This window comes from Lutra lutra, chromosome 3 (assembly GCF_902655055.1).
Source record: "Lutra lutra chromosome 3, mLutLut1.2, whole genome shotgun sequence".
NCBI lineage: Eukaryota > Metazoa > Chordata > Mammalia > Carnivora > Mustelidae > Lutra > Lutra lutra.
Window position 1 is genome coordinate 2415702 of NC_062280.1, and position 72089 is coordinate 2487790.

A 72089-nucleotide genomic window follows, 5' to 3' on the forward strand; every position below is an offset into this window, starting at 1 on the left:
ATGTCAGGAAATGAGGGTTTCTCTGTTTTTCATTTTCTAGGAAAAGAAAAATATTAAGGTGGCCTTTTCGGTCACAGCAACTTAAACTCCAGTTCTTCCTATGGGAAATGAAAGATCTGTCACTGAGGATGCGTACGGTACTTTTTTTTTTTTAAGATTTTATTTGTTTGGGGCGCCTGGGTGGCTCAGTGGGTTAAGCCGCTGCCTTCGGCTCAGGTCATGATCTCAGGGTCCTGGGATCGAGTCCCACATCGGGCTCTCTGCTCAGCAAGAAGCCTGCTTCCCTCTCTCTCTCTCTCTGCCTGCCTCTCCGTCTACTTGTGATCTCTCTCTGTCAAATAAATAAATAAAATCTTTAAAAAAAAAAAGATTTTATTTGTTTATTTGAGAGTGAGAGAAGGCACGAAAGGGGAGAAGGTCAGAGGGAGAAGCAGATTCCCCACTGAGCAGGGAGCCTAAGGAGGACTCAGTCCTGGGACTCCAGGATCATGACCTGATGACCCGAGCAAAAGGCAGTTACTTAACCAACTGAGCCACCCAGGCACCTCTGGCATAGTATTTTTGATGGTGAAACTAGAATGTATCACTTAAGGCTCTTCAAGCCAAGCCTCGGTTGGCTGGTTCTATTAACCTGGCCCATGAAACTTAATATTGACCCCGATTCATGTGCTTGATTTACAGTTCAAGATGAAATCCACTCAAAGTTCTGTGTTGTAAAAAACTGTGCTGTTATTTAGCCAATTATCTAGCCCAAGGGACCCACTTCAAGCCAGAAAGCCATTATTCTTTCGGAGTAAAGGACAATGGGACGTGAGTACAAATCTAAGAAAAAATAACACTAAGTTATCTGAAATAAGAGGCTATACCTGATGCTGAAGGTAAAGGTAATTCACCCTCCTTGACATTAATACCATTCTGCTGCCTAAAAAAATCTGCTTTTCTTTTCACTGCCTAGAGAAATTCTCCTCCATCAGTCAATGCCTTGCTCCAATATTATCTCCTCTATAAAGTCTTCCTCAGTTTCCCCAAATTATGGGTTGGCTCTTCTGCATTGCCAAAGATTTTTATTTTGTGCTTCTTTTCTTAAGAGTAGGATCTATCTTAGTCCTTTTTGAAGCTAATCCTTTTTGAGGCTAGAACAGTATGTGGGGGAGGCCCTTAACAAATATCTTTGAAAAAAAGAAAGGAGAGAGGGAAAGGAGAAGGAAAAAAGATTTTTTTTAAAAAAGTAAATAGATATTGCTTACAGTAACTCTTTTTTTTTCTGAAAATTATTGTAATCACAAACTGTGTGAACTCTGTGAACTATCATCAACATAATTCAGTTTTGGAAGTCTTTCAGATATGGTACTTTAATATCTCACAGCAGTGGTGAGAAAGTACATAGGTGTTATAGAAACTTTTTTTTATTACCACTAATCTTTAGGAAAATGAAATTTCAGAGTTATTATATAAGTTATAATATCAGTAAGATCTAGTTTGGTTTGCATTATTGGAGTGAATAGCTTCCTAATTAAAGAATAGTTAAAGCTTACAGGGAAGGAAATAAAATCATATGGTTATTAAGGAAGGACTTTAAAGCAGACTCTAACATTTATTTGGGGCAACTGTTTCCCAGGAATGACTTGCTACATGCTAATGGGGTCAAAGACACTACATGATTCCCCAGGGGCCCTTTTCTGTCCAAAAGAGCTTTCAAAATATAGTGGGGTGGAACAAGGCAAGGGAGCTGTTCCTTCATGCGCCGAGTGCGTTCCCAGAGCACGAACATCTGTTTCAGTTTACATACTTTGAGTATGACTTTATACATGGAATTAAACTTAGGCAACATGCCTGAGAAGCCTGTCTGCAAAAGAACCGCATGTACCACCTACAGCTGGAACGTGTATAGGTCCACATTCTGCACAGCCTAATACCCTGTGAGCCACCAAAGGACCCCGGTCTCAAAGCTTAAATGTCAAAGAACAGCTCCTAATGCTCATGAAGATTTTATAGTTGAGAGGGAAAAGAAAGGAAAGGAAAAGGAATCTGACTCTAAAACAACATACAGTGCTAGAATTCAAAGTTCCTGTAAATAAAGACAATTAAAGACCCAAAAATCATTTTGAATTTCTTTATATTAAGAGATGCTTGTTCAATAACATTTCCCCAGTTTTACTAAGCATTAAAAATATTTTTCATGTGCTAATAAGGCAAGGATAATTTCTTACAGACTGAAGTGTGATAGGAACCAGGCAGAACTAATGATGTTCCTTTGCTGCCACCATGTGGTCCATCTGTATTTTTGCAGTCATAGTTTAAGTTTGTAAATAATAATTTTTATACCTAGTTCTGAAGACTTCACCATCAGCTCTAATCGCTGGTATGCAAATCCTATAAAAAACTTGAGGAACACAGGGTCTGTTCCCAGATAATGTACATACTAATAAATTGTCAACCAGTAAGTAGTAACTACGATCCCACAATTCAGGAAGCATTGCATTATGCTATCTGGAAGAACAACCCACTGCCTTGTTCACAAAGAGTATACATTTGTTAACATCAACACAATGACAAATCTCTGAAAACGGTGAACCATTCATGAAAGAAACTGAAGACAACATAAACAAATGGGAAGACTTTCCATACTCATGGATTAGAAGAACAAATATTGTTCAACGTCCATACTACCCACAGTAATCTACAGATTTAGTGCAGTCCTTATCAAAACAGCAACAGCACTTTTCACAGTACTAGAACAAAGAATACTAAGATTTGTATGGAACCATAAAAGACTCCAAATAGCCAAAGCAATCTTGAGAAAGAAGATAAGAAGGAGTTATCACATCCCAGATTTCAAGGTACACTATAAAGTGGTAACAATCAAAACGGCATGGTACTGGCACAAAAATAAACACACAGCTCAATGGAACAGAACAGAGACCCCAGAAATAAACCCACCTTTATATGGTCAACAATCTTCGACACAGGAGGCAAGAATATACAATGGAGAAAAGACATTCTCTTCAATAAATGGTGCTGGGCAAACTAGACAGCTATATGTGTAAGAAACTGGGCCGTTCTCTAACACCACACACAAAAATAAACTCAACATGGATTAAAGGCCTAAATGTGAGATCTAAAACCATAAAAATCCTAGAAGAGAGCTCAGGAAGCAATTTCTGTGACACTAGCCATAGCCACATTTTTCCTAAAATGTCTTCAAAAATAAATAAAATGAAAGTAAAAATGAACTTTTCAGACTACAATAAAAAAACAAAAAACAAAAAAAAACAAAAAACCTTTTGCACAGCAAATGGAACCATCAACAAAACAACCTATTGAATGGCAGAAGATACATACAAATGATATATCCAATTAGGGGCTACTATCCAAAATTAAAGAACTTACAAACATAAACATATAATAACTTTATATGTTTTTAAACATATAAACTTTACAAACATAAGCAACTTAATGCCAAAAAAAAATAAATAAATAAATAACCAGGGGTGCCTGGGTGGCTCAGTGGGTTAAGCCTTTGCCTTTGGCTCAGGTAATGATCTCAAAGTCCTGGGATTGAGCCCCACATCAGGCTCTCTGCTCGGCAGAGAGCCTGCTTCCCCTTCTCTGCCTGCCTCTCTGCCTACTTGTGATCCCTGTCTGTCAAATAAATAAATAAAATCTTTAAAAAAATAATAATCAATCTGATTAAGAAGTCAGCAAAGGAACTGAATAGATATTGTTCCAAAAAAAAAAACACAAAAATGGCCAAAAGACACATGCATAGATGCTCAACATCGTCAGTCATCAAGAAAATGCAAATCAAAACCACAATGAGATGTCACCTTACACCTATCAGAATGATTATTAACAAAAAGACAAAAAATAACATGTGGTAGCAAAGATGTGGAGAAAAAGGAACCCTTAACTACTATTGGTGGGAGTACAAATTGGTACAATCACTGTGGAAAATAATATGGAGGTTCCCCAAAAATATTTTTTAAAAATATATACTGTATGATCCAATAATTCCACTACTGGTTATTTACCCAAAGAAAATGAAAACACTAATTCAAAATGATACGTGAAGCATTATTTTTAATATGTTTATTGCAGCATTATTTACAATAGCCAAAATATGGAAGCAGCCCAAGTGTCCATCAATAGATGAATGGATAAAGAAGATATGGTGTATTTGTGTGTGTGTGTGTGTGTGTGTGTGTGTGTGTGTGAATATTACACAGCTATTTTTAAAAAAGCTTGAGCTCTTGCCATTTGCAACAACATGGATGCACCCAGAGGGTATTATGCTAAGTGAAATAAGTCAGACTAAGAAAGACAAATATCATATGATCTCATTCATATGTGGAATCTAAAAAAACAAAACAAATGAACAAACAAAAAAAAGCAGAATCAGACCTTTAAATACAGAGAACTGGTGGGTGCCAGAAGAAAGGGGAGGGTGAGAGGACAGGCAGAGAAGGTGAAGGCGAGTGAGAGATGCAGGCTTCCAGTTACTCAGTAAATACGTCACAGGAGTAAAACGCATAGCATAGGGAATACAGTCAATGATTCTGCAATAGTATTGTACAATGACAAGCTGGTAGCTACACTTGTGAGCACAGCACATGGAAAAGTGATGCTGTATACCTGAAATCAGTGTCACATTGGTGTGTCAACTACACCCCCCAAACATGTAAACAAAATTAAATCAAGTATTAACCTGAGACAGCTCAAGAGCCATGATACAATTGGACAGGAATGAGTAGTAAAGAAAATTTCAAGGCTCTGAGTGGAAAGCAGGAAGACATGAGAAAGTTCACTGAGGAGAATTTAGTTTTGTGGCTCTTAGAAAGAACTTAGATACACAGAATGACAGCAGGTGGAAATAACATTTGAAAAGGCACAGATCTAGAATCCTTGGGAATGCTGGGAGACCGTACCCCCTGTGAAGTTCAGAGAGTTAAGTAAGAGAAGATAAATCAAAAAGATGTCAGGACAATTTGTGGCAGTCCTTTAAGCCAAGAAGCCTAAATTTGGGCCTATAGGTCATGGGGAGTCAGTCTCTGATTCAACATATCATGCATTTTTCCCCATTGTAAATACAATCCCTCAGCTACAGGAGCACCTGTGAGTTTATTTGAAAATAATTATTTCCCAAACTAAGAATGATCCAGCAGCTCATATCCTCCAATCCCCCACCTTGAGTAACTGATTGGAAGTTCCCAGAGTCCTGAAATCATCACTGCCAAATCTCCAGGGAGAAAATTTTTTTGATAAATAAGTATCATAAAGGATGGTGACTGGGCCCAGGAGATGTGAGACATGCTTCCTAGTGTTTTACTGAGGTCTTCTGTTCTATTCTGAGAGGGTATTCTGTTGAGAAGAAAAATTTTAACAAAGAAGGTGAAGAAATTTAGGCTCCCAGGCCCCTCTGCCAGTTGAGTACAATACAGTGTGCTGGGGAGGGACAGAGTCAGATAACTGGGTGAAGGGCGGGGACAATGGCAAAAGTAAAAACTAACATTTGGGTCTACTTGCTTCAAACAGTGGCTATAAAAATTCAAAAAATAAACTTAAAAGCTTATTGGGGGTCATATCCTACTGGATGCTCTCCTGTTCCTAAAAATGAAGCTACAGAACACCATGGAGAATAAAGGATTTCCAAAATGAGGTTCAAATAAGTTCCTTGATCTTCACCTGTACAAAATCATAAAGGAAATTTACACAGTCCTCTTGAGGAAAGAGCAGTAATTGCCGATGAAATACAGTAAAAATTCATCTTGTAAACAGAAACATTCTCATAATTTAATGTGGTACACACAGATGTTCCTGCCCTCTAACAACAGCTCTTAGCATTGATATGCAGAATAGACATGGCTTCTCTGTATTCTCAAGCTTCAAACTGATTCCTGGGACCTAAAGATTCCTAAGAATTGTTTCTGCCCCTTAAATGCTGCTCCTTAGCCATGAGACACAACTACATTAGATATTCAAGCCTGTTCTTTAATTCTTATATTTTGTTTGTAAGAAAACTTTGTAGGCAGAGCTTTCTCTATATGATAGAAAAGCAACATGAGGCTCTATCCGAATATTTGAATGAAATAGTAGGGACCAGCAAAAGCAAAGGAATGATATCCCCTTCAATCACAAGCACTAACAGAATATAATGGAAAAAACTCTGAAGTAAGTTTATCTTGTCATTATCATTCTGGCCTCTTAAGAAAAGAGCCTAGTAAACTAATTTTCAGACTTCTCTAGTGTTCTAATAAATGCCATTTAAAGATAAAAATTTTCGGGAGGAGGAGTCAAGATGGCGAAGAAGTAGCGGCTGAGATGACATCAGGTAGCAGGAGATCAGCTAGACAGCTTGTCAAACCATTGCAAACACCTACAAATCCAATGGAAGATTGAAGAAAGAAGAACAGCAATTCGAGAAACAGAAAATCGACCACTTTCTGAAAAGTAGGACCAGTGGAGAAGTGAATCCAAAGCCACGGGAAGATAGACCGTGGGGGGAGGGGCCAGCTCCTGGCAAGTGGCAGAGCAATAGAGCACAAAAACAGGACTTTTAAAAGTCTGCTCCATGGAGGGACATCGTTCCAGAGGCTTAACCAGGGTGAAGCCCATGCGGGGTCAGCGTGACCCCAGGTCCCACAGGGTCACAGAAGGATCGGGGGTGTCTGAGTGTCACAGAACCCGCAGGTATTGGACCAGGGAAGCCAGCTACAGAGACAGAGCCGAGGAGTAAGCTCTCAGCTCGGGGTTACCTTGAACCGGTTGCAGGTCGGGTGAGCTCGGAGCACAGCTAGAGGCCAGGGAGACGGGAGTGATTGAGCACTTTTCTCTGAGGGTGCACTGAGGAGCGTGACCCGAGCTCTCGGTTCCTCCAGGCCGGAGACTGGGAGGCCGCCATCTTCATCCCCATCCTCTGGAACTCTACATAAAATGTTCAGGGGACAAAAGCTCCCAAAAGCAAACCCGAGCAGGTTACTTAGCTGGGCCCCTGGTAAGGGCGGGGCAATTCCGCCTCGGGCAAAGACACTTGAGAATCACTACAACAGGCCCCTCCCCCAGAATATCAACAAGAAATCCAGCCAAGACAAAGTTCACCTACCAAGGAGCAGCGGAATTCCAGAGGAGGAGAAAGCAAAGCACGGAACTCATGGCTTTCTCCCCATGATTCGTTAGTCTTGCGATTAATTTAATTTTTTTAAATTTTTTTCTTCTGCTAAATTTTTTTAACTTTTACCCTTTTCTCTTTTAACGTTTTTAACTAGTTTATCTAATATATATATATTTTATCTTTTTTGTATTTTTCCTTTATTTGCTTTCTTTTTTTAATTTTTTTTTACTGAACTTCTTTTTATCCCTTCTCCCCACCCCCACAATTTGGGGTCTCTTCTGATTTGGTTAAAGCTCATTTTCCTGAGGTCTTTGCCACCCTTTTAGTATTTTATTTGCTCCTTCATATGCTCTTATCTGGACAAAATGACAAGGTGGAAAAACTCACCACAAAAAAAGGAACAAGAGGTAGTACCAAAGGCTAGGGACCTAATCAATACAGACATTGGTAATATGTCAGATCTAGAGATCAGAATGATGATTCTCAAGGTTCTAGCCGGGCTCAAAAAAGGCATGGAAGATATTAGAGAAACACTCTCTGGAGAGATAAAAGCCCTTTCTGGAGAAATAAAAGAACTAAAATCTAACCAAGTTGAAATCAAGAAAGCTATTAATGAGGTGCAATCAAAAATGGAGGCTCTTACTGCTAGGATAAATGAGACAGAAGAAAGAATTAGTGATATAGAAGACCAAATGACAGAGAATAAAGAAGCTGAGCAAAAGAGGGACAAACAGCTACTGGACGAAAAGGGGAGAATTTGAGAGATAAGTGACACCGTAAGATGAAACAACATTAGAATAATTGGGATTGCAGAAGAAGAAGAGAGAGGGGAGCAAAAGGTATATTAGAGAGAATTATTGTAGAGAATTTTCCTAATATGACAAAGGGAACAAGCATCAAAATCCAGGAGGTGCAGAGAACCCCCCTCAAAATCAACAAGAATAGGTCCACACCCCGTCACCTAATAGTAAAATTTAGAAGTATTAATGACAAAGAGAAAATCCTGAAAGCAGCCCGGGACAAGAAGTCTGTAATATACAATGGTAAAAATATTAGATTGGCAGCAGACTTATCCACAGAGACCTGGCAGTCCAGAAAGAGCTGCCGTGATATATTCAGAGCACTAAACGAGAAAAACATGCAGCCAAGAATACTATATCCAGCTAGGCTATCATGGAAAATAGGAGAGATTAAAAGCTTCCGGGACAAACAAAAACTGAAAGAATTTGCACGCAACAAACCCGCTCTACAGGAAATATTGAAAGGGGTCCTCTAAGCAAAGAGAGAGCCTAAAAGTAGTAGATCAGAAAGGAACAGAGACAATATACAGTAACAGTCACCTTACAGGCAATACAATGGCACTAAATTCATATCTCTCAATAGTTACCCTGAATGTTAATGGGCTAAATGCCCCCAGTCAAAAGACACAGGGTATCAGAATGGATAAAAAAACAAACCCATCAATATGTTGCCTACAAGAAACTCATTTTAGACCCAAAGACACCTCCAGATTTAAAGTGAGGGGGTGGAAAAATATTTACCATGCTAATGGACATCAGAAGAAAGCTGGGGTGGCAATCCTTTTATCAGATCAATGAGATTTTAACCCAAAGACTATAATAAGAGATGAGGAAGGACACTATATCATACTCAAAGGGTCTGTCCAACAACAAGATCTAACAAGTTCAAATATCCATGCCCCTAACATGGGAGCAGCCAACTATATAAACCAATTAATAACAAAATCAAGGAAACTCATCAACAATAATATAATAATAGTACGGGACTTTAACACTCCCCTCACTGAAACATACAGATCATCCAAGCAGAAGATCAAGAAGGAAATAAAGGCCTTAAATGACACACTGGATCAGAGGGACATCACAGATATATTCAGAACATTTCATCCCAAAGCAACAGAATACACATTCTTCTCTAGTGCACATGGAACATTCTCCAGAATAGATCACATCCTGGGTCATAAATCAGGTCTCAACTGGTATCAAAAGATTGGGATCATTCCCTGCATATTATCAGACCACAATGCTCTGAAGCTAGAACTCAATCACAAGAGGAAATTTGGAAAGAACCCAAATACATGGAGACTAAAGAGCATCCTTCTAAAGAATGAATGGGTCAACCAGGAAATTAAAGAAGAATTGAAAAACTTCATGGAAACAAATGATAATGAATACACAACAGTTCAGAATCTGTGGGACACAACAAAGGCAGTCCTGAGAGGAAATATATATAGTGGTACAAGCCTTTCTCAAGAAACAAGAAATGTCTCAAATATACAACCTAACCCTACACCTAAAGGAGCTGGACAAAGAACAACAAAGAAAGCCTAAACCCAGCAGGAGAAGAGAAATCATAAAGATCAGAGCAGAAATCAATGAAATAGAAACCAAAACAACAATAGAACAAATCAACAAAACTAGGAGCTGGTTCGTTGAAAGAATTAATAAGATTGATAAACCCCTGGCCAGACTTATCAAAAAGAAAAGAGAAAGGACCCAAATAAGTAAAATCATGAATGAAAGAGGAGAGATTACAACCAACACCAAAGAAATACAAATTATAAGAACATACTATGAGCAACTCTATGCCAACAAATTTGACAATCGGGAAGAAATGGATGCATTCCTAGAGACATATAAACTACCACAACTGAACCAAGAAGAAATAGAAAACCTGAACAGACCCATAACCAGTAAGGAGATTGAAACAGTCATCAAAAATCAAAAATCAAAAAAAAAAAACCACAAACAAACAAAAGCCCAGGGCCAGACGGCTTCCCAGGGGAATTCTATCAAACATTTAAAGAAGAACTAACTCCTATTCTCCTGAAACTGTTCCAAAAAATAGAAATGGAAGGAAAACTTCCAAACTCATTTTATGAGGCCAGCATCACCTTGATCCCAAAACCAGATGAGGATCCCATCAAAAAAGAGAATTACAGACCAATATCCTTGATGTACACAGATGCAAAAATTCTCACCAAAATACTAGCCAACAGTATCCAACAGTACATTAAAAGGATTATTCACCACGACCAAGTGGGATTTATTCCAGGGCTGCAAGGTTGGTTCAACATCCACAAATCAATCAATGTGATACAACACATTAATAAAAGAAAGAACAAGAACCATATGATACTCTCCATAGATGCTGAAAAAGCATTTGACAAAGTTCAGCATCCCTTCCTGATAAAAAAACTCTTCAGAGTGTAGGGATAGAGAGCACATACCTCAATATTATCAAAGCCATCTATGAAAACCCCACCGCAAATATCATTCTCAATGGAGAAAAACTGAAAGCTTTTCTGCTAAGGTCAGGAACACGGCAGGGATGTCCGTTATCACCACTGCTATTCAACATAGTACTAGAAGTCCTAGCCTCAGCAATCAGACAACAAAAAGAAATTAAAGGCATCCAAATCTGCAAAGAAGAAGTCAAACTATCACTCTTCACAGATGATATGATACTATATGTGGAAAACCCAAAGACTGCACTCCAAAACTGTTAGAACTTGTACAGGAATTTAGTAAAGTGTCAGGATATAAAATCAATGCACAGAAATCAGTTGCATTTCTCTACACCAACAACAAGACAGAAGAAGAGAAATTGAGGAGTCAATCCCATTTACAATTGCACCCAAAACTATAAGATACCTAGGAATAAACCTAATCAAAGAGTCTAAGAATTTATACTCAGAAAACTATAAAGTACTCATGAAAGAAATTGAGGAAGACACAAAGAAATGGAAAAATGTTCCATGTTCATGGATTGGAAGAACAAATATTGTGAAAATGTCTATGCTACCTAAAGCAAGCTACACATTTAATGCAATCCCTATCAAAATCCCATCCATTTTTTTCAAAGAAATGGAAAAAATAATCCTAAAATTTATATGGAACCAGAAAAGACCTCGAATAGCCAAAGGAATATTGAAAAAGAAAGCCAAAGTTGGTGGCATCACAATCCCGGACTTCAAGCTCTATTACAAAACTGTCATCATCAAGACAGCATGGTACTGGCACAAAAACAGACACAAAGATCAATGGAACAGAATAGAGAGCCCAGAAATGGACCCTCAACTCTATGGTCAACTCATCTTCGACAAAGCAGGAAAGAATGTCCAATGGAAAAAAGACAGCCTCTTCAACAAATGGTGTTGGGAAAATTGGACAGCCACATGCAGAAAAATGAAATTGGACCATTTCCTTACACCACACATGAAAATAGACTCAAAATGGATGAAGGATCTCAATGTGAGAAAGGAATCCATCAAAATCCTTGAGGAGAACACAGGCAGCAACCTCTTCGACCTCAGCCACAGCAACTTCTTCCTAGGAACATCACCAAAGGCAAGGGAAGCAAGGGCAAAAATGAACTATTGGGATTTCATCAAGATCAAAAGCTTTTGCACAGCAAAGGAAACAGTGAACAAAACCAAAAGACAACTGACAGAATGGGAGAAGATATTTGCAAACAACATATCAGATAAAGGGCTAGTGTCCAAAATCTATAAAGAATTTAGCAAATTCAACACTCAAAGAACAAATAATCCAATCAAGAAATGGGCAGAAGACATGAATAGACATTTCTGCAAAGAAGACATCCAGATGGCCAACAGACACATGAGAAAGTGCTCCACATCACTCAGCATCAGGGAAATACAAATCAAAACCACCATGAGATATCACCTCACAGCAGTCAGAATGGCTAAAATTAACAAGTCAGGAAATGACAGATGCTGGCGAGGATGCGGAGAAAGGGGAACCCTCCTACACTGTTGGTGGGAATGCAAGCTGGTGCAGCCACTCTGGAAAACAGCATGGAGGTTCCTCAAAAAGTTGAAAATAGAACTACCCTATGACCCAGCAATTGTACTACTGGGTATTTACCCTAAAGATACAAACGTAGTGATCCAAAGGGGCACGTGCACCTGAATGTTTATAGCAGCAATGTCTACAATAGCCAAACTATGGAAAGAACCTAGATGTCCATCAACAGATGAATGGATAAAGATGATGTGGTATATATTCGCAATGGAATACTATGCAGCCATCAAAAGAAATGAAATCTTGCCATTTGGGACGACGTGGATGGAACTAGAGGGTATCATGCTTAGCGAAATAAGTCAATCGGAGAACGACAACTATCCTATGATCTCCCTGATATGAGGAATTGGAGATGCAACATGAGGGGTTAGGGGGGTAGGAGAAGAGTAAATGAAACAAGATGGGATCGGGAGGGAGACAAACCATAAGTGACTCTTAATCTCACAAAACAAACTGAGGGTTGCTGGGGGGAGGGAGGTGGGGTTATGGACATTGGGGAGGGTATGTGCTATGCTGAGTGCTGTGAAGTGTGTAAACCTGGCGATTCACAGACCTGTACTCCTGGGGATAAAAATACATTATATGTTTAGAAAAAAATTTAAAACATGAAAATCAAAAAAAAAAAAAGATAAAAATTTCCTTCTTAATACTGCTTTCTTTGCAGTTTTGGTAAGTTAGTGTTCTCGTGATTCCTAGTATTTTTTTGTGTTTTTTTAAGGATTTTTTATTCATTTGGTAGAAACAGAGAACACAACCAGGGGCGGCGGAGGGGCAAGAACAGCAGGCCCCCACGGAGCAGCGAGCACAACGCAAGGAAGGCCCAGATGAGGACAATACAAAACAGCGTAGACAAACAACTATACGTAATCAAGAACTCTGTGAAGTTCTACAGTATTTGGAAAACCAACTTGCTATAGAATGCAGTCTTGAAAATAATACTGTGTTGGAGATGTCCATGTTCGCTCATTTCTTAGCAACTGGTCTCCAATCTTGTCTAATTGTGCACCTCAACAGCTTAAGAAATAAGTTTGGTACACACACCCAAACATATGCGTATTTACTTATTTATAAATGTTCTGTATGCATATAAACATGTAAATATAGAAATATAAATATTTAGTACTACACTCATATCTTGTAAACACAAAAACAACATAGAACTGAAGAGAAATGATATCAGAGAAGCTCCAAAGAGAGGTTAATGACATCTGACCCTCATCAGAGGCAGTGACTGGTCATTCTGTTACAAAAGCAGAAAAACTATTTCTTAGGGTCTTCTTGCTTTTACTCTCCATCAAGCCCAGCTATACTTCCTATAATTTGAATCCATAAGATTTCCCAAACCCCCATCCCTACCTTTTTCCAATACGGACATTTATTGAGAGTATTTCTGTTTCTTGCAATCAAATGATCACGAAAACAACAATTTATAAGTATTATTTACTTATAAGGCATTGTGTTCCTTTCATTCATATACATTTGAAGTATTCTACTTAAAATTAATGCTATTGTTTAATATTTGAGGCAATGATAAATCGATTGCTGTCCTGATAAATTTACTTTAGAAACAGAGTGCAAGAACTCACTAATCCAAGAATAATTTTAAAAGCTAAATTTGGCAATAGGTATTTTATTTCTAGTCATGCTTTGAAAGTATTAATATACTTCACTTAAATATAAACTGGTCTCCAATCTTGTAGAAGGTCCATAGACCTACTGAATTAGGACAATCTTCTCTGATATCTCTCCTATGCACAAATGACCTTACCATAAGAAACATAACTTGGGGGCCCCTGGGTGGCTCAGTGGGTTAAGCATCTGCCTTCGGCTCAGGTCATGATCTCAGGGTCCTGGGATCGAGCCCAGCATTGAATACCCTGCTCAGCGGGGATCCTGCTTCCCCCTCTCTCTCTGTCTGCCTCTCTGCCTACTTGTGATCTCTCTCTCTGTGTCAAATAAATAAATAAAATCTTTTAAAGAGAGAGAGAGAAAGAAAAGAAACATAACTTGGAGCTTCAGAATCCAAATCCTGTGGCCTTCAGTTTAAACTTTTGTATCCCAAGTTCCTATATGGGAGAATCTGACTGGCTCCTCGGTTTGGATATCCTCTCCAATGATCTGTGCCATGGCGGGATTTCTCTGATGCAATAGTTTCCAAAGGGGGTCACTTGTAAGATGATGCCTGGTGATATAAGATTTCTGAATTCTAACTGCAACTTACCGCTAATATTTACTTCATTCTCACCTCACCTGGCAAGCACAGAAGCTGTCCTGCTTAAGAGCCAAATGTCCCACAAGAAGCAATATCTCTTGTAACAAATCCATAACCATTACTTCCAGAGGTCACACGAGGGCCATGTTCAAGTACAAGACTGAACACAGGGGCGCCTGGGTGGCTCAGTGGGTTAAGCCTCTGCCTTCGGCTCAGGTCATGATCTTAGGGTCCTGGGATCGAGTCCCACATCGGGCTCTCTGCCCAGCAGGGAGCCTGCTTCCTCCTCTCTCTCTGCCTGCTTGTGATCTCTCTCTCTCTGTCAAATAATAAATAAAATCTTAAAAAAAAAAACACACACACACAAGACTCAACACACTCAGACGAGCATAAATTAAAACGTCCTTATCAGGCATGTATGGCTCATTTGTAGTTCCTCCTTGTCCAGATGCAATTTATTAATCAGGGGTCATTTTACTATAGATGATTCTGCCTATAATATACATGATATTCTATCTTCATACAGTTTCCAGTGGAACAGAGATGGCTTCACTTATTTGTGGAACATAAGGAATAGCATGGAGGACATTAGGAGAAGGAAGGGAAAATGAAGGGGGGGTAATCAGAGCGGAAGACGAACCATGAGGGACTATGAACTCTGGGAAGCAAACTGAGGGTTTGAGTGAGGGGAAGGATGGGTTAGCCCGGTGATGGGTATTAAGGAGGCACATATTGCATGGAGCACTGGGTGTTACACGCAAACAATGAATCACAGAGCACTACATCAAAAATTAATGATGTAGTGTATAGTGACTAACATAACATAATTAAAAAAAAAAAGAAGAAAGTTAACTCAAGGTCACATTACTATGGTAGAAGCAGTAAAGGTTTTATTAAATCCTTTACCCACACTCCCTACAATGGGTTCTTCAATGTACTTTCTAGCGTTGACAGATCTGACTTGAAGTTGCTCTCGAACAAGTAAAACACGGGCCATAGCATGTTAGTGGCGTTAGGTGCATACCTCTTTCCTGCCCTGTACCCACCTCCCAAATCTCCTTCCAAAAGTGTTCAGGAAACACAACGATTACCCAGAAATACCTAAATGTGGGTCGGACCCTTACGACCTATAGGAAAGAAATTTAGCCCTATCTACATGCTATGGATTGAGATATAGATACCCATCTGACAGAGTGACCAAGACGAAGGGGTACAGAACAACAAAGTCCAGACTATAAGGACATTCAACTGCATCCCTGAGAGAAAAGCTTCCCAGGACTGGAAAAGATTTTAGGGCCTGAGAGTCAAGAGAACAGTGGTTCCCAGTACTGTTTCCAGGCTGTTCGTAACCGCACGTCTACTCCTCCTCTGCACGTGCTCGTGCAGTAAAACGGAAAGATACATTGCCACGGGTTCACGTAATGCTATCAGGGATTACTGAAAGCACAAGACTGTTCCCTGCTGGTTGGAGAGACAGGCAAACCCCAAGAGAGCAGCAGTGACTAGAGCAATAGGGCAGGTATACTGTGGGCAGAGGCTCCAACTGTAGGAACAATTCCAACACCAGTGTAAGCCTCGACAGAAAGTAACCTCACCAAGAACACACAAACTGCTAAGACTAGAACATCCTGTAAAGCAGAGGAAAAGCTGCAAAAGATGAGACTTCCTTTGTATGAGTATAGGCTCCTGAGGACTGTATTTTCCAAAGATAGCTGTAGTATCTCCTGTCCTAGGGCCTCCTGCATGGTTCAGTCAGTTAAGTGTATGCCTTCCGCTCAGGTCATAATTCATGGTCCTGGGATCAAGCCCCACATCAGGCTCCCTGCTCAATGGGGCAGGGAGCCTCCTTCCCCCTCTGCCTGCTGCTCCCCTGACCTGTGCGCTCGTGGGGTCGTGTGCTTGTTCTCTCCCTCTCTGCCAAATAAATAAGTAAAAATCTTTAAAAAAAAAATCTCCTGCCTTAGTCTTTTCTACAATATGATGATACCACTTTTTCCCTTTTCTACAATATGATGATACCACTTTTTCCCTTGAAAGGTGAGTCCATTTCCCCTTTACTTGAAACTGGGCAGCCTTGGACTCTAGCTTTCAAGTCTCCAGCTCTAACGATGGATCTATTTCTCCTTGCAGTCCTATCAGCCTCATGCATTTTGATGCTCTGGTGTTAAGCACATACACACTAAAGACCGACATGTCTTCCAGGAGAACTGAACCCTCTATCATGATGTAAGGCCCCTTTACATCTTATAATATTTCTTGCTCTTAAGGCTGTTTTGTCTTAAATTAATATAGTTATTCTAGCTTTCTTTTGATTGGAATAAGCATAGCACATCTTTCTTTACTTTTAATCTATCTGTGTCTTTACATTTAAATAAATTTCTTATAGAAAAACAGGTCTTTTTTGTTGTTGTTGTTCCACTCTGATATTCTGGGTTTTAATTGGTGTGTCTAGATCATTGATGTTTAAAGTGATTATTGTTACAGTTGGATTAACATCTACCATAATTTTTTTACTGTTTCCTATGTGTTGCCCCTTATTCTTTGTCTTCCATCCATTTTCTGCCTTCTCTTGTTTTAAATGAGCATTTTACATGGTTCCATTTCCTTACCTGTTTTAGCATATCAATTATATATATATGTATGTATATATATATATATATATATATATGTATGCATATATATATATATATATGTTTACTTTTAGCAACTGCCCTTCAATTTGCAACACACATTGATGACTAATACAAGTCCACTCAAATAACACTGCACCACTACTTTTAAATATCCCCTATACCTACCCATTTTCCACCCTTATAACATTGCTGTTGTTTATTTCACTTATTCATATGTTATAATCATTCAATACATTGTTGGTATTTTTATTTTATTTTGAACGAACCGCTGTTAAGAAATAGGAAATCTTTAATTTTTCTTATTATCTCATCTTCCTTCTTTCTGAAGAACTTCTAACATTTCTTGCAAGACACGTGTATTGGAGATAAATTTCCTCAGTTTTTGTCTGAGAAGTCTTTCTTCTTCATTTTTGAAAGAAAATTTCACTCTATACAGAATTCTGAGTCAATGCTTTTTTTGTTGTTGTTTCAATGTTTTAAATATTCCAGTCCACTCTCTTCTTGCTTGTATAGTTTCTGAAGAGAAGTCCAATGTAATTCTTACCCTTGGTCTTCTATAGCTACAATGGGTTTTTCCCCCCTTTGGGTTAAGATTTTCTCTTTGTCCTTAATTTTCTACAGTTTGAATACAATATGATTAGGTGTAAATTTTTTTTATATTTACCCTGCCTGGTGTTCTTCTAGCTTCCTGGATCTCTTCTTTGGTGTCTATCATTAGTTTTGTCTCAATCATTATTACTCCTATGGCTCCTTCTTCTCCTTTTGGTATTCCCATTATACATTGTTTTATCTTTTGTAATTGCCTCACAGTTCTTAGATATTCTGTTCCATTTCTGCATTTTTTTTTCTCTTTGCATTTCATCTTTGGAAATTTCTACTGAATTTCTTCAAGCTCACTGATCCTTTCCTTAGCAGTTGCCATTCTATTAATGAGCATATCAGACATTCTTCATTTCTGTTAAGGTATTTTTTTAATTGCTAGAATTTCCTTTTGGTTCTTTATCTGAGAGGTTCCATCTCTCTGTTTACATTATGTATGTTCTTGCATTTTATCCATTTTCCCATTCGAGTCCTTAGCATATTGATCATAGTTGTTTTAATTTCCAGTCTAAGAATTCCAACATCTCTGCCATACCTGTGTCTGTTTTTCATGCTTCCTCTGTTTCTTCAAACTAGTTTTTGTCTTTTAGTATGACTCATAACTTTGTTGAAAGACAGACATGATACACTGGGTAAAAGAAATTGAGGTAAATAGGCTTAGTGAGGTTTTCTGTTGATCTGGCTAGGGTTTGGCTATATTTATTGTTTATAGCAGCTTTAGTTAAACTGTCCTTACTGTTTTAGTAGCTTTAGCCTTCATTTAACTTTATGCGTCAAAAGCTAAAATATCAGGCGCCTGGGTGGCTCAGTGGGTTAAGCCGCTGCCTTCGGCTCAGGTCATGATCCCAGGTCCTGGGTTCGAGCCCCACATCGGGCTTTCTGCTCAGCAGGGAGCCTGCTTCCTCCTCTCTCTCTGCCTGCCTCTCTGCTTACTTGTGATTTCTCTCTGTCAAATAAATAAATAAAATCTTTTAAAAAAAAAAGCTAAAATATCTTATGATATTCTTATTTTTGTCTCCCTTCTTGTCTTTAGGTTTCCATATTGTCTTTGGGTTTCCCTAGAGACTTACCCTTAAATAGGGTCTGAGCCACACAGTTATGTCAGTGATATTCTCCTTTCATTTTACAGGAGCTCTACTAATATGGTGGTAAAGTGTGAGGAAGGGGAAGTGTTCTACAGTGTTATAATTAGATCTTAGTCTTTTAGTGAACCTATTCCCATAGGTTACAACCTTCACAAGTGCTTCTCAGATTTTTCCCCCTTCGGTGAGACAAGAAGGCTAAAGAGAGCAGAGTTGAGTATTTCCCTTCCCCCTGGTCAGTTGGACTCCAATAAAAACTCAGTCAGTTGGGCTCTGGTAAGATAGCTGTCAAGGGCAGGACTTGTCAAGAAGAGCAGAATGCTCTGGGCCTATTTAAAAATGGCTATTTTCCCCTCCCTGTCGTGGACACATGAGGGAATTTTTTCCTCCCATCTTCACTGTGAGTGTCCGGTAGGTTTCTTGGAGGCAAAACACACGAAAGTGTTAGGGTCTTCTGAGACCAGACCCTCATGAATACTTTTTTAACCTTTAATCTTCTCCACACTGAGCCTTCAGTAATCTGTCAATTACAGTTTAAATTTCCTTTCCCCAGTACTGGTTCCAGCTGTGGTGCTTACTGCTCTTGGAATCTGTTCTAATAAGCCATGATTTTCTGTATCTGTCTGTCTCCAGTTTTGGGAGCAGGGACAGTACTTTTTCCTATATCCTCAATTCTTTGAAAGATCTAAGAATAGTTGGTTTTCAGTTGGTTCAGCCTTTTCTTGCTGGGAGGATGAGAGTAATGATTTCTACACTCCTTACATGCTGAATTATGACAACTTTGATACAGCAGTGGGGACCCTTATGACTTTTGACAGGTTGTAAAAGGTCATGAAGCTATTGTTTGATTCTCTTGAGTCTCTCTCTCTGCAGGATGTCAGCTACTATGTCAAAATTCCAGCCACCCTGAGACTGCCATGCTGCAGAGGCCAGGTTTAGGTACCCAGGTTGATAACCCCCGCTAAGCTTACAGCTGACAGCCAGCATCAAGAGCCAACAAAGAGTGAGCCATTCTGGATGTCCAGTCCAATCAAACCTTCAATCAAACTTTGTCCAGTCCAATCAAACCTCTAGTCCAATCAAACCTTCAACCTTGGCACAAGACATCAAGTGAAAGTGCCTAGCTAGGCCTTTCCTGAACCCCCAACCCAACAGAACTGTGAACAACAACAACAACAAAAATTGTTTGTTTTATGCCAACACATTTTGGGGATAATATGTTATTAGCAGTAACAAGAGACAGATTTTTGAAATATTACTATACATGTGATGATTTTATTCAGTGTATCATACTTTTACCAAGAAATTGACCAAGACCAAATTGACTAAATGACTTCAATTTTTACAGAGTTTGTTTGAAGAAACTCAAAGCCTGGCCCAAAACTGCTTTGCAACAGCTTAATCCCTAGTTAATCCCTGAGTCTCTGAAAGAATGTATAGCAACATGACATGCACCACAGAAAATATATTGTCCCCCAAAGGGCAGTCTGCCAAACACCATCTCAGATGTAGTCATGGAGAACAATGAACAAGGTAGATATTCCCAGAATGCGGAACTAAGGACTACAAGAACTATTTCAAACCTCACTCAGGTCGAGGAACTCAAATCAAGTATAAATCAAGCATATAGGACTGAGAGAGAAGTTTACAAGTATGGGGGCTTTTTGAGAAATGCAAGTGCTTAACATGTGTATGTCAGATAAGCCTCAAGTTTACTTAAGAGTTCTTAACAAAATTGAACAAAACACACAAAAATTGTTACAGCTATATTCTTTTGAGAGACTTGATGGATCATAAAAACTCCCTTGTCACTGAATAAGAAATGTCCCTAAATGGCCTGTTGACTGAAATGTGAAGAGTTTGTAGATATTAAGTCATGTCACCAGAATAACAAATATCCGATCTATATATACAGACAATAACATTATGACTTCTTTGGAAAACAGTGAATTAAGATGCCATCAACTATAAGATGCCATTGACTGTAAGACGTCTCTCAGAGATCCAAACATGTTTTGTAGATTTGATGAAATATTGCAATGGTTTTAGATAAGGAATTACCACTCATAATCTAATATAAACCACTAGTTTACCTCTAATATTCTCAAAGGGAGGGGCTGAAGACAGACCTGTAGTATTACCCTTATTGTTTGACCCCATCTAATACTGCCAAATATTAATTTTCTGCCTTTCTGCATGGGTTTTCTCACTAACGAGCTGGAGTAATGAACCCAGCTTTTTCCATGTCTTTCCTTCTCAGTTTTCAGTTGAGCTCAATTTTGTCTGAGCTAATATTTTTCTTACAGAACCTTGCTTAGGGCTGCAAAATATACACAATACTCTCCTACCACTTGACTTAAAGCAATCTCCTTGGTAAATACATACAAAGTAAGAGTTTAACTAAATTTAAAAACACTCTGAAGTTTATTTTCTACTATGAAATATCTGTTGATATTAGTTATTTATGCTATTATGTACCATTAGTTTTATAAAACTATTACTAGATAAAATCTCCTCTACTAGAGAAACCCTACCTCTATCATTTTACCCCGGATTATAAATGCTTGATTCTTGGGGGTGGGGGGGCGGTTTCAGTAAGTTCTTTGAAGTAATAACTTTATTCCTAGTATCCTTCAAAGATGACCAGTGACTTTGTTTTTGTGTTATGATGAACTCATGACTTTAACCATAACATATATCTCAATCCATTGCAGTTATTATTCTTTTTTATATTCAAAATGTTCCACCTCAGTGGGACCATCTTCAAGCTGTTCTTGAGTCCATTCAACTCTACCACAGTAGTCTTTGATAGATCTCTTGCTCTCTGGTAATGATAAGATGCTTTGTTCATCTGTGTCTCAAACCTAAAATCAGCCATTTCTTCAAGCAGCTTTGTTTCCTTTTAGCAGAAAACGGAATTTAGAAGCCATATCTGGGTACTAAGAGTGCCCACTGCTACCAAGTTCATGACAAAATACATTAAAAAAAAAAAAGAATACATAAGTTCATAATTATGATTCCAATTCAAATTTAGAACTATCTTCAGATGTTTCTTTTTTTTTTCTTTTCTTTTTTTTTTTTTTTTAATTTGACAGAGAGATCACAAGCAGGCAGAGAGGCAGGCAGAGAGAGAGGAGGAAGCAGGCTCCCCGAGAGCAGAAAACCCGATGCGGGGCTCGATCCCAGGACTCCGAGATCATGACCCGAGCCGAAGGCAGCGGCCCAACCCACTGAGCCACCCAGGCACCCCTCTTCAGATGTTTCTAATGGGCACCCAAGGCAAAGAACCAGTAAGCTAGGTCTAGCCTGTCTCCAAACACAGCAGTATTTTAAACCTTGTCTTTTAGCATTAGAATCAACTGGAAAGCTTTTAAAAACTTGATGCCCAAAAAGAAAGATCTTAAATCAATAACTTAACTTTACACCTTAAAGAACTAAAAAAAAAAGGAAAGCAAACTAATTCACAGCCAATTGAAAAAAATAGTGAAGGTTAGAGTAGAGATAAAATAGAAAATAATAAATAGAGAAAAAGATCAACAAGATGTTTCATTGACAAACATTTAGGTAGACTAAGAAAAAAAAAAGAGATGATGAAAATAAGATCAGAAGGAAAAGTGGGGACATCACTAACAATCTTATAGAAAAAAAAAGTTTAGAATAATATGAACAATTATATGCAAATTAACTAGGTAACCTAGATGAAGTAAGAAAATTTCTGGAAACTTATGAATTACCAAAACTAACAGAAGAAGAAACAGAATTATTTCAACATATAACAAGGAGAGACTGAATCAGCAATCACAAACCTCCCAACAAAGAAAAGCTCAGGATCAAATTACTTTACTGATGAATTTTACCAAATATTAAAAAAAATTAACACTAACCCTTCACAGTCACCCAGAAAAAATTGGAGATGAGGAAACAATTCCTAACTTGTTTTATCAGGCAAGCATCAGTCTAATACCAGAGCCAAAGACACCACAGAAAAGGAAACTATAGGCCAATATTCTTTATTAATGTAGAAATAAAAATCCTCAATAAATACAAGAAAACCAAATCCTATAGCATATTAAAAGGATTATACACCATAACCAAGTGGCTTATCCCAGAAATGCAGGAGTGTTTCAAAATATGAAAATCAATTTGATAACACACCACATTAATAGAATCAAGCAAAAATCCCACATAATCATCTCAACTGACGCAGCAAACTCATTTGACAAAATCCAACATCTTTTCATGATTAAAACACTCAGCAAACTAGTAATAGAAGGGAATTTCCTCAATAAGATAAAAGGAATTTATGAAAATACCACAGCTACCATCATACTCAATAGTGAAAGACTGAAAACCTTTCCCCTTAGATCAGGAATAAGACAAGGATGTCCACTAGAACTTCTAGTTCTAGTCAGATCTATTAGATCTAGAACTATTCGATTGAGATATATTAGAACTAGAAGTTCTAGTCAGATTAATTAGAGAAAGAAACAAAAAATATCCAAACTGGAAAAGAAGAAGTAAATATTCATAGATGACATAATCTGGTAAATTAAAAAAAAATCCTAAAGGATACACAACAAAAAATTATTAGAGCTATAAATGAATTCATCAAAGTTGCAGGATACAATATCAACACACAAAAGTCAGTTTTATTTCTATACACTAGCACTTGAAGGATACGTAGTGAGTGCTTAATGGTAAAGGATTTCTTTTTGGAGTGACAAAAATGTTCTTGATAGATAAATACAGTGATGGTTGCGTAACATTGTGAATATATTAAATGTCACCAATAAAAACTTCATTATGTGTATGTCACCACAATTTTTTAAAAAAACCAACAACTCTGATACCCACGTGACACTGCAGAGCAACTACAACAGAATCTCCAGGGGTTGGAACAGGTTTTGTTATTTTCTAAAACACTCCAGGTACTTCCTATGTATAGCTAAGGTTAACTACTGTTTATATACAGTAATGAGAATTTAGCAAGAGATTGAGATCAATAGCTAGAATATTCTTTGGGGATATAACTGGCATAAAGTATTTATTAACACCAGGTACTTAAAAGTATAGTCTTTTGCATAATTACATTTTGGGGGCAATCCTTCAGGATCTACCTACAGACTTTTTTGCATAGCTGTACAAAATCCTCAGTCTTTTTAGCTTTAAGGAATTATTCTCTATTGCCTAGTCTCTCAAACTGAGATCTGAGAGTTCAACTAGAATTTTCAGATTTTGAGATGTCACTTTGATAATCTGAGAAAAACAATGTATCAGTGTAACAACAAAAGTTCTCTTTTATAGTGGTACTTCCCAGTAAGTATGTCTTCAATCTAAAATTTAAAATAATATTATGTATATTTCCTTCCATGGACACCCTCCATACTTCCTTCCTACCTCCTAAACCAAGAGTCAGCATAACTTTTTTTTTTTTTTTTTAAGTTTGGGACCTGTATTTATTGCTTAGCTACTCATGTTATTTAATTATTATTTTTATTTTTTCCCAATCTCGTCTTTTATTATACATCAGTCTCTTTGAGAATGTCATATAAGTGGAATACTACTGTGTATCACATTTTAGCATAATGCTTTGAAGAATATCCAGACTGTTGTGTGCATGAGTAGTAGTTCAGTCTTTTTCTTTTTTATAATTTTTTAAATGTTTTTATAAACATATAATGTATTATTAGCCCCAGGGGTACAGGTCTGTGAATCGCCAGGTTTACACACTTCACAGCACTCACCACAGCACATACCTTCCCCAATGTCCATAACCCCAGCACCCTCTCCCTAAACCCCTTCTCCAGGCAACCCTCAGTTTGTTTTGTGAGATTAAGAGTCTCTTATGGTTTGTCTCCCTCCCGATCCCATCTTGTTTCATTTATTCTTTTCCTACCCCCCAAGGCCTCCATGTTGCATCTCCACTTCCTCATATCTGGGAAGCATAACTCTTCTGTAAAAGAACAAATAGCAAATATTTTACGCTTCTCATGACACACAATCTCTGTCACAACCACCCACCTCTGAGACTGTAGTACAAGAACAGCCATAGACAATACATTAACAAGTGGACATGGTCGTGTTCTAATAACTTCATTTTCAAGAGAGAGGACAGGCCACATTTGGCCTACAGGCCAGTTTGCTAAATACTGATGTGGAAAGAATGTGGGGAAAAAAATGATTATTTCACATCTTCTCCCTCCTCAAACCTCCAACTCCTTCCTAATCCTTACTTCAGTTGATCTTCTTATTTGCTGTTTCACTTCAAAAATAGAAAACAAATGAAAATCTCAAAATCTCCCAGAACCCCATCTTCCCACCTACCTGCATCTTAATTTCTTTTCATTTCTATAGCTAAAGTGTCTGTGATCCTGGCAAAGGCCAATCCCCCCACTTACACACTAGATTCAGATCCCATCCTCTCTCACCTAGTTAAGAAGTGTTCCAGCAATTATTTCCTTACATTCGTTGTCAGTTTTTCTCCTCCTCCTTTCCATCAGCCTATTATCTGCTGTATCTCTACCTTAGGAACAAACAAAAAAAAAAAAGCCTTTGTCTCTTGACATCACTTCCCCTCCAGCTATCATGTTTCTCCCTTTCTCTATACACCAAAACTCCTAAAAAGTCCTACTATCTCTAATTTTACTCCTCTATTCTCTCCTGAACCCACTCAAATCAATTTCCATTCCCCTCACTTCACCAAAACTGCTCTTATCAACACTCTCAATGATTTCCATATTGCTAAGCGCAAGAGTCAATTCTTCGTCTTCCAGTTAGTTAATCTATGAGTCACAGTTGACAAAAAGATCAGTTCTACCTCTTTTCTTCATTTACCTTTCATGGCATATATCCTCCTCATCTCCTTCTTAAACTGGCCAGTCATTTGCTGGTTTTCTCTTCATCTTCCTGATCCCTAAATATTAAAGTGCCTCAGGCTCAGTCCTTGGACCTCTTCCATTTTCTACCTACACTCATTCCATTGGTGACCTCAGCCCTCATTGCTCCTCCATATCATCTAAATGTCAACGACTCACAAATTTCTATCTCCAGAGAGACCTCTGCTCTAGATTCCAATAGGATATCCAACTGCCTACTCAACATGTCCATTTTGATGTCTGTTAAGAAGCTCATAGCTTGTACCTAGTTCCACCCCCCAAAATCTGTTCTCCCATAGTCTTTCCTTCATAGTACACAGTGATCTCAATGTTCAAGATTCCCAGTTCTAATCTTTGGAGTCATGTTGTCTCCCATTGTCTTACGTACAATATTTCCTCTATCAGAAAACATTATTTGTTTTACATTCAAAATATATCCAGAACACAAACATTTCTTACCACTCTTACTTCCCAAGCCTAAACCATCATCACCTCTCAGCTACACTATTTCAAGAGACTCTTAATAAGGCTTAAAGCTTCAGTCCTTTCCCCCCATCAGTCTCTTATGTACAAGAAACAAAGTGATTCTGTTAAAAAGTTAACCTAGAGATTTTCAGTTCCTGTCAAAATGGAATCAGGACACTCCACTCTATCTCTCCTACTAATTACAGCTAAAAATGCTAAACAAAACACAAAATAAACTAACAGAGGCCTCTGTAAGGTAGACAAAAGTGAGTGGACTAGGTAGGAAGATGAGGACTCCAAGTAGCGACAGAAATGAAGCAGCTCTCTCTTTCTACTATCCCCATCTGGGAATAATGTCCCCTGTGAGATGGAACTCTTTTAATTTTCCTGACTCTGCTTCAGATGAGATCCAGTGATAAAGGTACAGTCACTCAGCAGCAGTAACAACATGGGGGAGAGGGAGATGGCAATGGTAGCCCCATACATTCTTTGCCCTCACTATTCAGCCCCATTACAGGTCTCACCGTGGAAAAGTACACAACAATGTGAGAGGAAAAGGCCTGGGCCGCCTCTTTTCTTACTTTTCTTTTTTTTAGACAGAGAGAGAACATGAGCAGGGGCGGGGGGGGGGGGGGGGGGCAGAGGGAGAGGGAGAATCTTAAGCAGGTTCCATGCCCAGTACCGGGCTCCAACTCACCACACTGAGGTCATGACCTGAGCCAAAATCAAGAATTGCATGCTTAACTGACTGAGCTACCCAGGCGCCCCAAGCCTGGGCTTTCTAATCAGAGTAACAAGAAGGAAAATAAGTAGAGACCAGGATTATAAAGAGTATCACAGAGGGAAGAGCTGGAGAAAGGGATCCTGTAAATCATAAATACTGGGCTCAGTTCTAAACCGTCCATGCATGAAACTAAGCAGAATTAGCATAGCCAAGGCTGGAAGGATTTTAACAGGACCCAGGATCTCTTAATATAATGTCTGGGATAAAACATGAAATTATTCAACACACAAAACCAGAACCAGAAAAGTCTCAATAGCTCTGAAGGGAAAGGCAATCAACAAACACCAACCCCAAGATGATCCAAATGTTGAGATTATTAGAAAAAGCCTTTAACTCAGTTATTATAACAATACTTCAAAATGTAGGCAAAGTTCACTTAAAAGAAATGGAAAGAGAAATTTTCATTAAAAAAAAGAACAGAGGTTGTAAAAAAGAACCAAATGAAAGTTAATCCAGAATGGATCATAGACCTAAATATTAGGTATAAAACATAATACTCTTCATATAAAACATAAGAGAAAATCCTCATGAGCATGGAATAGGTAAGAAGTTCTTAGACACAACAAAAGCATGATCCATAAAAGAAAAAAATTGAAAAACTGTACGTCATCCAAATTTAAAACGTTGTTCCATGAGAGATACTTACAAGAATGAAAGGACAAGCCACAAATGGGATAAAATATTTACAATTTACATATCTGACGAAAGAAGTGTATCCAAAAGATATAAAGAAATCTCTAAACTCAAGTAAGCAAGCCATGGAATGTCATTAAATGTGATGTTTATTAGAACACGTTAGATGAGAAAAATAAATTTTAAAAAGTGGAGATAATATAATTTATCTACATACAAAGGACCATTAAAGTAAATCAAGGACTGAGAGAAATTAAATCAAATGACTTACCAATATTTTATAATAATGTAAATATAAATGGTGTCTGAAATACAAAAATTTCCTTTCAAAAGTAAAAAACAAACAAAAAACAACCACCCAGTAGGTAAAAGATTTGAGGACCCTGCACCAAAGAAGCAGTACAGATAGGAAATAAACACATGAAAAGATGCCTAAAATCATTAGTCACTAGGGAAACAAAAACTAAAACAAAGGAGTCCTTATTTAAAGTCCTTACAATTGGGGCACCTGGGTGGCTCAGTGGGTTAAGCCGCTGCCTACGGCTCAGGTCATGATCTCAGGGTCCTGGGATCGAGCCCCGCATCCGGCTCTCTGCTCAGCAGGGAGCCTGCTTCCTCCTCTCTCTCTGCCTGCCTCTCTGCCTGCTTGTGATCTCTCTCTGTCACATAAATAAATAAAAAATCTTTAAAAAAATAAATAAATAAAGTCCTTACAATTTAATATAATGCCAAAATAGAAAATACCGACACAACACCAAATGCTGATAAAGATGTGAAGCCAGCAGAACTTTCACACATTACTGACTGGAATGAAAATGGTACAGAAACTGGAAAAACAGTCCAACGTTTTCTTAAAAATTTAAAGATATGATTTGACTCAGGAATCCCACTTATTGGTATTTATCCTAGAGAAAGAAAAACTCCTACACAAAAACCTACAAATGTTCAGAGCGGCATTAGCAAGGGAAAAAGCCTTCATCGGAGGAGTGAATCAACAAAGCGCGAACAGCCGTGACAGAGCTCTGCTCGGCGACGAGAAAGGGGAAGCCGCTCATCTGCGCTCCACGAATCTCAAACCATTCTGCTACGGGAAAGAAGCCAGACTCAAGTTAGCCACTATATGACGCTGTTGGAGTATCTGGAAAAGGCAAAACTAGGGACAAAGAACCAGTCATTAGTTGCCTGTGTTATAGCTAATTTCATGCGTCAACTTAACTGGGTCATCGGGTTGATCCCCAGATATTTGGCTAAACATTCTTTCTAGGTTTGCTGAGACAGTATTTCGAGATGGACTCGGCACTGGAATCGCGGGATCGCGGACCTGGGAAAGCAGACGGCCCTCCCCAGAGCTGGCAGCATTCGGGGCCCATTAAGGACCTGAGAGGACAGAGAGAGTCGGAATGAAGAATGTGTTGCTCTGGACCGGCCTGCTGGACTGGGCCACTGGTCTCCTGCACTGCGACCAGATTGACACCATCGTCTTCCGGGGTGCTGAGGCCTTCACACCCAAACCGACGTGTAGCACCAGCCCTCCAGGGTTAGTCCCACGGTGGGACCTTCCAGCCTCCGTAATTGAGGGCGCCCATCCCTTTAAACGGAGACGTAGGCCAATCTATCGATCCTATTGGTTCTGTTTCCCGGGAACTCCGAACAAAACGATTTCGGTACTGAGACTAGGATTTTGCTGTAACAAACACCTGAAAAGGTGAAAGTGGCCTTGGAACTGGGCAGAGGCCAGAAGAGGTTTAGGGTGTGTGCTACCAAAGGTCACTGTCGCCCTGAAAGGACTTTCCAGCACGACGCTGGAGGAGAGCGGGGGTAACGGGGCCCGCCAGACTCGCTCGGCCTCGCCCTCTCAACAAAGGAGCCACGATCTCCCAGCTCCGTCCATGAAACGCCCGGGGAAGTGTCGGAGACCTTAACCGCCCTGCAGACAGCATCGGGCCGCCTTCTCCCGTCCTCCGCATCATCCTTCTGGTCCCGCAAACACTCCGGGAACCGCCGCGCGTGCACCCTAGCCTGCGGCCAACCCGCAGAGAGCGACGCGTTACTGCACCAACGCGCGGGGACGAGGGAAGCCGTCGGCCTTGGGAGGTAAAGGTCGTCGTACTTATTCTCCACGAAGCGAGCCGCACGCTACAAGCCCATCGCGAACCGGGGCCACGCAGCTCCCGCTACTTTCCGGCTGTTGCTTGTCGCCGCCGCGCTCAAGGCCACGCGGGCCGCCGGACGCCGCTTCATCAGTCCTTTCCCTTCCGATTTGTCCTCGAGAGACCGTCCTGCTACGTCTCTTCTTCCGTGGATTTTCCCCAAACCCGAGACTAAGCACTGGGTGACGTGTTTTCCCGTTCTGGCTGCCGTGAGGCATCCACCCGGTTCCCCCAATAACTTGTCTCGACTCCACAAACGTTCCCCGAGACAAAGACGGGGCGATCCGTCCAAACAGCGCTTGTGTCTCGCGGCCCCGCGGCATCTGCAGCAACGGCAGCGAGAGCGTGTCCCGCAGCGCCGCCGGCCGCCTCGGAGCGCAAACGAGCAAATATCCACCTTCGCGACAAGGACTGGGCCAGCTCCGCGGCGTCGCCCCGACGGACACGGCGCGGTCCCTGTAGAGCGAGATCCGAGCGCAGCCAAAGCGCGGCGGCGGCAAAGGGAGTGACGTGCGCCCCGGACCCGGGAACAAGGTGAAGGGACAGGCGCAGCCCGGAAAACACCGCTTGGCATCGACGGCGAAGTCTCAGGGCCGCTCCGACCGGACGTCCGCGCCGCAATCGCTCCTGAAAAGCTGCTAACGCGTGACTTTACCCCACGTTAACCCGCGCGGCTCTGACACGCACAAACTCGTCGTGTCACACCTCAGCCCGTCACAGGGATCCGCTCTTCCTCGCGCACCGTCTGACGGACTCGTCTCTCCCCCGCTGAGTCCCATCCTCTCGCCCCGCGCCCCCCGGTAACCACTAAGGACCGTCGCTCCTCCCCGGGAACACGCAGGGGACCGCGCACGCGTCAGCACAGCCGGAAGTGCCGCGCGCAGGGCGGACCCGCTCCCCCCACCGCCGAGCCGCCCGCGTCCGCGGCCGTCGCGGGGACGCAGAGGCCCGGGCAGGCCCGGTGCGCGGTCGCCGGAGGAGCGGAGACGACAGGCTGCCCGGCCTGCGGCGAACCGAAGCCCGGACGCGGCCGCACGGAAAGGAGCGGGGACGGACCCGCGAAGGCCCCGCCCGCCGACTGACGGGGAAGCCGAAGCCCACACAGCCGGCGCCGAGGAGCCGACGAAACGCGGGACTCGGAGGGAGCGGAGGGTCCGTCCGAGCGGCTCCGCCGAATCGCTCAACGACGCCCGAGTCCCGAGGCAGGCGGCCGGCGCCCACCCTCGGAGCTGTGGAGGCCACGGGGACCGGCGCCACGCTCGGCGGCACGCGAGGAGGCGGTGGGACGAGCAAGCGCGCGGGCAGCGGGCAGCGGGCAGCGGCCCCGAGAAGGCCGAGCGCCCGCGTCAGCCCGCAGCGCCGAATCACAGCGCGGGAGAAGCCCCTGGGTGGGCGGGGAGGGCCGGCTGGCGGTCACGTGGTACGCCCGAGGCCGCCCTTCGGTCCTGGCGGAAGAAGTTACAGAATCAAATCGACAGAGCCAGGGAGAAGCTTCCTTGTACTAAATGAGCGCTCAGCGGTGTCTAACATAAACGGAGCGTCTCTGTGTCTCCGTCTCGCTTCCACCTTTTCCACACGTGTCGGACGTTAACGTCGCCCACACAAAAGATGGCGGCCCAGGTGCTGGGTCTTATCATGGAGACGGAAGCCTAGAGGAGCCCGCGCTCGCGCTCTGTGGGCGGAGACTTGCTCCCGGGAGGCCGTTCGGGGCGGACCCGCGAGCCGGAGGCCCTGCGCCTGCGCGAAGATGGTGGCGGAGGAGAGTGTGCGCGTGGTGCGCTGTGGCGGCAGCGAGTTGAACTTCAGGAGGGCGGTGTTTTCTGCGGATTCTAAGTACGCGGCCGCCGCGCGTCCCGACCGGGCTGGGGGGCGTGAGTCGCCGGGGCGGGGTGGGGGCTCGGGGGACTGTCCGGCCGGTCCGGGCTCGCAGACGCGCGCTGTGGGCTCCGGGAAGTGCGCGCGTGCGGGAGCCCCCGGGCGCGCGGAAGGGGGAGCGGCGGCGCCGACGGTCGCTCCTCGTGCGGCGGCGCCAGGCTGGGCTCGCTGCTCCCGGGGCCGCGGCTTCCCGGCCCGGGGCAGGCTCCGCCCGCCGCTGCCCCTGCGCGTCCCGAGGAGCGTCCCCCGTCGGGAAGAGCCCGACCCTCGAGTTGCGGGGACTCAGATTCGCGTCTCGTCCGCGCCTCGCTTGTCTGAAGCGGCGCTGCGGCAGCCTCCTGCGGCCCCGCGTGGGCCCGGAGCTCAGGTCTCGCGGGCGGCGGGGACCCGCCCCCGGTGCCGGGCGCTCGCTGCGTTCCCAGCGCGGCTCCTCGCTCCTCGGTTGCCCCCGCTGTGTGCGGGAGCCGCGTTCTGTCGTCTGTCTCGGGGCCGCTGAGGGGACGCGTCGCTGGGAACCGTGCGCGGCCGGCGGCGCGGCCGTACAGCCTCCGGGTCCCCGCGGTCCCTGCCGGCGGCCTCTGGCGGACCGCGGTGGAGGAGGGGATCCCGAGCGTTTCCGGCCGGAGGGGCCGTCGGTGAAGACGCCTTCCACCCCGGAGGAGTGCGGGCGGCAGCTGGGGAGGCTCGTGCCCCGCACGGCGCGGTGCTCCGGGCTGGGCGAGAGTCGCCGAGCGGTGCGTGACGGGGTTTGCCTCGCCGCGCTGGAGGCGAACGGAAAGGGCCAGGCGTCCTCGGAGCGCGCGCGGAGCGGGGTTTGTCGTCCTGCGACGCAGAAACGGCGCCCGCGGCCTCCCCTGTGCCCGCGCGGCGCGGCGACGGGTGCGGCGTCCCCGGGTCCTCGGTCCGCGTCGCGCGCCGGGAGAAGCCTCCGCACGTGTCCTCAGTCGGATCCGCGCCGCCCTGAGCGTTTCCAGAACGCGGTGCTGATCTGCAGCGGGAAGATGAGCGGCGGCGTCTCCCGAACCGCGTCCGTTTCTAGGAGGTGCTCGCAGGAGAGCCGGAGCCGCCTGGCTGGAGCGGGGTTTCCGCGACAAAAAGCCGTTGCAGGCAGAGACCGGCTCAAAGCGCCGGAAGTCTTGAGTTTAGACCATATCCTAAGGGCCGCGGGAAAACGCTGGCAAATTGTCGTAAGTTCACCTCTGAGGAGGTAGTGCGGTCAGATTTGCAAGATGACCCTGGACTGTCTAGGAAAGACGAATCCAAGGGCCACACCCGGAGACTGTGGGAAGCCGGGGAGGGTGGTCCGAGCTGAGGATGCTGACACGGGATTAAGGTACTCAGGGGAGCAAAGAGGCGGATCCAGCCAAAGGGGAAACCATATACTTGAGATGTTTTGTTGCTTGAACTTCCTTAATGTGTTAGATTTCCTGACTGTCTCCTGGCTGCGGCCGCTGTGAAGTGCATCCTGGCTTCAGACGTGAGCGTGTGGAAAAGCACGTGGCTTAGAACTGATGAAATAGGAGGATGGTGACCCTGGACAGCAACAGAAGAGTCACTCTTTCCTTATTTTCTAATACTTCTTTATTGGCTTATCCACTTAGTTTCTTAAGTCTTTGAGGATCACGTGAGTTCTGTTCAACAAACTAGATTGGACATTGGGAATCCGATAAATTAAGGCCTTTGCCCTGTCAGATCTTACGGCCAAATAAGGCGGCAGGTGGGCACGTACAGGTATCTACATATATATGAAAAGAAGTAATTTCAGCACAACGGGAAAAGTACTAGGGCCAAGTCATGTACAGGGCATTTGGGGAGCACAGAGTAGAGATGTAGCCCAGGAATTCTGTGATTTGTACCTTCCACGGTGCATGGAAGAACACCCTGTCAGGCAGGTATAATGCTTAGTAGAAATGGGCACGGAACAAACATTTTTTTTCTTTGTAGAAACTAGAAGATTTGTACGTCTGAGCTTTGTTCTGCGGCTATATCCATAATGAAAACTGTCAAATAAACATTGCCCCCCACTTAACTACTTTTGGTAATTTAGTAACCTCTGCCACAAATCCAAAAAGCAAAACCATTTTAGCAACAAGAAGTGTCTCAAAGTCTTTGTACTCTGCTGTAAAAGAGGCCTTGCCAACTAGAGAGAGCTCCGACTTAGCTTTATGAGGTGGTGTCCCCAGTGAGCAGGGAGAGTGAGGGACACGGGGCTTTGCTGTCAGAGTGGTGGTGCAGAGTTAATACACACCACACAACTTCTAATATATAGTTCTTGAAGCTATTGCTTTAAAAGAAACCTCTGTTGCAAGTTAAAAATTTTCTCATGGGCTATAAAAAAAATTATGCTTTCTACAGAATATTTGAAATTGAATTTTTTCTTATTTGCAGGTATATCTTCTGTGTCTCTGGAGACTTTGTTAAAGTTCATAGCACAGCTACAGAAGAATGTGTACACATATTGCAAGGGCACAGAAATCTGGTGACTGGAATCCAGCTCAACCCCAACAATCATCTACAGGTGTCACATGATTTATAATTGATATTTTAGTATTGGCTTTGTTGTTCCCAGGAGATTATGAATTGATTTTGGCTGGGACACTTTCCAGGTTATAATTAGAAAAATACAGATATCCCTTGCTTTTGGAAAGTTTGTATTATGCCACTTCATTTTTACAAAGAAAAAAGAAAAGCAAAAACAGCATTCAGTATTTATTTTGCAGCAGGTGTTACAGAGGCAGCATGCACACTTCCAGGGAGAGTGGCACCACCAGTCTCCTTTCCCAGGGGCTACCTCTCTACCTTTAAACTGTCTGGGAGCATCTGTGCTCTATCTCAATATATGTCATACATCCATTAGCAAGATGAGTTCTAAGGTGTCAGAAAAGTGTAAGAGAGGTTATTTTGGGGGTCTTGGGAAATTTTTCCATATGAATTAATGGTAATTACTTTTGTTTTATACCATTTCCACTGCAAAAGGTTTCCAAAGAATACTTACAGATCAGATTTTCTGATCCAGGGTATTTTTCCACATATTTTTAGTTATTAAAATAGGGTCACAGGCTAGAACTACATTGCCCCCCATACTGTATTCTGTAAACCATTTGTTCCAAGGGATGCTGATAGGTGTTGCTTGAAAGAAGACATTCTTGGCTATATGAGTTTCTGAAATTCAGGGCTACGCACAGTTAGGTGAATTTTTTGGTTGTAGAGCCTCTCAAGTCCTTTTATAAGCATTGTGAATATCAGGAAGGGGTGTATACCATTTCGTTTCTCAGGTTTATATGCCCTTGAACCCTTTGGTTTCTGGAACACATTTTTGAAAATGCTGGCTAAAAGGGATTGCTGTTAGAGACTGTTCTGTTACAGATGAGACTCCAGTGCTGGTGCAGATCTCACCCAATCTTAAAGCCAGTGCTGGACCAGAAGGGATTCTTTAGTCAGTGGATGGACCCGATAATTTCAGGATGAACTTGGGAATCCAGTTTAATGCAGACCCTCCTACTCACCCCACAAAAGCTGCTCTTCTCAGAATTCAAAAATAATGAAATGTCATTTTAATTCTGTCCTTACATTCTAGCAGCTACTAAAGAGATCTCAGAAACATTTTACTCTTGCTCTCGTTTTTTTTATCAAGTTCCATTTTTCTGGATTAGCCAACTTGGAAGTTATTGCTTGATACAAGAATAAATTTGCATTGCCGTTCACTTTATTATCACAGAGGAAGTAGGGCATAAAGAGACAGTGATCTTTTCTTTCCAGAATTAAATGAGCTACTGTGAAAATCAAAGTTAAGTAGCTTTTCTTCACCTTGCAAACACATATTTGTTTATTTACTGTCCTATGAGGATTTGACAAAAGTGTTGTTACATGTTGCATTTGAGTGTTTTTCATAGCAGAGATAACCGTTTGTTAAAATTGGTATCTGTGAAGTCTGTATTACTAAATTTTATACCAAAATAAAAAACAATATATACAATGCATAAAAGATCTATTTCAGATGACTGAAAGTTAGTAAAATTAGAGGAGGAGAATTTTACTGACAGGGTTGGTGGAGGTGATAGACAAATCCCATGACTCTGGACTTCAGAGTCATGGGATTTGTGTGCTAAGCATTATTTCGACATTGATTTTGTGGTTGCCGTACTTTATTTTACTGATCCATGTTCAGGATTTTTCCTTCATGTGTAGTACTTGCAATGCATGTTTCTTTTCACTGTAATTCTTTTACTTGAATAGATAATAGTCATCATTTTCTGTTCTCTGATTCCATGACCACTTTGGCAGAAATCTTAAAACTGCCACTTTCAGAAAACTTTAAATTCTTTATAAACGTTATAAGCGAAGTATTTTTCACAGTAACAGCAACCAAGTAATCCACTGTGACCTTTTTTGTCCATTGGGACAAAAAAATAGAAATAAAAATACATGTTATTAAGGCCTTTTGGTGCTACCAAAGTGTTGTGCACAAACCAGTGCCACAAATGTTTGGTTACAACTGCAGTGAGAATAGTGTAGAAATTGAGTGGCCAAAACTTTAGAGCACCCGCCATTGCCACAGCATCCAAGTGCATAATAACTTCTGTTGTACTTTATAAAAGTTTTGTCCCTTGGATGTGTTGGACAACTTTTTTTTTTTTTTTTAAACAGGACAGTCTTACCATTTGAGAATCACTCTTTTAATACCCATGTAAGATGAAAACAGTTCTGCTAATAAAAAAGCACTGGGCACTGTGAGAAATATTAGCAGGTTCTGAAGTGCTTCCATAGCTTAGTGACTTACCATCTCCCTCTTGAAGATAGAGGGCTGACTTTTGTGCCCCTCATTTTAATTAAAACTTGAAGTTCCTAAACAATATGACTCTACCTGTTTACGGCTACTAAGTTAATGAACAAAAACATGTCATCTGTATCACTTAATTATTTGTTTGATATATTAATGAAGTTCTATTTTGTAATAAATTTTGTACTATTTTTACCCTTTTAGTTGTATTCTTGTTCCTTTGATGGCACGATTAAACTGTGGGACTATATAGATGGCATTTTAATAAAGGTATGTGTTTTGATCTTCTAGTTTTCTTATTTGAAAAGGGATGGTAACATAATTTAATGACAGATACGATGTTATAAGGCTTAATCTTTAGATAGCCTTTCTAAACAAATTATGAAACTCATACATCATAAAAGAAAAGAAAGTTGACTATTTGAAAATGTTAAATTTTTAACAAAAAGATGAGCAATAAAATCAAAAGAAAATATTTATAAGATTTACTATCACTAATACACAGAAAATATACAGAAAACCAGTAAGGGAAAACTAATAACCTAGTAGGAAAAAATTGGCACAGGGTGAGAATATGTAATTCACTGCAAAAAAATAATAGCCAGTAAACATGAAAAGGTGTTTACTCTCAGTAATAAAGAAATGGCACAGCATTTTCCCCTGTCGGTTTAGCCAGACTACAAACTGCAAAAACAATTTAGTGATAGGTAAAGTATAGAGAAACAGATACTTTGATTTTTGTACATAATCAACTAGAGTACAAATGAAAATGAAAAAACTTTTGCTCTAGCAATCTCACCTTTAGGACTCTCTTGTTGAAATAATGATGTGTGTGTAGCCATTACAAACAGCATTGTTTATGGTAGGAAAAAAAATTAATATAACCTTGATATCCGTTGAAGTTTCATATTCGTTCAGTAGAACACCGTGTAACCATTAAAAAGAAGCCGGTGGGTCTCTATGTATTAACTTGAAACTTTATTCCACAAATACATGTTGAGTGTCTTCTGTAGACCAGGTATTCTGACGTTGGGATACAGCAGTGAACAAAACGGATTAAAGAAAAGTCATTACCCGTCATGGAGCTTATGTTTGAGGGTTGGGGTAGACAGACGATAAACAATATGGTACTTTTTTTTTATCTTTCAGACTTTCACAGTGGGGCATAAACTTCATGCCCTGTTTACTCTAGCCTGTGCTGAGGATTCTGTCTTTGTTATTATAAATAAAGAAAAACCAGGTATAGTATAATTAAGTTTGTTTTATATAGCATTGGGTTACTCTTTCCATAATTTGTCAGAAATTTGAGAGTTTGGTTTTAGTTTGAAGTTAACATTTAAATTTAAATGTTAAGGTGTTTAAATTCCTTCTGTTACGGCATTCATTTTGAGGATGATTACCGCTAGTTCTGAAATACACAATGTGGGAATGATTACTTAATATATAGTTGTAAAAATAGATGGCAGAGCTCAAATTTCAAAGCTGTTTTGCAGAGGTGGGCTAGAGTTTGTCTTTCTCCTAACCTTAATTGGTCATTCTTGAGCCTTACTGTCCTTTTATCCATTATTGAACACCCCTTTTGTTGATCTGTCAGAAATGGTGTAGAAAACAGTTTGATATTAAGAGCTAGTAGTGGTACTGAGTTAATGATTACATGTTCATTATCATTGGAACAGATTTCATTGAAATTGCCATGTTTCAGAGCATTTTATGAATTCCTAGAATATCTTCAGTGGTAACAAAAATTGCCCTTTAGCAGAGAATTTGATACATCAGAACACTGACATGAGGGATATATCCAAAGAATTTTTCTAATACCGGAATTCAGTAAGGCCACCGCATCCTCTGGTGTTCTGTATAAAATATAGCTGTCTTTAGAAGTCAAAGATGAGGGGCACCTGGGTGGCTCAGCAGATTAAAGCCTCTGCCTTTGGCTCAGGTCAGGATCTCAGGGTCCTGGGCCTCTCTGCTCAGCAGGGAGCCTGCTTCCCCCTCTCTCTGCCTGCTTGTGATCTCTCTCTGTCTCTCTGTCAAATAAATAAAAAAAACTTAAAAAAAAGTCAAAGATGAAAGCAGCTTTAAGATGGTTACTGAGCAGTCTGCTAGACTGGCTCATGGCTCACTAGCTAAATGAATCTTTCCATGGTGTTTTTTTATTTACTGTCTGGATTCAGTTGGAGGGAGGGGAGGTATTTTCGTTTGTGTGTATGTGTGTTTGTGTGTTACTGGCTGGAACAAATTTGCAGATTGTTTTCTATCATGGACTTTTAAATTACCTGAGAATAGTTAAAACTGGAAAAAGTACATTTTTTAGCTAAAAATCACTTGATGAAGTTTACTAATGAGTATTTTATTGACCAAAAATGTGATACGAAATGATAAAAGCAGTAGTAAGTTCAGTTTTCTTATGTAGCCCATAAACCACCTCTAAATGACTTTCCAAAAAATGTTCTGAAAATGGCAACATTTCTTAATTAAGTCTCCTTCCTAGTTGACTGTTTTAGGTAACACTTTTCAGTATTTAAGTTCTTTTTATGTATAAGTGTATAGATTCTTAATGTCTATCCACATACTAATAATTTAGATTCCTAATCTCCCTGACTGACAATTGATTCATTAGTTTTGAAATTTAGTCTAGGAATGTGAATTTTTTATTTCCCCAGATGATTAAGCTCATTCTTCACATTTGGTAACCAGTCTGTGTACTAACACCACGATTTCTCAATGGCAGTGGTAGTTGCTAATAGTTGTAGCAAAACTTTTTATCCAAGTTAGCGAGATTGGTGATTCTTACACTGGCTGCACATAAGAATCACCCAACTAACACAAGGTGTTCAGATCCCCTGTGTGCGGCCTATTTACTTAAATATACCCTAGTTGAGTCTAACATGCAAGCCAGGATGGAAAACTATTGATCTCTAAAGTAAAGACCTTGGCCTTCACCTCTTGGAGTTAACCAAATGCTGTAATGTAGTCTGAATTCTATTCATGGTGGGATTAATGTTACTCTCCAGTACTTAACACATGAACACTCAGCATATAAGAATAAATGTAAACATGAAAATGTGAATTAAGCTTAAAATAGCATTTCATAGAATAGATCTAAATATATATCCTTCATTTGTTTCCTCTTTGTTCCACAATCCAAAACCAGTCTCTGATTAAAAATTGTATAAATCATGTTGAAGTGTGTTTTGCAGTTTTAAAAACATTTTTTATTTACTTTTCATCTTTTATGGTATCATTTTTTTTTTTTTACTGTATGTAATTTATTCATTTAATATCTAACTGAAAACGTACTATGTGCTGGGTACTATTCTGGCTGCAGAGAACAAAACAGACGATCCCAACAATAAGCACTATATCAGTCGTCAGATATAATAAGCTGAAAGATGCTTTAGAGAAAAACACAGCAGGAGGGGAATAGGCAGCATTGGAGAAGTGTGTATTTAAATAAGTGGTCAGGGATCGTTCTGAGAAGAACGCAGCAGTATTGGAGAAGCATGTGCTATAGGATAGCTAGCATGTTTGAGGAATAGCAGGGAGGTCGAATTTGATCCAGGGGAGAATAGATAATATATAGCCATAAAGGCCATTGAATGGACTTCAGTTTTTACTCTGAGTTGTTAAAAAAGCCATCGAAGAGTTTTGAGCAGAAGAGCGAAATGATCTGACTTAGTTGTACTAGATTATCTGGCTTGATGAGAATAGACTAAATGCCGACGAGGATAGAATTACAGAGTACAGTTAAGAGGTCATTGCTTGGGGCACCTGGGTGGCTCAGTCGTTAAGCGTCTGCCTTTGGCTCAGCTCATGTTCTGGGGGTCCTGGGATCGAGCCCCGCATCGGGCTCCCTGCTCAGCGGGAAGCCTGCTTCTCCCTCTTGCACTCCCCCTGCTTGTGTTTCTCTCTCACTGTGTCTCTCTCTGTCAAATAAATAAATAAAAACCTTTAAAAAAAAAAAAAAAGGTCATTGCTTAGGCGATGAGAAACTAAGTTCTGAGTGTTCTTGGAAGGTAGAGCCCACAGGGTTTGCTGATGGTTTGATGTGAGATATGAACGAAAAGTCCAAGATAACACAAGGATTTCGTCTAAGCAACTGGGTGAATGGTGGTACCATTCCCTGCAGTGGGCAGAATTGGGGAAGACTAAATTTAAAAAGGAAAATCAAGAATTCAGCATTTGGGCTTGTGAAGTTTGAGATGACTCAGAAGGCTAGAAGAACCAGGAGTTCAGAGCAAATAATAAGTGGACTGGAAACGGGAAAATGGTAAATTGATGTGTTACAGAAGTTTGTAGTCATTATAATATCTGAGAGAATAAGGAAATAGCATAATAAAATACAGCTATTTTCTCTTGGGAGATTTTTTAAATGGGACATAAAGAGAACCGCATGTCCGTATTAGAGAAGAGGAGATCTGTCTTGTGAGTATGTGGCAAGCACATAGCATTTGTGAAAGCTCTCGGATGGGCTGTTGCCTTTGGCTGCTAAGTTCCTCAGTACACCATATTCCATCCATTGTAAAGGTCAGCTTAATACTTTGGAATACAGATTATACTAGCAAGATAAACTATTTTCTGTTTTAACATATATAGAGCACGTATGCTTAGAAGTTGTAAATCAGACTTCGGTTTCAAACTTGAATATTCAAATGAGTAGTCCAACTTGAAGACTCGTTTTGTTCAAGGTAGCCTAGAATTGTTGCCATCAAATGAATTCTAGAATACTAATTAACAGTTTCATATAAATAAGTGTACATGTTCATTTTTTTTAGAGAAGCTTTAGACTAATACAGCTTCCTTTGGCTAGATGTATTTCAGCTGGTTTCAGTGAAACTGCCAAAATCATCGAGCCAGGAAACAGAAGCTAAGGAGCTCTCCTTGGTTTTGGATTATATAAACCAGTCACCCAAGTGTGTTGCCTTTGAAAATGAGGTAAACTTTGATTTGGTTGCTAGATCGTGTGTAATCCCTGTTGGCAGCTGTGTTTCCTCTGAGCGTCGCATGTTCTGGTCCGTGAGTACTGCCTTGGGTCACAGTAGTTTTGTTAGGAGCTAAGAAGTTTGCTCCATTACTTCAGCTTGTATTTGTGGTGTGGATTTTTTAGGATTCTTAATTTTGTATATACCTATTGTTATTGTAAACCTTCTAAATGCTCAAAAAAATACCAATACTTCAGCACTGGAACCCTTTCTTAGCCTGCTCCATGGAAAAGCCGCTCAATCCTTTCATTCTAGACTGTGTGTCTTTAGAAAATATGATCTTCCTGTCCATAATCAGTGTGCCCTTTATAGAAAATTGAGAAGTTAAAAGTAAAGTGAAGAAATTAAACCTTACTAGTGATATTTGAAGAATCTCTTTCTGGACTTTTTTCCTAAACGTATATAAAACAACTTTTCCCAAATTGAATTAGGATCTGAAGGCTTTTTACCTTTGTCTTCATTTGATATTGCAACATGAGTGTATATTTAAGTATTCATCAGAAATAATAACTCTGTGATGTTTCTACCTTGATTTAGCCTTTCCTTATTAATAATCACTTGGTTATTTTCAAGTCAAGCACCACCAAAAGTCCCTAGATGACACACTGTGGTGGCGTGTTTCTATAGTCTAAGTTGGTAGCATTCTTTTGCTTTGTTCTAAAAAAGGTTGATTTCTTATAGTAGAGAAAACACTTTAATAGTAAAGACTGACAGTATTGAACATTAGCAAGATACGGAGCAAAGGTAAACATCTGTCCTTTCCATGAGCCAGAAGTTCTCCTGGGTACAGAAATGAGGACATGACCATAAAATGACATGTACCAAAATGATTAGTATTCATAGGAGCTCCAAAGTGGAAATAACCTAAATGTACATTAACAAGAGAATAAATAATTTGTGGTATGTATTCACGTATTGGAATGCTGCTTCATAATAATAGAAACTAATGATACAGATAAGAGCATGAGCAAATCTCAGAAAGGTGAGGATGAGCTGGAGTTCAGACACAAAACTGTACATTGCACCAGATTTCTGTGTGATGTTCTAGACCAGAGAAGTGATAGAAATCAGTGCCTGCTGGCAGGGGTAGGGACATTGAGAATGACTAGAAAAAGGGACAAGGAAACACTTAGGAGGTGAAGAAAATGTTCTAAATCCTGTGGTGGTTGTTACATGAATATAAATGTCAAACATTGCATTATTTTGTATGTAAATTATGCCTTAATGGAAAAAATTCAAATACAGGACCTAAGTTCTTTTAATTTTAAAAGGATTATTCTTTCCATAGCTAACTAGAGCATTTTCTATTAATGTGCTTAGTGTGGGGAAAAAAATTATTACTATGTTAACTTTTGTGATGAGAACCATTTCTCAAAAAGTGTTGCCTATCTTTCTGAATGTCATCTCTTTAAAATCCTAGGGAGAATATGTTGCTGCAGTACGGGACTTTTACTTGTCTGTCTATTTTTTCAAAAAGAAAACAACATCGAGGTAAGAATTTCTTTTTGATCGCCTTACTTACTTGAGTTTGTTGTAATTTTATTTCAACTTCATACCTATGATTCAGAGCTGTTTCTAGTGTCATGTTGCAAGTGATTATTAAACTGCTACATATAGAGGCAGTTTTTAACCCACAATGGATAGTGTTAAAGGAATCATTAGTCACAAAAACCTAGAGAGCTTTGTCCAACCAAAACCCCTTGTCCACTTAGATTCTCATGTGCATATATGTCAAAATTGGATCTAGTTTGAAAAGGCTAGCCCAGGTGGTCCTTATTGCCTTTTTTTTTTTTTTTTTTTTTTTTCATTTTTTGACTATAGGAGTGAGTGTAGGCTTCAGAATACCTGGGTTTAAAATGAGCCAAATTTAGTCTCTTTGAAGCTCGGTGTAACTCAAATTAACATATATTTAAAGTGGGGATAATACCTACCTAATAGAATTGTAAGGATGAATGAAATAACGTATTTAAGGAGACTCATGCCAAGCATGAGTAGTGACTCTTCAAGTGACACTGTCCCCTCTTCCCTTTTACCCTGTCAAGATTAACGTGTTTTTCTTTGCAATGTAGTAAGGATCCTGATGTCTTTGGACACATTAGTCAGTTGTCTTAGATATAATTTATTCGGTTTGTTCGTACTTAATGTTAAAATTTAGCTTCAGTTGACAAGAAATTTGAACAAGCTTGGCTCAAGCAAAAGCCACTGGAAGTACTGTCTTGGCTTTCCTTTGATGTCAGTGGCCTCTGTAGACAAGTTATCATGGAAGAATGTTGGTCACATGGAGTTTATATTGTATATTAATAAGCGTTTGCAAAAAAAAAATTCTTGATTCTTAGTCACGATTTTTTTTTTAAAGTCATGCATTTATATTCAGTGAATTTTCAGCGCTCTCCAATTTGGTTGATAAGGGCATGAACTCCCTTCTACTTTTTATCACCACTTACCAAGTGACTTTAATAATTGACAATTTTTTCTTCTAGGTTTACTTTATCATCATCAAAAAATAAGAAACATGCTAAGAACAATTTTACATGTGTAGCATGTCACCCAAAGGAAGACTGCATAGCAACTGGTCACAAGGATGGCAAAATTCGTCTTTGGTCAGTTCACTTATGGAGAGCATGGTGATCCTTTACATATCATTTGCGTTAGTCCTGCAGAACAGAGCTGTCTTTGGTTCAGGATGAAGGATGGTACTGGTAATAGAGAGGAGGCTTTGCTGACATCCTGTTTCTTTTCTTTCTGTGTTCTTCATTTCATAGACTAATTATTTTTGAATTTCTAACCTTGGGGTTGAGAAAGGAGTTAAAATTTCCATGTTGCGTAAAATTGTTTTATTGAGGAGAACTTTATCATTACTTTTTGCCCTTACTTTCCTAACTTAATGCCTTTGGTCAAATTAACAATTTGGTCTTCTCCAATAGGAGGAATTTTGATGATGATAAGAAATACACGTACACATGTTTACATTGGCACCATGACATGGTTATGGATTTGGCCTTTTCAGTGACAGGTAAGTGAAGTTTAATAATTAAAATGAACTTTTGAAGTACATGGATTAATATTCACCACATTTATACTTTGAAAGATTTCGAATTGCATGGACCAAAGGAATTGTAGACACTTGTATATAACTCCTGTGGTTTGAGCTTTATTCAGCACAGTACGATATATTATAGGTCAGTGATAAAATCCTTGTTAACATAAAGAACCTGTTTAAATTACATTAGTTTTTAAAAATGTAAATATAATTAGCACATGGCTAAGTGCTTATTGTCCATAGGAGTAGCTGTAGTTTATCTGGTACAAATGATTATGCTATGCTTTATGTCTACTACCTCATTTAGTTCTTGAAGCTATGAAATAGATGTCGTTTTGCCGATGACATGAGATTTGTAGTTGAGAACTGACTTGCCTAAGGCCGCACGGTTGTTAAGTAGGATTTGGACCTAAGTCTAATTCAAAAATGTGTTTTTAACTGTTAGATTACCTCATTTGCATTTATAATTTTAAATTCAGAACTTGTGTTTCGTTTAAGCTGCATGAGAGTGTGCTTGAGATTCTGTCTCCCTCTGTCCCTCCATCCACTCTTGTTTGTATGTGCTCTCAAATAAATAATAACATTTTAAAAAATATGTACACATATATATACTGTTTGTGGTATATCTAGTACAAGGTTGTCAGTAAAATGTCAGCATTAATCCTGTATCAGTGTAAGAGAATGGAGGAGGAAAATTAGTTGTCTTTGTAATTGAGCTACAAATTATAGTTGCTTTGAGAACTAGTTATAAGTTCAAGCAAATACGAACAGTATAAACTGTTTTGGCTATGCTTTGCACCCAGTCACACCGTGTGAACACTGAATTAATTAGTTCTTTCCAGTCCTTAATCCCTTCTTTTCTCATACCAGTGTATTAGGACCTCCAGTTAACTCTGAGTTACTGAGAATTTTTATCATGGGTGTAGAATTCTTTCACTCTTTCTATATTAAGATACTCATGATCATTCTCTTTATTATGTAAATGGAATTAATTAAACTTATTTTTCAAGTGTTAGGATAATCTCACATTTTTATAATAAACTCAGCTCTGCAATATGTTATCCTCTTAATATATCCTTGGATTCAGCTTGCTAATACTGTGGGAATTTTCATCGATCATGAAATTGGCTTAGAACTTTCTTATAATTTATTGGGTTGGTAAAGGATTATGCTGTTCTTTTAAACAGGTTGGGAAGTGTTCTTTGTTTTTTGGTTTGTTTGTGTTTTTTTTGTTGCTTGGAAGAGTATAAAATAGGTTCATTTCTTAAGTGTTTGGAAAAATTTGTCGCTGAAGCCATCTGGTCCTACAGGATGTTTGTTTCATTTAGTTTTTCTGTTATTGGCAGAAGAGTCGATCAGAACAAACTAGTTAGATATTGTCGGAAAGGAAAATCCCAGAATCAGTGATTGTTAAGTCTGTTGACTCTTAATCTCAGAAAACAAACTGAGGGTTGCTGGAGAGTAGGGGAGTGGGGGGTTGAGGTGGCTGGGTGATGGACACTGGGGAGGGCATGTATTGTGGTAAGTGCTATGAATTGTGTAAGACGATGAATTACAGACCTGTATTCCTGTATACAGGCCTGTATTATTTGTATGTAACAAACAGTACGTTATTTGTTAAAAAAATTTTTTTTTTGTCAAGTTTATTAAAAGATAGGAAGATACTTGTTTGCATATTTTAAAAAATCGTTTATATTTCTAACATGGTAGGAGAAATTTAAGTGTTAATTATATTTTTCTACTTTTCCCCCAAATACTGTCCTTTTCATTTCCGTGGATCGATGAGAAGGCACCAGTCTGCTGAGTGGCGGTCGTGAATCTGTCCTTGTCGAGTGGCGTGATGCAACAGAGAAGAATAAGGAGTTCCTCCCCCGTTTGGGAGCTACTATTGAACATATCTCAGTCTCGCCAGCAGGGGATTTGTTCTGTACTTCTCATTCTGATAACAGTAAGTCTGACTTTGTTGTGAGGAGATAGAATTGTACAGCTGGGGAATGGAAAATAAGAGACCTAAAACTAAGAGGAGCGTTACGATTTAATAAGCATTTTTTCTTCCATTCTTCCTCTTTTCTCCATTTCCTTTTTTTGACTCTAGAGGCCACCAAAATTCACATTTTCAGGATTGTTTTTATAAAAATGTAGGGCTAAGTGTATTTGGTTCTTGTTGTACCGTCTCCATTTCAAAACCTTTATATGTGGGATGTGGGGATAATGGAGGGTTTTTGAAGTGGGCTTTTGTGCCTTCACAAATGCAGTAATATTTGCAAAAGAACACGGGATGTACCATACTCTCAGCATGGGCGTCCTGTGGGTGCTGACAAGATTAAAGGCAGTCTTGTATACCTCCAGATCTTTTTGCTCATTCTTTTGCTTTTCAGCCTAAATGTAGATCTCAGAGCCCATTGCATCCTTTCCCTTCAAAAAAAAAAACATAACTGGGGGCGCCTGGGTAGCTCAGTCATTAAGCTTCTGCCTTCAGCTCAGGTCATGATCTCAGGGTGCTGGGATCGAGCCCCTTGTCAGGCTCCCTGCTCAGCGGGAAGCCTGCTCCTCCCTTTCCCACTCCCCCTGCTTCTGTTCCCTCTCTTGCTGTGTCTCTCTCTGTCAAATAAATAAATACCTGTAAAAAAAAAAAAATAACCGTGAGCAATCCATTAGTGCAATTACTCATTTCAAAGTAAACAATCTCTTTTTGGGTATGTAAGTTTCTGAATTAACACTTAAAATATATTCATAGGTACAACTGATAAAACTTAAAATTTCCAATAACAAAAACAAAAAAGCCCCTCCTTCCCAACCCCAGTTTTTTAGCTAAATCCCAAAATATACTCCTGATGTCTTTTTTAAATTCCTGATTTTCTAATAATACTGAGTAAACTGAACTTATTAAGTTGTTTTGTATTTTGTTGTATTTTAGAATGGTATAAATTCAACTGATTTTTTTTTTCTTTTACCTTGAAGCTCTGACTGATTTATAGGTTTTTCTGTTTTTTTGTTTTTTTTTTAACCCACAGAGATAATAATAATTCACCGAAACCTTGAGGCATCCGCAGTAATTCAAGGCCTAGTGAAAGGTATTACAAAACCCAGTGGATTTGTAATCATGCACAATTTAAAAGTGAATATTTGTATGATCTTAACTATTGTTTGTCACTTCTTTTGCAGACAGCAATATCTTTACTGGTTTGATGATTGATCCCAGAACTAAAGCTTTGGTTTTGAATGGAAAACCTGGCCATTTGCAGTTTTACTCTCTGCAGCATGATAAGCAGTTATACAATGTAAGATTGCCCTCCATTAACTAGCCTTAAAACTAAAGGAGGTTTCCAATACCACTAGAGTTAAGTAACTTACTTAGTAGTTCTAAGGGACTAAGCCACCCAAGTGCCCCACTTAGTAGCTTCTAAAACAAGATCCTGTGCCTTTGTTTGCTTGAACATTATCAGTGCTGTCTGTGGTTACTTAGTTGCTTACAGCAGAATTCTAATGAGGCCACAGTTGCAAATCAAGTCTCCATGGAAGTCAGTTGGCACTCCTATGCTGGCTCTCCGTTTAATTATGTTTTAGCTCTCAAATATCTGTGCCTTTGAATTACAAGAGTAGGGAAATAAGAAAATAAGGATTGTAAATACAAATATGTTTCTGCTTTGTGGTAAAGTGTTGTCATAAGTACATACCAGTGATAAAATTTTCAGTATAAAGAGGGATGCTGTTTATTAATCCAGACTTGCTATTTCTTTATGCCCCATAGTACCCTTTATTAATTTCTGTCATAGCAGCTCTCCACTTGATCTCTTTCTTTCCCTTGCTTTTAAATCGCCGAAGAAAGGAAACTTAGTTCTTTATGCATTTCCAGTACAGAGCCTGGAAATAATACTTACTCAATATATGTTTAGTAAATAGACAAGGGAATGGGATAAAAGAAACAAATAAAATAGTCTACTTAAAACATTGCTATCTTTACCATGTCAAAATTGTAGATTTTATTTTTGCTGTCATTTTTAGTGATGTGGAATTTAACCGTGAGATTTAATATCAAACTCTTTGTTCATAGAAGCGAGGGAGAAAAGCATTACTGTCAAGTAAAGGTTCTATTATATCACATACACAGTTCAGTCATCACTAAAAGACCATTAAAGAATAATGCCACTGAACTGGTGCTTATAATGTGCTTTTTTAATGGCAGTTTTGATATCCATAACTAATAGTTCAGTTTTTTCCTTTATCTGAGAACCTGTTACTGCAGATTCTAGAAATTATCTTTGTAGTTACCATTCCTTTGAAAACTTTAACATTTATGTATTTACATTAATTAACTTTTTGGATTTTTTTAACCCATCAGTTAGATATAATACAGCAAGAATATATCAATGATGATGGTCTGATCCAAATCGAGCTAACAAAGGCTGCATTTGGCTGCTCTGGTAACTGGCTTGCAACAGTGGAACAACGTCAAGAAAAGGAAACAGAGCTTGAATTGCAAATGAAACTGTGGATATATAATAAGAAAACACAAGGGTAATACTACCTATATGACTAATTAATTTCAGAGTAGAAAATATGGGACTTTGTATTTTATGGTTTCATTTGTCAGTCTTTAAAATGTTTCATTTTGATAAATTTTAGAATTAGAGGAATGAGGGAGGTGTTACTGTACTAATAAATAGCCTTTCAGCTTTTTGCTCTGAGTAAGCATTGGTGTACCCCCAAGTTGTAATATCATCTCCATGTATAAATGAGGAAACATGGGAAAGTGACCCCACCCCCATCCCCAAGGACATCAGACATAATAGCAAGCAAAGCCAGAGTTAGAATCCAAATTTCTTAGTTCCTTTGCTCTATTCACAATTATATTACCTTCGGGAAAATGCACTGGTAGGCAGCAGAGGTATGTCGTAGGTAATGTGTATGTTTGATTAGACAGGGAGTTTACTAGTTTCTCAGACCTTGATTATAGTAGCCATTTATCAAGTCCCTGCGGCTTGTCTAGAACCAGTCTTCGCAGAAACACTGTAAGATAAACTTCTTTTCCACATTTTAAGGTTGAGAAAACAGACCCAGAGGGATTAATAGATGATCGCTAGTCACTTTTCTTGTAGTATGGACTTCTAAAAAAAAAAATCACAGCAGAGTCTTGCCCCAATGTTCTTTTAAGAACACCATGCTAGGTTATCATGCGTTCATGGAAGCACCTTGTCAAGCTGGAAACCAGCTTTGAGAGGTAGTTGGATGGCTAAATATTAAATGCTAACCAGGATGGTTTGAAGAGGTAGTTTGCTGTATTTTCCTGCCACAGGTAGGGGCCTTTGGGCTTATTTTGAAAGTAGATAGCTATCTGAGTACTGTATAGTTTTCTTACAGAGTTTAGTATGATAGGCTTTCCTGTATCATTCTGTGATGACTCCTCTTGTATGTAGGTTGACAGTATACATAATAATATCTATTGCATAAATTAACACAAAAAGGTCATGTGTTAGACCTCTTTGTATTCTGTGGCCATTAGGGATAGAGCACGCAGTTGTTTGTCATTCTAGATGATAATGTATCTTGCCCATTCTTAAAGATGCTATTGTAAAATGTACAGTAGAAAATTCCTACATGACAATATATCATATTGTTCTGAGGTAAGAATAAATTGATTGCCTCTTTCTCAGGTTTGTTCTTAATACAAAGATTAACATGCCGCATGAAGACCACATCACAGCTCTCTGTTTCTGTAATGCAGAAAAATTTGAAAACCCCACCTTGGTTACAGCTAGTAAAGATGGTCACTTCAAAGTGTGGATATTAACAGATGATTCTGATATATACAGTAAGTTAATTAAATATGATATGTCTAAAGAGTGTATAATTTTAAGAATTAACCTCTTTAATAATGGTCTCCATTCCGGGAGGACATTTTCTGCCTTATTTAACTTCTCTGTGTCATTGCCTAATTTTAAAAGATTTAAGAGATTACATTTTACATGCCTTTTCCCCCAAATCTGTACATTTTCATGACGGTTTTGATCAGTCATGTGCTGATTATTTTAGTGAAGGTACTGTGTTTAAGGCGGGGTGATGGATCTTTCACTGTTCCTTCACTGTTCCACTAGAGGGAGGTCAAGATTTCCAGGACGGGGCATATGTTTTAAGCCAGTCAGTGCTTTGGAGCATTTCTAACCCAAGTTTCAAGGAGCAGGGTTTTTTGTCGCTTCTTCTGTAATCCATACTGCTTATAACTACCGTAAAGTATTATCTAGCATTTATACCATTTCTGAACTATATGTTCTGTGTTTCCACAGAAAAAGCTGTTGGCTGGACCTGTGACTTTGTGGGTAGTTATCACAAATACCAAGCGACTAACTGTTGTTTCTCTGAAGATGGCTCTCTGCTAGCAGTTAGTTTCCAGGAAATAGTTACAATATGGGATTCAGAGACATGGGAACTTAAATGTACATTTTGTCAGCGAGCTGGGAATATAAGGTAAATAATTTGGAAAGTATGTCATACTGTTTTGTTTTTTATTTAAATGAGTCTTTCCACATAAACTTGAGTAGTAATTTATGCTTCTGCTAACGGTAGTCTGTGGGTCAGTGGGGGTCAGGACCAAACCAAAATAGTAGGAAGATAAAAATTTGGGGTATGTGAACCATTTGCTGTGGCTTTACCCATTTCTCAAATGGTATTTAACTCTTGACCTACAGATTTCTTTTTTCTTCAAAATCAATACTTTTCATGGTTGTGCTACTAAAAATAGACGCTAATAAGGGTCAGTGGATCCAGACAATGCTTTTCTTCTGTTTTCCTATTAAAAAAAACAATGTCATGCTCAAACCTTGTTGTGTTCAAAAAGGCAAAAGAAAAAACAGCAACATCTAGCACTTCAGGCAACTGCCATTTGAGGAAAGAAAGGCAGAAGGCTAACAAGAGGGGCGCCTGGTGGCTCAGTGGGTTAGGTCTCTGCCCTCAGCTCAGGTCCTGGGATCGAGCCCTGCATCTGGCTCTCTGTTCAGCAGGGAGCCTGCTTCCCCCTCTCACTCTCTGCCTTTCTGCCTTTGTAATCTCTGTCCATCAAATAAATAAATAAAATCTTAAAAAAAAAAAAAAAAGCTAACAATAGTTTTTAATTCCCAACATACCTGGTTCTGAAATTGCTTTGTAAAAATTCTTCAGAATTTATATTGCAGATTTTCTTCTAAGTTAAATGAACATAAAAAAGGGTTTTGTTAAATGACTGTATATTTCACATACATGTTTATAGTATGTTTCAATAAACTATACTGTATAGCATATTAAAGAAAAGAATTGGTCATCAAACTTATTTTTGTAAAGAAAATAGCTTAATAAACCTTTGCTCTCCTTAGTCCCATTTTTCTGCAGGATAATTGTGAGCAAAAATGTGTTTTTCTAAAAATCTGCATTGCGTAAAACTATCCTAGAACTCTGCATGCTGGAACTCAGCGTGCTGGAACTGATGGTTAACTTCTTGTGTTTTTTTAATATAGGCACCTTTGCTTTGGGAGATTGACTTGTTCAAAGTATCTTCTTGGCGCTACTGAAAATGGCATTCTTTGCTGTTGGAATCTGCTCAGTTGTGCACGTAAGATACTTATTTTACTATAAAGTGGCGAAGCATCTGGTAAGTGGCCAGTAAGCTTTGGCATTTTAGGACTTCTGGATCATATCTTCATGTCTCTATCCGTAGAGTACATACAGTTTTTCACATGTCACATTATACCAGCAAACTTTGGAGTGCTGAGCCTGTAAGAAATGCACATTATTTGTAATCTGCCTTCTTGGCCATAAATTGACTTCCATTAGCCTTGCCTTTCTCTACTGTGTATAACTTTCTGTTGCCCTCTGTCTTCCATAATCTCATAAACAACCCGAGGAATGTTCTGCGAATCTATAACCTGCACTAACATGCAGAATCCATGGCAGCTTTAACTTTGAATGTCTCCTTTCAGAAGCCTCGTAACAAATGTGGACTTCGTTTTTACTCATTTTACTTACTAGGATTTTATGCATTTGAGTGTGTTTGGAAGGCATGGTGGTTGCTTAGTAATGACCAGTGTGATACTCTGTATGTATTCTCTACAGTGGTTCTGGTTAACATTTTGCCCATGTTCAGCAGCTGCGGAAAAGTACCAGAAAGTAGTTGCACTGAAATAATAACCATTTCATAGTACTTGAGTTTTCTGCTTCCTGCCCCTCACTTTAGCACAGCTTCCACAGACATTTTCACTTTGTCTCCATGTGTTGTTTGGAAGTGTAATATCCCTCTTCCTGAGAATAATAGAATTGATTGTCCCAGTAAAAATTGAGTACCCACTTTAAATAACAGGCTTAGTAAAAAAGCTTTTGGTGACTCTTTCTCTAGAAGTGCATTGCTCTTTTCTCCCCAGTGGAATGGAGCGCAAAGTTAACCATTAGAGTTATGGAACCCGATCCTCGTTCGGAGAATATCGCTGCAGTCTCTCAGTCTTCAGCGGGTTCAGACTGTAAGTACAGACCATAGTTTGATAATAAGAGGAGATCTATTAGCTAAATTTTCTTTTTGACAACTTTAATAGAATGTGAGTCAAGCTGCCTTTAAATCAAGTATTTATTTTAGGCCATTCTACCTGAAGTACAGTCCTCTCTCGAGTTCCTACTCCGACATCTCGTTCCGTACGCATTCATAACTGACTTCTAGGAGATTTCCAGTACATCCCTCATTTTTTACCGTGCCATTCCCACTCGACATTCAGAACATCCCAAGAGAGACTTTTCCCCCCTGAAGCATTTTAAGAAGCTTTAATCATTCTTCCTCTGTACACTGTCTACAGATCCCTGTTCCAGTATGTAAGACAAAGTACCGCAATCACATTTTGGTGTCTGCTGCAGGAGGCCAACCTGGTCTCTGGAGCATGGATTCTTCTTCCTCCTTTTCATCTTCATAGCCCTCATTCCTAACCTGCTTGGCACATATCAGGCATCCAGTAGATATTTGTTGAATCAAAGCCTAAAATAATCATGACTTGAACATTTTACTCAATGGGGTAAGTCCCAGATTAGTGTAGTCTGTCATCCTGAGGCTGGAACTAACCTTCGCAGGCAAAATATTATGGTCTGTTTGTTTTTTCCCCTCTAGTGTTTGTATTTAAACCTAGTGAGCCAAGACCATTGTATATTCAAAAGAATATCTCCCGAGAGGAAGTCCAGTGGGGAGTGTTTGTTCCACGAGATGTGCCTGAATCATTCACCTCAGAAGCTTACCAATGGCTGAACAGATCCCAGTTTTACTTCCTAACAAAGTCACAGGTGACCATCCCACCTCAAAAAGGCAACCACTTTGTATATGTAATTTTCAGTTGCTTAGTATTTGAAAGTACTAGCCCATAACAGCTGGACCAGTGGTATTGAAGGATTACTTCCCAAAAGAAGTAAATCTAATATGCTCAGTAGAACAGTATTACTAGTATTAAGTGTATTAACACAACTTTACCCCACACCTTTGAGTCTCTTTGGGTATTGTTTGCATTATCTCCATGACACCAAAAAAAAATAAAAATAAAAATAACTAAAATACTTTAAATGGTACTTATTCGTGTGGTGGATAGATTTTTTTGTTTGTTTTTGTTTTTGCTTTTGTTTTTTTAGTTTTAGTATTTGCTTTGCCATAATAAAAACTGGCTTTAGTTTGATCCAAGAGTTGAATCTGTCTCATTGCCAATTCTTAAATAACTTCTCTCAGAACAATTTTCTAATTGTCACAGCAGTTATTAAATATGTTTTAAATCTTCTATTACTTTCCTTTGGGCATATATATATAAAGATGAAAAATTGTCCTCATTTTTATTTAGATTTTGTATCATTAATCTCTCTTTTCAGAGTTTATTGACATTCAGTACGAAGTCTCCAGAAGAGAAGCTCACACCAACCAGCAAACAGGTATGTTTCAGCCACTGGTGGTGCAGACTGCATTGCCTCCCTCCAGAGATAACCTTATCTGTTTGAGTTCAGCTATGAGGAAAATGTTCCACCTGCCCAAACATGGTATTAAGCATAAACTTAAAAGCTACTTGCCTCTTTGAGGTTATATTTACTCTTCTAAAGTGTAGCTTTAATTTGTAATATCAAAAATATATGCTTGTGATTTAAAGAGTCAAGTAATTATACAAGACTTTCAGGAAAAGTTCCCAACACCACTGTGCCGTTACCCACAAAGATAATCACTTTCAACTCTTAGCTGGTTTTTATTTGCCTTCCTATCTCTAAGAAACATGTTTCTATTGCTAATTCTGGATTTTTCAGTTATTGTCTGTTTACTGATCTATTCAAGTTGTTACTCTCTTTCACACCACCACTTCCCCCATGCACATAACACAAACCCCTTTCCTGTTCCCCCGTTTTCTCAGTGTAGATAAATCAGGTCAGTATTCGTTAGAACGCTGTAAACACAATTCGTAGCTGAGTCATGTCATAACCAGACAGATTGTTTTCCTTTTATTTGCAGCTCTGTTTTCTCCAGAGTTAAGGATTGCCATCTTCTTCTTTGCATAGTTCTCCATTTACTTCTCATCTAATTCACCCCCAAACTCAAGTTGTAGGAGTCTTCTCTCAGTATTTCAGATACTTGAGGTACTCTTTCAAGTCTTGAAGGAATATTTCCAAGAGCTTCTGTCCTGCTTCAGTCTGGACCGGCTACTCTGTGAATACCTGCTGCACAGGAGTCATGGGATCTCCATTTGCCATCATCTGGGGATTCCTTTCACTTCTAGCTTTCCCCTTGCTTCGGTGAAGCACATTTCTGTTAGTGTGTGGGATGCAAATTTAAGACCTCGTGTGTTTGGAAATGCTTCTGTTCTCGCCCACTTGACTGGTTGTTCACTTGCAAAGGTATAGGTTGAAAATCATTTTCTCTTAGAACTTTGAAGGTATTGTCCTATTTTATAGCTTTGGGTGTTCCTGGAAGTCTAATACCATTCTTATTCCTGTTCTTTTATCTGTAAACTAGCTTTATTTTCCTCTGAAAACTCAGTTGAATTTGTTCAACAATTTTTTTGTTGAACATCAATAGACTAGGGTCAGTTCTAGACGCTTGGAATACAAAACAGTCAATTCTCTAAACTTACAACATTTACAGTCTAGCAGGAAGATACAGCAAGCGTTAAATAAGTGAAATATGTAGTACTTTAGAAGTAGTAAGAATTACGGGTGGAGGAATAGAGGAAAAGCAGTGTGGAGTGCAGCCTGCCATTTTATGTAGGCCAGGCAAAGTACACTTTTAATCTTAGAAATGACTGAGGGAAATTACTGCTTTGCCTTCATTTTCTCTGTTCTTTTTCTGGAACTCTTGTTATTTAGTGCTGGACCATCTTCTGTTTTCTGGGAGATTGTTTCATCTTTATCATCTAATCTGCTTTTTTCTGGTTTGCATGGTCCCATTTCCATCCTTTGTTTTCCATCTGTTTTGGTCTCTTTCATAGGTTTTCATCAGAGTCTGATAATTCTTGGCTGTCTTTTATTTAAAAGTGACCAAAAAAGCCATTTGGAAGGTGTCCGTTGAGATGGAGTTTGTCTGCGGGCCTCTGCCACCTGGCTATTTTTGAGAAAGTCTCCAAAGTCATTATTTTTAGGTCTTTTGTCTTAGACTGGTTAGATTTCCCCGATAAAATTCTTCTAAATTCTTTACTAGAGGATAGCAACCTAAAAGCACCCTCTGAGTACAGCTGTCTTCAGCTGTGAAGACACTGCCACCAACCCCACCAGGCAGTTCAGTTTAAAGACATACTTCTGTTCCACCCCTCCAAGGAATGTACTTCCAGCCCTCTCTTGGGGCTCAGAAGGAAATCTAGGAATCTGCATGCTCTCTAAATGGACTTTAAACCAGGACACCCAGTTATTGTTAGCCTTTTTCTGAGGTACTGTTGCAATTGTACCAATTCCTGAGCATTTGCAGGATTCAGCCATATAAATTTGGGTGTTTCTTGACTTTCCCCCCAGCCAGCGTAGACTTCTTTCTCAGGTCTACTAAGTTACCTACTACCTTAAACTTGCTTTCCAAAACCTTCCAGCATCTTACTTACCCATTTTCTTTCTCACTGTGGGTTTATGTCCTTTTGAAAACCCATTTGCTGTCATTTGTCATTGGGGGAGAAGCAGTAGTGTGTATTTTGTTCTGTCATCTAAATGTCCACTGTTAGCTTTTCCCCAATAAGTGGGCTGCTAGGCCTCGGTTGCTTTACTTGTAAAGAGAATCACATTAGATAATTTTTAAAGTTCCTTTCACCCCTGACATTTTATGACTGCCAATACTTTTTATTGAATCAATGTCAGTTCCTCCTTTTTGTTGAAGAAATTTCCCTTTATCTTAAATCCTTACAGCTACTAGCAGAAGAAAGTCTTCCAACAACACCATTTTATTTCATATTGGGAAAACACAGGCAACACCAGGATAAAAAAATAAATGAGGCTTTGGAGAGTGAATTAGTACAACTGCCCTTAACAGAAAACATACCTGCAATTAGTGAGGTAAGTAATTCATAACATGAAACAGATTAAATACATTAGAGCACCTTAAGTTAGAGTTTATACAATTTGTAACATAATTTTTTTTTCCTTTTTTAAGATTTATTTGAGAGAGAGTGTGTGTGTATGTGGGGAGGGGCAGAGGAGGATAGAGAAAATCTTTAGCAGCCAGACACAGGACTCCATCTCACTTGCCTAAGATCAGGACCTGAGCCAAAATCAAGTCAAATGCTTAAGACTAGCCACCCAAGCATTCTTGTAACAGAAAACTTTTGAATAATTACTTGATTTGGGTGTTAGAACTGCACAGTATACAAATAACATAAATTTATGATTCCAGATTACTGGAAACAAACCCTATTGGATTCCGCTGGTGGCACTAAGTCTTTTTAAATGAAGCCCTATTTTTCTGTTGTTGTTTTTGTTTTTTACTCTAGCTTCTTCATACTCCAGCCCATGTACTACCATCTGCTTCTTTCCTGTGCTCCAAGTTTGTAAATTCATTGCTGCTGTCTAAGGAGACAAAGAGGTAAAGCAGTTTTTAAAATGTTTGTTACCTTTTCCTAGAATACTTTCACTGTGACTCTTCAGCAATGTGTGGGGTAGAGGCACTGACCCCCTGCATAGTCAAATCCACACATAACTTTTGACTTCCATAAAACTTAACTGCTAATGCCTGATGGTGCTTGAAAGTCTTAATAACATAAACACTCAATTCACACACATTTTGTATGTTTTGTGTATTATATACTGTATTCTTAAAACTAGAGAAATTAGTCATACAGAAGAGAATATATATTTATGGTATTGTATCCCAAAAAAATCCATGTGTAAGTGAATCAGTACAGTCCAAATCCATGTTGTTAAAAGGTCAACTGTATTTCTCTATATTTTAGCCTTAATATGCAGGTAAAGGATATAGGACTATTAAGCCAAGTGAATAAAATACGCTGAAAATTATTAGATTTCCTGTGTGTATAGTTTAAGGATTTGTTAATACAACTAAAAATTATACTTTGTAAATTCACCTATTCTTCTATAATAACCCATTTTTGATGTGCACTCAATAACAAGATTTTTAATTTACTTTTTCTGTATAGTTACAATTCTATATAGGTATCTTAAATTAGAAAGTTATCTACAAAATTTTTTAATAGTAATTGTTTATATTTTATTTTGTTATTATGAAAGTGGTGAAGAAATCCTTGAAGATGTAGATATGGAAGAAGAAAAAGAAAGTGGTGATGATTCAGATGAAGAACATGATTTTACTGAAAAGACCCAGGATACAAATGACACAGATTTGGAAGAAGACATTATACATCAGTTGTCAAAATCTGAAGAAAAAGAACTAAGAAAATTTAGGAAAGTAGATTACAGCTGGATAACTGTCCTTTGAGCCTGGGAGATGGAAGGTTCTTGCACTTTGTATTTCTTTTATTATATATTGATATTCCAAAAACATCTACTTTGATGTTATTTCTCTCCTTAAAGTATTAAATGTGAACAGGCTTTACTTCTTAAGTAATTGGTAATACAAAGCTGTGTTTACGTCATGCTTTAGAGTTGCTGGGTGCATTCATACACACTATCTCATTTTTATTTGGAGTTACGTCAGCCTTAGAAATAACTAGATATTTTCTTTACAAGCGATTACAGCATTACATCCCCTTAGCTATAATTTGGAGATATAAAAAGTTTTGAAAATCAGAACTTTTTGTTGATGATATTGTTAAGTTTAGCAGCAAAATTTATTTGGTGACCAATAGGACCTGAACAGATGTGATATTTTCTATAGTCCTGCTTTATACCTCTTTAGTGTGTTTATTTCTCAAAAAGAAATTTAGAGAAATAATTTGATTATACAGTGTTCCACAGATCCCACTGAGGATATTTAATAATATGGGCTGCCTAAAATCTGAAAAATTCTAAATTCAAATCATTTGGCCCCAAGCCTTTCAGATGAGGGCTTATCTGAAAGGGCTTACCCCAAGTAGAGTGGTCTACTTGCAAATATAAATTTGTAGGAAAGCCTTGGAAGATAGAAGAGGAGCTGATATTGTTTTGTTAATGTTATGGCTGTGTATACTGAGTCAAAGAACCACTACTTTTTAACCAAAGTCTCATTACTAGTAGAAGAGAATCCATTCTCTGTATTACATTTAAGTACTGAGGTGACTACTTTTTAACCATTTAGCATTTGGAGTTTTCTTATTCTACTCCTATTAAATTGACATTAATAGTTAACACAAAACAGTATACAACTTTATGGTCCAAGATAGTTCCATAGGAAGGCCCTGAACTCACCTCCTCCACAGACACATCACATCTCTGTTTCTGGAGCACTTCCTCCAGAACTGAGGGCTGACTGAATGCAGTTGAATCCAGTAACAAAGGAAAAATAAACTAGAGGGAATCAACTGATTAGAGAATGGAGAATAGATCAGCGATCTGGAAAACAGGCTAATGGAAAACACCCAAGCTGAGCAGCAAAAAAAATAAATAAATAAAATTACAAAATGAGGATAGGGTAAGGAATATGTTGGACAACGTCAAGCCAACAAACATGCATATATAGGGGGGCCCAAATGAAGGCAGAAAACTTATTTGAAGAGAGAATAGGTGAAAACTTCCCTAACCTAAAGAAGGAAGACACCCAGTTTCAGGAAGCACAGAGTTCCAAACAAAATAAACCCAAGAAGGTCCATAACCAAGACACATAATGAGAATGTCAAAGATTAAAGAATAGAGAATTTTAAAAGTGAGAGAAGCAAATAGTCATCTACAAGGGAAACTCCACAAGACTATCAGCTGATTTTTCAGCAGAAACTGTAGGTCAGAAGGGAGTGTCATGATCTGTTGGAAGTACTAAAGGGAAAAAAACTATAACCAAGGATACTCTGCCTAGCAAGGTTATCATTCAAAATTGAAGGAGAAATAAGCTTCCCAGATAAATAAAAGTTAAAGGAAATTCTCTAAGTGAAAAAAAAGCATAATTAGGAATAGGAAAATTATGAATGAAGATAGAAAATGCTTATACATAAAATATGGAGGGAGTAAAAAAGTTCTTTTAGAATTTTAGAATGTGTTCAAACTTATGTGATTATCAACTTACTATAGGCTACTGTATACTTAGAATGTTACATTAAACCTCATGGTAACCACAAACTTAAAACCTATAATAGGTACACAAAAACCTTTAATAGGTACACAAAAAATAAAAAGTCAAGGATAACATTAAAGAAAAGCATCAATCACAAGGAAAGCAAGCAAGAGAAGAAAGGAACAGAGAAGTACTAAGAAAACCAGAAAATGACAATGGCAATAAATACATACTTAATAATTACTTCAAATGGTCTAAATGCTTCAATCCAAAGAGGTAGAGTGGTAGAGGAAAGAAAGGTACATATGTATGCTGCCTATAAGAGACTTCATACATAAAGATAAACACCGAAAATGAATGGGTAGAAAATACTTAATGCAAATGGAAGTGAAAGAAAAAGAGCAACTATGTTTATATTAGACAAAATAAATTTTAAAACAAAAACTATAATATGAAACAAGGGCATTACATAATGATATAAGGATCAAGCCAACAAAAACTTAAAATAATTATAAAGCTCTGTGCACCCAACATTAGAGCATCTAAATACAGATAACAACTATTAACAGACATAAACAGAGAAATTGATAGTAATAAAAGAATAGTAAGGACTTTTAACATCCCACTTACATCAATGGATAGATCACCCAGGCAAAATATCGATAAGGAAACGGTCTTTAAACAATACGTTAGACCAAATGAACTTAACAGATAGATATGTAGAACATACCATCCAAAAACAGAACACATTTTCAAGTGCACATGGGACATTCTCCAGGATAGATCACATGTTAGGCCACAAAACAAGTATTACTAAATTTAAGACTGAATTCATAACACACCTTTTCTAACCACTATGGTAAGAAACTTAAAAATCACAAGGGGTGGGGGTGGGGGGGAACCATGGAAGCTAAACGCCATGCTGCTAAACAACCAATAGATTAATGAAGAAATGAAAAACACGGAGAAAAATGAAAATAACTGTCCAAAATCCTTGGGACACAGTGGGAACAGTTGTAATTTATAACAATCCAGTCCTACCTCAAACAAAAATCTAACCTTACACCTAAAGGACCAGAAAAATAAATAAATAAATAAAGCTCAAGATAGTAGGCAGGAAATAAAGATCAGAACAGAAATAAATACAAAGTAGAAAATACCAAACCAAGACCTGTTTCTCTCAAAAGATAAAATTGATGAAACTTCAGCCACACATCAAGAAAAAAAAAGACAAAATCAGAAATAGACATAACAACCACAAACACCACAAAAATACAAGGATTTTAGGAGACTACTACAAAAAGTTATATGCCAACAAATCAGACAACCTAGAAGAAATGAATTCCTAGAAACATAATCTTCCAAAACTGAATCAGGAATAGAAAATCTGAAAAAAATTACTAATACCAAAACTAAATTTGTAATCAAAAGACTCCCTAAGGGGCACTTGGGTGGCTCAGTGGGTTAAGCCTTTGCCTTCGGCTCAGGTCATGATCTCAGGGTCCTGGGATTGAGCCCCGTGTTGGGCTCTCTGCTCAGCGGGGAGCCTGCTTCCCCATCTCTCTGCCTGCCTCTCTGCCTACTTTTGATTTCTCTCTCTCTGTCAAATAAATAAATAAAATCTTAAAAAAAAAAAAAAGACTCCCTAAAAATAAAAGTGGAGGACCAGATGGATTCACAGTGAGTTTTACTAGACATTTAAAGAAGAGATAATACCTATTCTAAAACTATTCCAAAAAATAGAAAAGGAAGGAAAGATTCCACATCAATTCTACAAGGCCAGTATGACCCTGATACCAAAACCAGACAAAGACAATACATAAAGGAAAACTACAGGCCAATAACCCTGATGAACATATATGCAAAAATCCTCAACAAAATATTAGCAAACTGTATTCAGCAATACATTGAAAGTATCATTTGCCACAATCAAGTGGATCTGTCAGATGCAAAGAAGCTTCAATATTCACAAATGAGCATGATGATACATTATCAGAATGAAGGATAAAAATCAGAACTCAACAGTTGAAGAGCATTTGACTAAATCCATTCATGATAAAACTCAACAAGTGAGTGTACCTACACATAAATAAGGCTATACGAGAAACAGCTAACATACTCCAATAAAGACACAGCTTTTTTCTAAGACCAGGAATAAGACAAGGGAGTCCACCTGTTACTTTTATTCAACCTGGTATTAGAAGTCCTAACCACAGCAACCAGAAAAGAAAAAAGGTATTCTTGGTCAGGAAGAAGTTAAACTGTCACTATATGCAGATGACATAAAGTATTATACATAGGCCCTAAAGATTCCAATACAAAACTATTAGGAATAATAAGTGAATTTAGTGACATTGTAGGATACAAACTAATTATGCATAAATCAGTTGTGATTTTATACACTATGTAAATAGTGTATAATAAAGCAGAAAGTTTTGAAAAAATAATCCCATTTACAATTGCATCGAAAATAACAAATAATCAAAGATAACAAAATACTGACAAACATAACCATGAAAGTGAAAGACCTGTACTCTCAAAACTATAAAACACTCTTATGAAAGAGATTGAAGAAAACACAAATAAATGGAAAGATATTCCATGCTCATGGATTGGAATAATTAATGCTAAAATGTCCATGCTACCCAAAGCAATCTATAGATTCAATGCAATCCCTAAAAAATACCAACAGCATTTTTCACAGAAGTAGAACAAATAATAAGATTTATATGGAAATTCAAAAGACTCTGAATAGCCAGCAATCTTGAGAAGGAAGAACGAATGGAGGTATCACATTCCCAGATTTCTGGGATATACTACAAATCTATAATAATCAAAACAGTATGGAACTGACACAAAGACACATAGATCAATGGGACAGAGTAGAGAGCCCAGAAATAAACCCATGCTTATGTGACCAACTAATCTACAACAAAGGAGGTAAGAATATACAATGGGGAAAAGATGGTTTCTTTAATAAATGGTGCTCGAAAAACTGGAAAGCCACATGCAAAAGAATGAAACTGAACAAGTTACACCATACATAAAAATCAGAATAGATTAAACATAAATGTAAGACTTGAAACTTGAATGTAAGACTTGAAACCATAAAACATCTAAAAGAAAAATGCAGCAATTTCTCTAACATCAGCAATAGTAACATTTTTCTAGATAGGTCTCCTGAAGCAAGGAAAACAAAAGCAAAAATAAACTATTGGCACTCCACCAAAACACAAAGCTTCTGCACAGCAAAGGAAACCACCAACAAAAAGGCAACCTGCTGAATGGGAGAAAGATTTGCTAATATCTCTGATTAGGGCTTAATATCCAAAATATAAAGAACTACAACTCAACAGCATAACAATCCAATTAAAAAATGGTCAGAGGACCTGAATAGACATTTTTCCAAAGAAGACTACAGATGACAGACACATGAAAAGATCCTTAATATCACTCACTAATCAACAGAGAAATGCAAATCAAAACCACAATGAGATTACCTATTTGAGCAGTTAAAATCAAAAAGACAAGAAAACAGTTACTGGCTGGGATGTTGAGAGAAAGGAACCCTCGTGCACTGTGAGTGGGAAAGTAAATTGGTACAGGCATTGCAGAAGAGTATGGAGTATATTAAAAACATTAGGAAGTAGAAACGCCAAATGATCCAGTAATTCCACTACTGGCTAATTATCCAAACAAAACAAAACACTAATTTGAAAAGATATATATATACCCCTTTGTTTACTGTAGCTTTATTTACAAAAGTTATGAGAGCAGCCTAAATACCCATTGACAGGTGAACGGATAAAGAAGGTATAGGGGATGTGTGTGGGTGTGCAGGCATGTGTGCATCCGTGGAATAATGGAATATTATTCAGCCATAAAGAACAAGATCTTGCATTTGTGATATGGATGGAACTAGAGGGTATTATACTAAGTGAAATAAATCAGACCAGAAGATAAATACCATATGATTTTACTTACATGTGGAATCTACAGAACAACATAAATGAACAAACAGAAACAGACTGATAACAGAGAATAAACTGATGGTTTTCAGAGGGAAGGAGGTGGGAGGATGGTCAGAACGGGTGAAGAGGAATGGAAGATACAGGTTTCTGGTTATGAATTAGTCAAGAGGATAGCAGTTACCACATCTGGAATAGAATCAATGATATTGTAGCGGTGTTGCACGGGGACAGATGATTGCCTCTGGTGAGCATATGGTAATGTGTAGACTTGTTGGCGTCACCGTGTTGTACGCCTGAAACCAATGTAACATTGTGTGTCAACCATACTTCAATTAAAAAACAAAACAGTAAAGTATACAAATCATAAGAGCACCTCTCAACACATGTTAATGAAATTGCCATAAGTAGTTTTTCAGTATATTTAAGTCAGTATCCAAGTCAGGCCTATACAATTTTTTTAAATAATAGCAAGATTGAGATAGAACTCACACACTATACAATTCACTCATTTAAACTGTACAATTTAGTTTTTTAGAATATTCACAGAGTCGTATACCATCACCACAATCAATTTCAGATTTTTTTCCTCATGCCAAAACTGCGTTAGCTATCACTACCCATTTCTCCCAACTTACCCCACCCCACACCCTAGGCAAACATAATACTTGTGCTTTGTAGGTTTGTTTATATGGACACTTTATGTAAATGGAATCCTAGCATATATGTGATCTTTTTTGGCTGATTTCTTTCCCTTGGCATTCATGCCGTACTATGAATCAGTACATCATTCTTTTTTTATTATTTTCATTTCTCCTGGGTAATACACCTGAGTGGAATTACCAAGTTCCTTGGTAAGTCTGTGTTTGACTTTTTGAAGAATCACAAGACTTACAAATCAGTCCCAGAATTTTTTATTATTTACATTATGTGGAGCATTCGTTGTTTCATAATCTGGCCCATTAAATTTAGGTCATGTTGCAGGGTTAGTTTTTTGTTTTTTTTTTTTTTTTTAAAGATTTTATTTATTTATTTGACAGAGAGATCACAAGCAGGCAGAGAGGCAGGCAGAGAGACAGGAGGAAGCAGGCTCCCTGCTGAGCAGAGAGCCCGATGCGGGACTCGATCCCAGGACTCTGAGATCATGACCTGAGCCGAAGGCAGCGGCTTAACCCACTGAGCCACCCAGGCGCCCGCAGGGTTAGTTTTTGAGGCCAGTCTTGGAGGGTTTTTTTTTCTGATTCCAGGAGGATTCTTTTTAGCTGTCTCTTCCTGTTTCTTTCTGGTAAACTAGCTGGTTTATGGGTTAGTTTATTGCACTGATGGAGCTACTTACAAACCTCCCCTTAATTACTTACCACCAAAATCTCCATTGTTTTCAGAGACATCTTTAGGCTTGAACTTTATTTCAAATAATGTTAATGTTTATTTCAATTAATGTTCTCTATTCTTACAGACTGCCCCTGGACAAAATCTGTCAACCACAGCTCCAGAACTAGGTGTAGGCACAATGACACCTTCTCTTAGGGACACCCTGCTTTACAAGCTGGGAGAGACAACAGCCTCGATTGTGCTTGTCCCTCCTCATGGATCCTCTGCCCTAAGCAAGCTGGGGGAAGGATGACCAGAACTCCGGTATTCTCAGCCTGCTCTGGGCCAAGGAAGTAGGACATATTGACATAGTTACAAATAAATTTCATTATTATTTTGTCATATTCAGATGCTGACATGGTACTTCCAAGTTTCAGAAATACTTATTTTTTGCAGCTATATATGAAAGATTCCATAGTTTCAATCAAATCAATTTGAAACATATCTTTTTAAAATAATGATTATTATACAATCTGAATAGTTGCTTTGTGTGGATTTAATTACTTTTTCTAAAAAGTTGATCAGTCTAACACTAAGACATGACAGCACTCGGAAAAAATTATTCTAATTATTCCTCCTCCAACATTAAAAATGTATATATACTGTTTCCTTTTCCAAAGACAACTATAAAAATAAAAGGGAAATGACAACTCTGGTCATTAAAATCTGGACCTGTCCAGCAGATTTGCCATTCTGGCCCTTCAGGCTCCTCCCCCCGCCCCCGCAAAGAACTAGTTTCATCATAATAAGTGAACTAATAAAGATGATTCCCTTGTCCCCTTCCTCATTTATCTAATGTGTCTGTCCAGCATGAACCCGTTACGTGGTGCTTTCACGGGGGCAGCCCGTACTTCAGGAAGTGTCCAGCGTCAGCCTCTTGGGGGATGGATGCGCCACAGGGTAACCACTCACAATGCGCCACACATTTCACATGCATCACACTTTCTCCACAACAACTCCGTATGTCGCGTAGTCACCCCATTTGACAAATGAGGAAACTCGCTCCAGAGAGGGCAGGTAAATTGTATCTAGATCACTGGCCTCCAGAAGTGGGGTTAAGGGATGCCTGGGTGGCTCAGTCGGTTGAGCAGCTGCCTTCCACTCAAGTCGTGATCCTAGGGTCCTGGGATCAAGTGCCACATCGGGCTCCTTACTCAGCAGGGAGCCTGCTTCTCCCTCTGCCTGCCGTTCCCCCACCCTTGTGCTCTTTCTCATTCTCTCTCTCTCTCTCTGACAAATCTTAAAAAAAAAAAAAAGTGGAGTTAAGACACTCTTCTCCATCAAAGTCTAAATCCTGTGCTTTTCTAGACTAGCATATGGTCTCCCAGGCACTTAAGACAGCTACTTAGCATTAGAAAGTCATCTGTACCTGGGGAGGAATCATACTAAGAAACAAGCAGAATAGAGAGCCCAGGTTTAGACAGTCCCAACCACGGACAAAGAGTAGCTCGCTCCGTGACCTGGCTGCAGGCCTCAAGCCACTGGACTTTAGCCACCCTCTTACATAAAATGAAGCTCTCCTTCCTTATGCAAATGGTTTTGATTACCTGATTAGTACTATCATGTTCCAAATACAGGAAATGTGTATAACATTTAGATATTGTTTGAGATTATGCGCTTGGTTATATGCAAATTTTTAATGAAAAGTAGGCCAACTGAATACCTACATATTAATTAGTGCAAGCTCACTGTTAATAGAAATCTATTAAGTTAAACATAACAGCTTGGTTAAAAACTAAGTCTTATAAATGGCATTGGTTTTTCTGTGAGGCTGTTTTATCTGAACTACAACTTCTGAAAATTGGGCTTGCTTCTGTTAGCTCTGTTTTCTTGAAAGCCACGAAAATGGCAAAATTGTCTTACAACAACAAAGTCAAGATTCTGTAACACCACACAATCCTAAATGAAATGTAAAAGCTAAGACCCAAAAAGGATTTAGGATCCCAGGTAGATTACTTATCATTGGGATTAGAGAGAAGTAACAATGAAGTAACTGGGATTTGATAGTAGTATACCACAGAGGGGTAAATGTGAGTAGAATAGAAGCAACCAGAGAGAAGCAGTCAGTGACTGAGCTGTCCAGTTGGTTTTGCTTTTCAAAAACCATGAACAAACCACTTACTCTCTGAATCACAGTTCCTTCCTCTAAACTGTAGAAGTAAAATGACCTCTTCCAGCTCTGATAGTCCGTGACCACAAAACTAAGATGCCAGAGCAGTATATTACAGTACCGCTCCCTCCGCATGCCCCCAAATGCCAAGAATCTGTTCTTGCAAGTACTAAATTTGGGGTATCTGTATATAAATATGTAGAGATATAGCTATGTTAGTTTCCTATCTTCAAGCATAACATACCTCTAGCTTGGAAACTCCTTGGGAGATCAGAGCACTTAGTTCACAAAATGAAATAATCAGACATGAAAGCGCACCAGTTCCTCCCATTGTTGCGTAGAGTTTTGATAATCCTGGCTGCTCGGCTGTTGCCTGCTTTAACGGAAGGACAAATATAAGTGCTCTGAAAACAATCACTTTAAATGCAAATATTGATATATTCTAGCTCACATAGGAAGGTAAAATTAAACTTGTTCCCTCAAAAATGCCTGTTTGCAGTTGTGAAATTTAAGTTCACCAGTCGAGATTTATTTGGGGAGCAGTATTGTGTGCCAGAAAGACCGCTGGTCTAGGAGTCAGCAGACTCGTAGTTCCAGCTCTCCCTCTTTCTAGGTGTATGCTTGTATTAAGTTTACTTGAGGACATAATTTTTTTACCTCTAAAATAACAGGGCTGTGCTTTGTTAGATGGTCCTCTAAGGCTTTTTTGTTTTGTTTTGTTTGGCCTCTCAAATTGTGATTCCCCAGCATGCCCAGAAATCCATCAGCCCTAGTCAGAGAAATGCGTGCGGCTTTCCTGCTTAATTAGAGCCTCCTTTGGCGCTGGAGACAAGAGCAAACAAGCAGCTTAAAAGATTTTATTTCTGAATAGGAAAGATGATCCTGTGCCTACTTGGGCTTGAGATGCACTTGACCTGAATCTCTCAGACTTGTCCCAAGAGAACAGGTTAGAATGAGAGCTCTCCTCATCGGTAATTTCCTCAGAAGCGATGAGCAAAAGCAAAAGCTGGAATGAGGGAGCAGTTGGGATGACACACGGGAGGCACTTACAGTTGTTGAATGAAGGAAATCTCCCGCAGACTAAAGATGGTGAGTTAAGTGAACAACTTTTGCCCTATCCAAACAGTATATTTCCCAGGCCCTAAGTACTCCCAGAAACCAAGGAGGACTTCCGTGTTCTGCAACATAGGCAACACAGTCCATGAGTTTTAGTAGTCAACTGGGTAGCTAAGGAAAACTGAGTACAGACCGGTTTTTCCAATCTTAGAATACAGTGCTTCTCTGGATATTTGAAGCCGCTGTCCACTGCCCACATCACTGCCCACATTCCTCAGCATCGGGAGAGGAATGTGCTGCCTTACTTTCTGTTCCACGCTGACAAGAACCATTGCTGCTTCATCCCTGTGAGTCATCCACAAGCACACCCTTTGTGTTGATGAGTGACTAATTCTCGCCCCTGCCCGCTTGGTTTTCGCTCCAGCAGTCATCACCCCCGACTTGTCTATCTCTAATTTTCACTTTCTCCTTTCCCCTTGGCATAGGAACGTGCTTACACTCAAATATCGTCAACTTTTTTTTTTAAGATTTTATTTATTTATTTGATAGAGATCACAAGTAGGCAGAGAGGCAGGCAGAGAGAGAGGAGGGGAAGCAGGCTCCCTGCTGAGCAGAGAGCCCGATGCGGGGCTCGATCCCAGGACCCTGAGATCATGACCTGAGCTGAAGGCAGCGGCTTAACCCACTGAGCCACCCAGGCTCCCAATATCGTCAACTTTTAAAACAATCCCACAGCCAACAGTGTCGCATGTGAATCTCATGGTTGACATCCTTTTTCTTTGACCCCCCACTGTATTTACTTATTTTTCTTCTTACTGTTTTTTGTTAGATCATACATATTTCTGTAAGCAATCTTAAATCTCTTTGGACACAGACTTGAATATAAGGGCATGCAGATATTCACGTACCCAACTTGTCAACCTAGATCTAGTAAAGTGAGTTCCAAATGAAAGTTTGGGAAAACTCAGTGAGCAAATAGATGTCATGATTTATTGGGTAACATGCAATTAAAACAACATATTAAAGTGAGATTTTTGTTTTAGAACTGGCCATTCTTCTACAAAAATTGTGAGATTCAAATTTTAACCTGATCCTTCCAGTAACCAATTCTGAAACAAAAACCATCAGGCAGATGGGAAGGTAGTGTATGCATGGCTGTATAGTAGCCCCAACAAGCAAAGATGTGAGTCTCACTGGAAATCAGGACCAACCAATCTCCTCTCTGAGGCCCCAGTCATCTCACGGCCTCACAGGATCATCCTGAGCATTAAATACAATCATGTATAATAAAGCTTTTTTTAAAAAAAATACACATTTTTGCATAAAGTTAAGCAAAGCAGTTGGCAAATTCAGCCACCCTGACTAAAATATGTTGTGAAAGGATTTCACTTTCACTTGACAATGAATTGCAGTTAAGACTAAAACCTATCTTGAGGTTAATTCTTGTTATTTATATTGCCAAACATATTGTATCTGTTTTATAAGTCAGTTCCTTTAAGACAAAAGAAAGTACAAAATATAAACTCTAATATGAAAAGGATTTGATTTTCAGTAACAGAGGCCAACCCTCTGATTCCTGAGCTACGTGTAGCACAGAGGGAAGTAGAATTTTGAGATGAATCCGATTTACGTCGTGGAGGTGCAGATCAGCTTTCGGCACATCCCGTATGTTCTTCACAAAACATGTATTCAAGATGACTAGCAGAATCAATCAGCAGCAGGATTGTAGGATTTTGGTGCTCTGTGACTAACTGTAAGGCTTATATTAAACAACACCGTTTGTACGGTACAGCCACAAAAAAATGTTTAACCTAAATTCAACCATGAGAAAACAGACAAGATGAAACTGAGGGACATTCTGCAAAACAATTGATCTGGACTCAAAAACGGCAGTCTTGAAAGAAAATAAAGATGGGGAACTATTATAGATTGAAAGAGACCACAAGAGATATAACAACTAAAGACAATGTGTGATCCTTGTTTGGATACTGAATTGGAGGAGAGAAAAATGCTATAAATTTGGGGGACATTTTTGGGACACCTGGGAAAATTTGCATATATACAAATTTTAGATATAAGACTAAATCAATGTTAAATTTCCTGAAGGTGGTAAGAAATTGTAGTCATGTCATCATGCCCTTGTTCTTGGAAAATAATGATAAATAAATATTTAGGTGTTAAGTGTGACACAAACTATTTAAAATTCGCAGATAATATAATTGTTTCATTACATAAAGGTGCTTATGAGATAGGAGCAATTCTAGCAAAATGTTAACCACCGGTAAATCTAGGTAAAGGGCATATGGATATTTAATGTTCTCTTCTTGCAAATTTTCTATAGGTGGAAAGTTTTCAAAATAAAAGTATAAATTTCAAAAACTATATAAAAATTCGACTTCTGCTATCTCTGTCTTTGCAGGATCCAGTGCTCGCAACTAGTCTAGCTATCTTTAGTTTGTCATCAGAACTGCTCAGATCCCTCACTGATACGCCTCCTGATGACTTCCTTCTTTCCTCCTCAACTATTACTACCCTTAACTTTCGCAGCTACAATTTCCTCTTAAGCAATTTAACTGTACTTAGTTTTGATAACACAACTCTGCTTCCCTTACTCTCTTCTCCTTTGTCCTCCTTTACATTTTTCTTGCTCTTCTGCTGCATTTGAACCAGTTTGCAACCTCCAGGTAGAGTTTTAAGATCTTTACCATTTTCATGTCTCCTGCAATTCAGGGTACTGAGCACTCCCACTCAAATTTTTCTATGTGATAAAATCTGTTCTGCCTTTCTGCCCTGTCTCCCCCGTAATTTGGCAGATTTTTGAAATTCTTGTTGACTGAATGCATCCAAATTCATTCCACTCTACCCTCTCGTGTATCCAATATGTAACACTCCTCTCATCCCTCCAGTCCATAACTTGGTAGAAAATATCCTATTGACTATTCAAGACAACCTAAAGAAAACATTGAACACTACATTGAACACTACAAAACATACCAATATGTTCAGATGTGTGGTTGACTATTAAAACCAAACTACACTGAAAGTACACCTTTAATTGGTATGTCCCTTAATTGGGAGTGCCTTGAGCCAAGCATAATTACTATTCTATATTTTCCCTTTGTCTCCTAACACTTTCAAAGTCCTCTTTTAATGGGAAATTAAGTCACCCTGAATATCTCTACATTTTTGAAAGATCTCTAGCAGGAGCAATCTGTATGCCAGTCACTATAAGGTCCCTATTTAGGATGTTGTGGTATCTCCTCCCAGGCCACTCTTAAGAGGGCAAACAAAGTATAACTCAATCCCTGACTCAGTCACTGCTGAACTGCTTGGGAAAATCACTTAAATTTCCCTGGCTTCCATTTTCTCATCAGTAAAGTAGAAGGAGACCATCCTCTCTGAAGTGACTTCCAGCTCAGATAGTTCTTGACTGCAAGAGGACTACATAATATCTTTTGCAATTAAGGTGGTAATAATAATTTTAAAAGGTGTTTACTCATGATAGGTTTTGATTTTGACTAAGATTAGATTTCTGTGTATTGTATCTGGTCTAAATTGAATTATTTTATTGAGGAAAAAATGTTACCTTTAATCTATTTGTCTAGCCACGTAATGTAATGTTTGGAAGAGTAGACTGTGGAGACAGAGGCCCTTGGCTGGAGTCCATGCCTCACTTGCTATGTGACCCTGGGACAATCCTACTCTTTCTTTTCCTTTCTTCCTTTCCTTCCTTCCCTCCCCTCCCTCCCCTTCCCTTCCCTTTCGTTTCCTTTCCTTCCTTTAGAGAGAGACAGAGAGAGTGACAGAGAGCACAAATCGGGAGGAGAGGGAAAAGCAGTCTCTGCACTGAGCAGGGAGCCCGAGGCAGGGCATGATCCCAGGACCCCCAAGATCATGACCTGAGCCAAAGGCAGACGCTT

At 39.2% G+C, this 72089-nt stretch overlaps 1 protein-coding gene across 1 annotated transcript; it reads left to right on the forward strand.

Moving 5' to 3' along the window:
* Nucleotides 1-30983: 30983 nt before the first annotated feature.
* WDR75 (WD repeat domain 75) lies at nucleotides 30984-58119 on the forward strand. The gene is made up of 21 exons (XM_047720646.1): nucleotides 30984-31222; nucleotides 33653-33782; nucleotides 36249-36314; nucleotides 37194-37284; nucleotides 40855-40979; nucleotides 42447-42517; nucleotides 43507-43626; nucleotides 43951-44039; nucleotides 45856-46014; nucleotides 47081-47140; nucleotides 47232-47347; nucleotides 48409-48584; nucleotides 49721-49878; nucleotides 50351-50531; nucleotides 51554-51648; nucleotides 52454-52549; nucleotides 53182-53351; nucleotides 53922-53981; nucleotides 56418-56564; nucleotides 56999-57090; nucleotides 57753-58119. Exons 1-21 carry the CDS (start codon nucleotides 31137-31139, stop codon nucleotides 57958-57960), a joined length of 2496 nt encoding a protein of 831 aa, XP_047576602.1. The 5' UTR covers nucleotides 30984-31136; the 3' UTR covers nucleotides 57961-58119.
* Nucleotides 58120-72089: the final 13970 nt, after the last annotated feature.

Coding starts and splice junctions, on each gene's coding strand:
- WDR75 (XM_047720646.1), top strand. CDS start 31,137: ATGGTGGCGGAGGAGAGTGTGCGCGTGGTGCGCTGTGGCGGCAGCGAG. Junction 31,223..33,652: donor GTGTTTTCTGCGGATTCTAA/GTACGCGGCCGC, acceptor TCTTATTTGCAG/GTATATCTTCTGTGTCTCTG. Junction 57,091..57,752: donor CTGTCTAAGGAGACAAAGAG/GTAAAGCAGTTT, acceptor TTATTATGAAAG/TGGTGAAGAAATCCTTGAAG.